The sequence below is a fragment of the Nesoenas mayeri genome (assembly GCF_963082525.1).
Source record: "Nesoenas mayeri genome assembly, chromosome: 2".
NCBI lineage: Eukaryota > Metazoa > Chordata > Aves > Columbiformes > Columbidae > Nesoenas > Nesoenas mayeri.
The window spans coordinates 113,241,752-113,313,840 of record NC_137543.1 but is presented as its reverse complement, the minus strand read 5'-3'; the positions used below and the strand labels follow the sequence as shown (position 1 = coordinate 113,313,840).

At 41.3% G+C, this 72,089-nt stretch overlaps 1 protein-coding gene across 1 annotated transcript; it reads left to right on the top strand.

The window, feature by feature from the left end:
• Positions 1 to 19,281: 19,281 nt before the first annotated feature.
• On the top strand, positions 19,282 to 46,198 carry DCLK3 (doublecortin like kinase 3; the record flags this gene model as incomplete). The annotated part of the gene is made up of 5 exons (XM_080339944.1): positions 19,282 to 19,351; positions 34,235 to 36,123; positions 43,475 to 43,607; positions 44,517 to 44,684; positions 45,549 to 46,198. The coding sequence occupies 5 exons, from the start codon at positions 19,282 to 19,284 to the stop codon at positions 45,743 to 45,745; spliced, it is 2,457 nt and encodes an 818-aa protein (XP_080196070.1). The 3' UTR covers positions 45,746 to 46,198.
• Between the last annotated feature and the right edge of the window lie 25,891 nt (positions 46,199 to 72,089).

Here is a 72,089-nt window from a genome sequence, read left to right as displayed (position 1 = left end):
TGAGCCATGGGCTGTTTCCCTGGAGGAGCATTCACTGCAGCTGCTGCTGAAGGTGACTTAGTTCAGGATTTTTTGGGAGGCCAGAGAGAGGGTGGAAGAGGGACCCATTTAGGAAGGGAGGACATACACTGCAGTTGTGGGTGTCAACACCAGTAGTCCCACATGTGAAAAAACTACCAGCCTTTGAAAAAGGACCAGTAGCATCAGTGCTAGTGATGCTTGGTCACCAGGGCAGGGTTGAGCCCCCTTTCTCTGGCAAGTGACTGCTGAATTCATTGTGCAGCAAAACAACTTCAGCAGGAGAGGTGGAAATACCAGCAGCCTGGTAGCCAGGCACATCATCTGCTAAGCTGTAGGAGATGAGGAGTTAAACCTGAATCTCCTGTTCCCTGGGAGAATGCTCCGATATACAGGTTGGTCAATAGTGACCTTTCTATGTTTTACGGGGCTGCCCACGGTGTGCAAGAACCTTGGGGACTGCTTTACTGCACTAAGGTAAAAGATGAGAATGATGCATTTTCTGGATCCTGGTTGGACTTACAGGTAGGTAACATGCTGAGCTGCCTAACCTTGTCAAAATATGCCAGTCTGGGTGTAAAACAGAGATACTGGTTCAGACCAAGGGTGGTGCAGCTGGATATCTTGCATTTGGTATTGGCCAATTGCTAATCCCATCTATTTTCTTCTGAAGCCCTTCCCTCTACCAGTCTGCTCCTTTATAGGGTCAAGTTTGAAGTGACATTACCTTTAAGGCAAGGAATGCTGTTTCACAGCCCATCCTCATGGTGATAAGGCTACTCCTGCCCTTGTGTCCATTAAATGCTGATATTACTTACATAAATCCATCAATTTTTAGAGTTGGGAGTTTTTAGGATAACTGGTGCTTTGCAATCTTATATGATAATTTTTCACTTAAAAGTGATGGAGTAAGTTAGCAGTGCTGTTGTATTTATTTGAACCATGATGATCAGGAAGATATAAAGCATGTAAATACTTTGTTTTAACAAATCATTTAGAACCACATTTTCCACAGTTCCTAGGTAAAACAAGGTCAAATTTCCTCAAAGATGCACTTTAAGCAGTTAACAAGGAACACTTGGCTCAAGACCTGCATGAAGAACAGAAAGATCAGGCTGAAGTGAATAAGTAAGTAATGAAAAAAACCTGTCAGCTTCCAAGTCACTCCGTTTGTCTCTGTGAGTAACATGCCTTTTTCTTGACCCTGTCACTTTGAATGTGTCTGCTGTTCAATCTGATGCTTTTCAGACAAGATTAAACACCAGCTAATAGAAAGGAATTTCCCAGTGTTACATTCACAGTTTCTCACCACTCTTTACTTTGGCTGGAGGAGTCACTGATGTTTAAAAAAGGAATAAACTTGTAGTAAAATGAGCTGTACCTGTGAGCTGGGGTATTTATAGCGCTCTGCTCTGCAGAAGTCCTGTTGTAAGGGGAAAGAAAAGACTTTGGTTGTTGTGTGGAATACTTTTTGTGCTGAGAATTAAAACTAGATTGCTCTTTGTTACTGAACTCTGAATATGAGTTGTGGAGGAAGGACAATTTTGCTCATTTCCACCACCAGCCTTAAGGACATAAATCCTTCTTTATCCCCTCACCTTGCCCATTTTGTGTGGTCCAGTTCAGAAATAGCTATCTCTGCCCATTTTTGCTGAAGAATCTTTTTGAAGCTTTTGTGGCTTGTGAGTCGTCGAGATAAAGATGCCAAATCTTCAGTAGGTAGTGTTTTGGGGACCTAGATTAGACAACTGCCTTTTGCCAGGAGGACCTATAACTCTCTTGGGCAGCTGTCAGGACTGACTCAAGCTCATCCAAGGCTGGAGCCACCACTTGGGACTGACTGCCATTCCCCAACTGTAAAACAAGCCTTTCCAGGTGTAACGAGCTTTTAATATGAACTGGAATCACCTGGTAATATATCATGGGGCTTTGATTGGCATCAGTGATGCATCTGCTTTTTTGATTGAAGCCTTTAGATAGGATTTGCTAGAGCACAATCTGAAGAAGTTGTGTCCTTGTAGAATAAAGGGCACAATCTTTCCCTGTTGAAAGCTGTAGTATGGACCTCCATTTCCATATTCCTGTTGACCAAAATTGGAATAGGAGAGGAGCGGAGCCCCTTCTTGTCTGACAGCCATCTTCTAGCCATCCACATTTTGTATTCATTCTGCAAAGGTTAATAAAATATTAGCTAGAAATGTGGGATTAAATAATCTATCTACCTAGATCAATTGATATATAGACTTCCTTTGACCAATCAAACTCCAAAAAGTCCCAAACTGTATAAATCTTTTTTTTCTTTATGAAAGCTGCAATAGTCAGAATAAGAAGGAAGTTGGGAGGTTTTACCTCAATGATAAATGTGGTGTTATCTCCCTTTTTAATCTAATTACTTTTATGCATTCTCTTTACCAGTATTACAAGACCAGTCCTTGAGATCTGGGCTAGAATACTGTCTGAACATAGGTTTTTGTTTTCCCTTTAGCTACATGTGGTGGGCAATCTTATATTCATGACCACAAGCTTTCCCCACTCCTCCTAGTGCCAATCCCACAGTTTTAGAGATGTTGCACAGTGGCTTAAAACAAAAGGATTTTATTGTGCGTTTAATTAATTGTGATGCTTTCTATATACCTTTGTTTCCTGAATCTTCTAAAGTGTCTTCAGCCAAACGTGATTTTCCTCCCCAGCCGGGGTGCTTGATTTACTGCTTGCTTTCAAAGAAAATAAAAAATCTGAAGCAAGCACTTTCTTCCAGGAGCCATCTATTGAAGAGAAATACCAATTCGTCATGAGACTTGGGATTAAACTTCAAAATTTGGAAATTGTGAGGCATATTACTGAATTGAACTGTTTATGACAGAGGAAAGAGAAAGCAAAATAGTTTTATCGTCAGATTTCCTCTGTTCATTTCCATTCCTAAGAGGTGGGGTGGAGATGATCAGCAGTGAACACCATGTGAGATTTTATAGCAGCATTTTATTCAGCACCTAATGAAGTGTGCTGTAGAAACCTCTTCTTACACAGGGTGTTAGCTAAGAAGCGATGTCATATTTCGAAGTGAAGCACTTGGGCAGTGGGTGTGTGTGGAGGAGAGAGTGGGATCATGCTGTAAAAAGTGCTCACATTTTTAGCCAGACAGCACTTCTGCAGCAAATAAAATCTCTCTCTCCAACAGATGGAGGAGAGGTGAGTGGGAGGGAAGTTTGGAAGTGCACTTTGTCATTTCTGTTCGCTCACTGCTTTGGCTGCAACGGAGGGTGCATGAAATACCAGCCGATAAAAGGGTGGATTAAAAAGTGCAGCAGTACCAAGGAGGTAGAGGCAACTCTTCATAATTATGGAGCAAGTTCCATCTGGGACCATCAAAATACTTCACAAACATCAGGCAGCTGAGCTTTATGATATCCCAGTGGACATGTATCGATCATTCCTATTTACAGATGGAAAAATTTGGAAATAGAGAGGGTATGATGAGCTTTAGGTACACAAGAATATTGATTTGTAGGGGTGGACTTCATGCTATGAGCATCTTCTGCTTGCAGCACAGGACCTCACTGCCTACAGGTGTTGTTCAGACTCAGACCAGCTGCCTGGCATTAACATAGACAGTTCTGTACGTGCCTGACCCAGCCTTCCCCTGAAATAGAGTGTCATTTACTTTCCTTGATCAGGATTAATTTACCTGTCACTTTCATTAGAACTGATGACTTTAAAGCTCTCCTGGAAAACAAGTTTTCTCATCTGAGAATGGCAGGGAGAGAATCACTGAGAGTATATGTTTCTACTGTTTCTACCTGCAAAATCTTAACTTTTCCCCCTCAACAGTTGTTTTAAATGGGAAAAAAGTATCTTTGTTGCGATATAAATTAATTAGCCTTCCACAATTCCTCAAAAAAGGACTGCTATTTTAAAGCAAGGTCAAAATCATGGTTACATGAAGATATGTATTTGGGTGAAAGGTTTAAATATGAGCTCAGAGAGATCTGCAAGTTCCACTGTCCATGCACTGGAAGTAACTTTCTGAGTATGCTTGCATTCAGCATAAACCCTTCCAGACACATTTTAGTCTTATTGATACTTGTGGGAAAGTGGAGTAAATTGGTAAAAATCAGATTATTTTCACCAGAATGAATGGAAAACAAGCAAAACCAGTCAAGTTCTTCAAGTCTTAGTTCAGGGCAGTCAGGTCTCAATTTGCAAGCTGAGGTGGTCATTCTGAACTACTCTGAACTTGTTTGGTCAGAAATCAAAAAAAGGATGTTCTTTTGGCAGTTTGACTGGGTGCCGATAGTATCAAACTGCTGGTGAAGGCTACAGGGCAATAAACCTCTTGTTTTCTTTCTCAGGTTCTAGAAAGTGCTTATTTCTGTGTCTAGGAGACTGCGTCTCTGTGTATATGAGGATTTCTTAAGCTAAGCATCTGAAATATTAGACTGTTTTTCTTTGGGAGGTGATTCTGCCTCGGTCACACAAGGGCTTGGTGTTCTGGCTGCTTGATTAGATATCCAAAGCACAGATTCAGCTCCTGGGTTTATGCATTTTATCTGTGATATCTCAGACCAATCAGTGCTGTTTGTTCCTGCCTTGCTAAACTGGGGTAGCAAAATACATTTGGCAAATGTCTGGTGTTCATCATCTTACTATTTTTATAATTGCAAACTATTTGTGTCTTCAATGCTGACTCATAAAGCAAGGTATTTCATTGAAGCTGAAAGGGAAATGACCCTGCATCTTTTCCAGCTTATTTGTCGTCTAATTTTTCTGTCCCTCTTAGGGGATCTCTGTCCTACTTTCTGTCACACATATTAGTCTTGGCTGATTGATATGAAGAGATAAAGAGCCTTGAGCAAAAACAGTTTTATAAACAAAGACAGAAAAATTCTTTTGCTTAGTTTATGAGAAAAAAATATCTAAAGCAAAATGAAAGAGCATTAACTGACCCACTTCAGACTATCTTAAGAGTATGTTAACAAAGAAGCTAAAATATAAATTTGAGTTTATAAATTTAAAAAAACTCATATAAATAAATAAACCAATGGTGGCTTCATTGTCATAATTTTTTTCTACTGAAATGTGTTTATGACTTATGACCTGAATAGTGCCATGAAAAAATGTGTATTGCAGATTAGATTTATGTATTAAATCCTTGTAAATTACACCTAGGAAAAAGTCTGTATTTGTTGTCTGTCACAGAAGTCCTATAAATGAAAAAGGCAAAATCACTTCTGGTGATTTTTCATGTAGAATTTGCTGAAGTAATAAATTATATGTAGATATCCTTACTCTTTGTGGCATAAAAAACTAATTTCAATACAAAGACCATTAGAACTTGGCAAGTTGATTGGGAGTTGAAACCTGAATGAAGAAAATTTATACCTAATGACAAAACCCTGAAGAGAAGGAGTTAACATCCTCTGCTTCTAGGTATCTTGAAGGACAGGTGGCCACAAGGAATTCCTTACTCAAACAGTTTTAACTTCAAAATATAATTCAATAAAATGTTTTGTTGTTATTCATCGTATTCCATGTAATTATATTTAATTGATTAAAGCATATCAGTTTTTGCCTTTTATATGTAATTGAAATTTCCATTCAAATTAGCTTAACTCAAATCATGAATAAAAAGGAATCCCCTTAGAAGTAAGAAGCATTGTCTGGCTTTTTCTAATTAGAGCACCATCTAAAAACTAAGTTACCTAATTATATGTTCTTCTAGTTACTGAAGAAAAAGTACCAGATTTAGGAAAAACATCTCACTCATTGGCAAAACATCATGTCTTAATAATTGCTAAAAGCGAGAATCAATCTTCAGAAAAATAACTAAGTATAACAAGTGTGAGATAAGAATAAAGCCACATTTTGAATCAGGATGTGTTCTTTGCTGAGCTAAATCATGTTAAAATTAGCTTTTTCAGCCTTACCCATATGTTACCTTTCTCTTTGAGCTCTTGTAGGCTTTGCGTGCCTTTGATAAGAGCTGCATTTGTGAATCTAATTTTTCTAGGTTTTCTTTCTGATATCAGTTGAGTAATGAACAATTAATCGATGACCTCAAATGATGGGGTGAGTTGAAATTTACATCTTTCTCTCTCTCTTTTCTATTTAGTGAAAGCATGCTGAAGTCAATGCATCCAGTGGATGTGCTAGGCACTCAAATACCAGATGCTTGGCTCCACAATGAAATCCAAAATCCTCTGTTCAGAAATATATACAGTTCACGAAGAGAATAAAACTCTTCAGGATGCAATCCAGTGTAGCCATTACACTGATTTATGAGACCAGCTAAAACACACAGCTGCTTCAATCTAGGCATGTGGAAATAGCAGAAAGAATGATGAACCTCTCTCTGAGGTGCCCTGGTGTTTACATGGGATCCATCTCTCTGAAGTGTCTCCTGAAGCTCCATCCTGAAGGCAACACTGAAATGGTGGGAGCATTTGGACACAAAATGGGAGCACAGTCAGGCTCTTTCCCACCCAGGATATTCAGACCAACATCTCCCACCTTGAGACCATGACACAAAGCTAAGGCAAGGTTCCTTCTTGGACCTGGCCCTGTCATGCAAACAATCATTAAGAGACTTACTGGTTGAGAAAGGGAGGGGGTACATGGACCAAGACCTTGCAGCCTGGTGCTGGGCTTGCTTGGTTATGGAGCCTGCAAGCCTCTCTATGGCTCTACATTTTATACTAAACAGCTTCTGGATAAAATAAAGGTACTGACAGCATTTAGAGGTGGCTAAGGGGAAAAGAGGTGCTCAAGAATATTATTTTGTTTTGGTCTCACTTCTGTGACTTTTAGTGCTTTCTTAAGTCTAGCTCTTGGTCACTCCTCTGAGAGTTTAGAAGTAAAAGAACTGGCACTGCTTTGTTTCTCAGCACATGGATACTAATTGTTTCCCTTTGGATTTATGCCACGTCATTTAAAAAAATATGCAGTGAATAAACAAAGCCGTAAGTCATGTGCAATCATACCCAACCTACTGGAGTTATTAACAGCACACACTCATTGACTTTGTAATGGAGAGATACAACTTTCTTTTAGAACCTCTCCTCAAAAAGCGACCATAGAAAAACCCACGCTGAGATGGACTTCATTCTGAAGAATTCTGAAAGAATAATTCTGAAAGAATTCTTGTTGAAAATGTTTCAGCATTTACCATAGTGAAATTCCACTGAATTGTCCCTCTTTGGAGTGCTCCCTGAATACTCAAAAACTGCTAAGCTGGTAATCTTGGCTCCAGATACTTTCTATGCCCTTGGAATATAGAGGCATGTACTACTATAACACAGAAGTTTGATTAAAACATTTTTTAACTGTCTGAAATAAATGAATTCCCATTTCTGCCTTAAAAAGAAAAGTTTAAAACAAAGAGCAATAATTTGTTCATATGGTGTTACTCTTTCCCTTATCAACTTGCTGGAGAGACTTTTTGTTGTGGTCTTGATTCTTAAGTGCTGTTCACACTCACTCCAGGACATGAAGCACTGAGTAGAGTGAAATAATGGATGTACCCTCCTTAAATCTTCCAGTGGACAGGGCATGGAACAGCTAGTCTGCACTTTTTTTTGAGAACATAATGTTAAAGACAGTTCTGCACAGACTGGATTGTTTTCCTCAGCTCTGATTTTGAGGAATTTGTCGCACACTCGACAGTACTGACACGTGACCAACCCATGCATTGGCACATGTATGATCTTTGTATTTAATAATTCAATAATTAAAAATGCCTAGCACTCCAGCCTCAATCAGTTACTTGAAGTGGGTAGAATTCATACAGGAAATGTCCATTTTCTCTTTAAAGAATCTCTAGGTTTGTCCCTAAAATGAACAAAGTTATCCATAAAAGCATCTCATCTGGTTGGTTTCAGCAAACAGACTAGGAGTTTTTACATCTCAAATTAAGGCTGACTTGCTCTTTTCCTCATCTTTGACGGTAAAACTCAACAGATCATTCTAACTACTCCCTGATACAAAAACGATGTTTTGAATCACATCTTCAGATTTATGCAAAGGTCTAAGCTATGCCACATTTCAACACGAGCTTCACGTAAGGGAAATGCATCATTGAAGTGCGTTTGACAGTCTTATGGTGATCTTCAGCACAGGCATAGGAGGATAAAGGGCTGGCTAAAAACTCCAATTAAGTTTTCATTGTAAACTTCACTCCTTTCTTTACAAAAATCATCAGACAGATGCTGTATCTTGTTAAGTAAGAAAATAAGAGAGAGCTGGTGAGATGCACAGTTTTTCATTCAGATTAGTTTGCAGGTGCTGCTCACAGGGCTTTACTGATGATGTGAATCAGTTGTCTGGGTAGCAAAATATTGTCCCCAGGCTCCCAGGCTGTGAGCAAATACTCCGCCGCAGGCCTGTTCCTAACAAGCGTAGAGGGATTAGAAGCCATTTGCCTACTTCGAACTGTTTCTCTCCTACTTCCCCATGTGAAAGAGGTTTATGGATCATTTAAGGAAGGGAAAAGTGGTGCTTGCAGGGGATGTCTTTGAAGTGAACTTAAATTTTTGGGTGACATAGCATGTTTTCCAGGCAAACTGCTGCTTGACTAGAAGAAGTGGCACAGGCAGCTGGCCACCCACTGCTTTGTGGTGCCTTCGCGTGAAGTCTGGTGCCACATGGGGTATTGTGAAGTGATCTGCAATGGATTTAAGATGGCTTTGAAGAGACTGTCTGAATTTTCTCAGAGGGAAGGAAATTGCCACCTGTTTCTCCTTTCTCACCTCTTCACCATTGAAATGTTAAGTCTAGTTTTCCTTGGTTTAGACATAGACTGTGAGGAACAAGGGCAAATGAGAAAAGTGCAAATAAAAGATAGCCATCTGCAGCTGTAACAATAAATAGCATTGTCTGTAAACTTAATACTCGATCCATGTCTTCAGCCTGAGGAGAGTGGAAAAGCATCCACATCAGTGCACTATTCTTCATTATTCAGCATGTGTAGAAAAAATTCATCCCTTTAAGCAGAAGGAAAATTAGTCTAGTCTTAAGTCTCTTAGTTCAAAGCAGTTTAAAAGCTTAGCCTAGCTGTTTAGGAATAAAACTTGAATGGAGGACTGGTAGAAAGGTGTTCGTCTCTTGCAGAACAGACAATTCAACTGTGTAACAGATCATCTCCAGAATGGTGCACCCACATTAACTATTTGAGCCTAAGCCTCCTCTGAAAACAGGACCTTACAAATAGCATTGGGTAGAGCACTAGAGCATAAGCTGGGCCACAAATCTGTGCCAGGGAAGGAGGGACAGAAAACATCTTAACAAGATTATCTTATGCCAAGTTCTGTTCTAACAAGATGTGTCTGAGAGAGGGGCTGCTCTGATTTAACTGAGTTGGGAGGGGGATGTGGGATTGTGCCCATACCATTTGATGTGTAATGTATATGGGTAGAAACAGGGAAAGGAGATTGTTTCCCTCTCCCTCTAAAGGAGCTTATTACTGTATCTGAAGGACAACTGGCAGAGGAAAGGCTACACTAGGCATGGTCCTCTTGGCTGAGTAGCCATGGTTCAGGAGGCCTTCCAACTTTTTCTCCACTTTCTTTCACCGCACTATGAGGAGAAGGGCAACACCAGAAAAAAATGGCTTGCTGCCCCGTGGCTGTGGGCTAAAGCACCATCTCCTTTGAAATCCTAATAAAGCACTTAACTGCTTGGTGTTGCCTTTTACATCTTTCTCCTTTACTTGGGTATGTGTAGATTGGCAGCTACAGTACATAGAAGCACTTTCAGTACTTGAGCTTTCCCTGTGTTCTCTGGGGTTGAGCAAAGTTCATTAGGGCCATACACTTTCTCATGATTTTTCACGTTGTCCAGTGATGTGCTTTTGCACTCTCATTTTGCAAGGCTAAGTCAGGGAAGCAATTAAATTAATGCATAAAGAGCTCAAAAGCTTGTAAATAATGCAATACTGCATATTGGCACAGAAAGAAAAGTGCTATCAAAAAAAGGTGGCAAGACTTTTAAAGTGCTTCTCTGATGGGTCAAAATTAATGCCATGTGCCCATTTTACTTGTTCTTCTAAAATCAACAGTGTCTGTGCTGCAGTGTGGCCCCCATCTTAAAATCAGTGTTTTAAGAAAGTTGTTCTGTGAGTAGTGGGACTAAGCGATCCCAGTTTCCTGTGAATTGCCCTTTGCCTCCAGTCTTTTATCTCCCCTCTATTACACTTTCCTCCAATTTGAATAATGTCTGGTCTCTACCATGTGCTCCTGATGCAGCAGCTGTCAATTCTTGACCTGAGAAACAGGGCCAGAGCTAATGTGAAGCTACCCATGGAAGATTACCCATGTTTGACTGCCAGCTGTTTGTCAGCAGCTGCATGTGTGGAGAGCAGCCACATCCTAGTTGCTTGTCCTTCATGAGGGAAGACAATTGGGCTTTTTGTGTGCTGGCCAGCTTTAAGTTTTCACAAAGTGTATACAAGACAGTTATATTTAAAATGTCTACCTTTTTGTCAATTTTGGTAGAAATTAGACAATGGTTTCAAAATTATAGTGTGAGGAAAGTGCCAAGTAAGACAGGTGCAGAAAATCAAAGCCTCAAAAGACTTCCTTCCTTGGGAAGTCAGGCTTGAAACAGGTAATGCCAGCATTGCATATTTGTCTCCTCCCTCTTCAACCTGCAAGGTTGATATTTCCAAGATAGTATTTAGCAATCAGGAGGGCTAAGCATTTTTTAATGGTAATACAAATTCTCATATAACTGTAGCTGAGGCTTCAAAATATCATCGTTACATTGTAAGTTTAATTTAAAAACAAACAAACAAGTTGCCAGAACAGGCTCACCTGTTTTGGTTCTCTTGCTGATTTGGCATCTTGTCCATCTAAGTCCAGCATAAATAGCTAATTCTAACCAGGGCTCCCAAAAGCTATGGAGTGGCACCAGTCGTCCTAAGCATGCAGAAAAGGAACAGCTGATGACTGTTTTTACACACCATCTTCCTCTAAATGTTAGACAATGCTTTGCAATGTACTATTATTATTTATACTTCAGCAATACCAAGAAGTCCTTGCTGAAAGTGGAGCCTGAAGATTCTATTTTTTTGTATCTACATGCTGTAGGAGATAATCTTGTCCCCAGCTCCCCTCTATGCCTTTCCCCAAAAATACCACAGCTAATTAGGCAAAGAGTGGAAGAGGGAAGACAGGCGCCACGAAACGAGGTGACTTGCGCCTGGCTCCAGAGCAGATCAGTGTCTGAGCTGAGAATAGAGCTCAGCCTCCCGCCTCCCCATCGGAATCTCTTCCCTGGACTCCCCCGCTGTGTCGCAAGGTCCCAAATAAAATGTAGCATTTTTAATATGGTGTTACAAAACTCAGTTTTAATGAAACATTCCAAATACTTATTTAATGTAGAAAACTGTGAAAAACCCTTGAAATATGCTGTCTTGGGATATGGCTGAGCAGTATTCACTCACTTTTATGCAAGGTTATTATAATCTTTGTTGAAACAAGGAAAAAAGGGGGAGAAGAAAGTAATTCATTTCAAGGATTCTGCTTCATCACATGCTTTACAGGAACTCATGAATTGTCAGGATGATGTGACCTCTCATGAGAATTATATTCCCATTAAGTATATTTGTGTTTACATTATCTTTAGCATAAGTGCATGAACATGCATTTACCATGCATGGACACTCCATGCACTTACCATGCACAGGCTTGGCTTGTCTCTTGGCCTTGTCGAAGTGATACAATTTTATTCACCACCACATTCTTTTCCTTAATATACTTTTCCCTCTTGTAGGACTTTTCTTTCTTCATTACTGACTTGCATCACAAATGGTCTTTATTCCCCTTTTCTTCTGAATTAAATAGATAAATGCAGGTTCCTGTGGATATGAAAGGGGTTATGAGTCATACAAACATAAATATGTTAACTTCTCCTTGTGTAGGTTGAAATCCATTAGAAACATTCTTATTCCATGTGGCTTAACCTTGCTCTTTTTTCCTTGTCAGTTTTAACTGACAAGCCACGATTAATTAAAATGTAATCTTGGACACAGCTCATCAGACTGTTAGACCTGGGCATCACAAGGCATTCGTGTAATTCCAGGTGCAAAGACACGCAATTTTACATTGTTGCCTGTCAGTATCATTGTACTATGATGATAATGGATTTAATACCTGGGATTGCAAGGCAATCTTTTGGGGGTTAGGGCAGTACAACTGAAGGTTAGATTCTCTAACTTCTCCTCCCTATTGAGTACAAACAACAGATTCTCTCCTGTTGCAAGGGCTTTTATATTTCTTTTTTCAGCTCTCATAAGGATATGTATACTAAGGGCAGGCTGGTCCCATAGCCTGCTTTCCCAGATGGTTTTCCCTGCCTTAAGTGTCTGCTGTCCATGAGATCCCCACCTGTGTAGGTTACCCCATGAATAAAAGGAAAAGGCCTCAAGTTGCACCAGGGGAGGTTCAAATTGGACATTAGGAGAAATGTCTTCACTGAAAGGGTCATCAGATGTTGGAACAGGCTGCCCAGGGAAGTGATTGAGTCACCATCCCTGGAAATGTTTAAAAGACATATAGATGAGGTTCTTAGGGACATGGTTTAGTGCCAGTGTTAACAGTTGGACTCGGTGATCTTGAGGGTCTTTTCCAACTGAAATGATTCTATGAATCTATGATGGATTCTATAATTCTCCTTGGGGAGGAGTGGTGAAATGCTGAGTCCCCGTGTACCTGAGTTCCCCCCATGTCACGTGTGCACCTAATTGAGAGACAGAGAAGGCCACCAGGAAGTCTGCTGTGTTCAGCACCGTACTGTAAAGCCATAGGGAAGCAACAAGTTCTGCCCTGGGGAAAAAAAGGGAAAGTGATACTGTAAGCAAGCAGAAAACAATGGTGATGTGCCCTTTTCGCTGTTTGAATTTTAACTGCAGTAGAATGTCTCCAAGAGTGAGGAGGAGGAGAATATGGATTCCTTACCCATCTTTCCCAAGACTCATAAGCATTATCAGTTAGACTGGACCTTGCACAAGAGACAGTTTTCAAGTGTTCTTAATGAATCCACAGAGGATGGGATGTTTCTTATGATGATGCAAAAGTCCATATTTTTATTTATATTTGAGAGGTTTCTCAGATCAAATCTGCAGTTTTAAAATTCTTGCTTTTTCCACCAACAGTGATCCAGGGAACTGGTTATGTGACAAGGCCTTATTTCAAATGATAAGCTTTAATTTAAGTGAGGATTAATTTGAGAAAGATCTACAGCCATATTACACAGAAGACTGACATCAGTATCTCACAAAGTCCCTCCCTTTTGCATGTGTGAACATGACAGGCTGTGGCCACATTCCCCAAAGATGCACAGAGGCTGGTCAGTTTGAGTCCAGCCCACCTACTCCTGGAAACAGAAACACTTTCCCTGTTCCAGACTTTTTATTCAATACAGAAGTGAAGAATTGAATTTACTCAAGTGCAGCTGCTGAACATGGGGAGAGAGAAACATATATCGCCCATCAAATTGCCTAAAGAGATGGCCAGAAAATCAGTGATGCCTCTTCTGCCTTGTCAGCGGCAGCTGTTTTCCTCAGGTGGCACTCAGAAGTCAGACATGTTCATCAGTACTGACCTGTGTTAGATTGAATGACCTTGGGGTAAAAGATGGTGTCAGACTGGCATTGTTATTTCTGGTTTACTGATCTGTTTTTCCCATCCATCCTTATTTTTCTGGTAGTATTCCATTTCTATAAGAATATAGATATATATAAGAATATAGACATATGTAAGAAAGAGGCTGCTTCCAAACACTATGAATTGTGTCATTTAGAAATGTACCTGTACACTATCTCACAGTGTTTGCAGCTAAATTCTCTGTTGCCTGAGACAGTGGCAATGAAAATTTTGTCTTCCTTAGGCTAAGATGCCTCTTCACTTCACATGAGGGCATGAAATAAGCTGATAGGTAGCAAGCAGAGGTATTCTCAGCAGGGAGAACATTCAAAACTTCTGAGCAAGGAAGGGAGTATATTTTCAAAACTATGTTGACAATCAGGGAATTTGGCTTCTTAAAAATCCACAAGCTTATGTGTGTGTAGGTATCTAAATACCTATGGAACTTTCAATAAATGCATCCAGCATCAAATATTGCAATGATAATGGTAAGTATTGAGACACATAAACTCGGGCAGCTGGGGTTCTGCTTCTATTTCTGTGACTTGCTATGTGACCCTGAGTCTCTTTGTGCCTCAGTCTTGTCACATCTAATATTCATTTAAGATAGTAAAATAAAAGACAATTTCTGCACCTTAACTGTTTCCTCCAGCTCTAGATTTTGGTCAGGTCATCTATTAATGAAGTTCCTGTGTGCCCTACATCACTGTGTGAGATTTCACTGAACGTTGATGATCTGAGATACTTGAACGAAAGGCACTATTAGGGTATATAACAAAATGTCTTCCTTGAGAACTTTCTTAATGATGGACATGCCATTTTGAGAGTCTTCCTAGAAGGCAAGAGTCATAATCCTGTACATATTAGTTTAGCACAGGTAGAGGACAAATACAGAGTGTGAGGGGATGTCAGGTGGTCACAGTTTCTACTCATTCAATACTAATGAGTTCCTCTTAAAATAATACATTACCAATTTCTAAAACAAGTCATTGAGAGTTATCCACATCATTAAAACATTGCCATTTATAATACAGCTATTATCAATGCCCTTTTCTGTTGCAGCTTCTAATTATCTGAATTTGACACTGATTAAGTATATTCATGAATTAGAAACTGAAATAAGGCAGTATGTGAGAGGAAGATAACACAACTTACTCTGGTGAACCTATGGTGCTTTTTTTTCTAAATATGCCCTTTAAACAAAAAGTTAATTCTGGAAAGAAGTACAGAATGATGTACCAATGCCATTATTGGTTAGGTAATAAGAAGTTGCCGAAGTCTGAGTTTTGCTTTGAGTATCTGCTGGTCTGCTGACTGAGGCTGAGGGTGTTTTGGATCCTGATCTTTTATCTTGTGAATTTGTTCAGTGCTGTTGTGTAAATGACTGTAATATCACTTTTCTGGCAATATGATATATTGTCTTGGTTCCACTCAGGTATCAGGACTTGGTGTTTCTATTTGGAGCTATTTTCTGTATTACAATTAGCATACATCTAAGGAGTAGCATGGATGCAAGTATTTAATTTTTTGTAAAATTTATTTTTGAGGGTGGAGGTTAAAAATGTGTTGTTCAAATACAGTTGGGCATCTGTTTTTTTGTGGTTAGAATAATGCCTGTCATTTTTGTTATTTTGTGGGTGGCTTTTGATTTCTTATTGAGGACAACTGAAAAATTTGCTTCTGGAGTTATAACAGCAGCTGACTGTTAGCTACTATCACTTTTATTCAGATTAATTCCTTCACCTTTTGTCCCTTGTATTTCATATACTCAAGCCACAGAACACAAGTTGGAAATGTGATTTGGAGAGAATTCACTTTTATTTTAAATCCCCTGTAAAGGTCAGGGGTTTTGTCTTTATTTTTATATTAAGTGCATCAGGTTTCTTTCTTAAAAGGGCGTCATGATAACTGCTGTCTTGTTTACAATATAGATATTTTTGCAAATATGAAATCATGCCTGTTAGTTCTGCCAGTAGCAGCAGTGTCAGGATGCCTGCCACACAAGTCTGTATTTCCAGCTCTGTGTTGGCGAGAGCCGCTCTGTGCCGCATGATGCGACAAAGTTCAATGTGCCCAAAGCAACCACTGGCTCCTGGGTGTTTGGAATATCCCAGCGCTGTGCAGTATTCAGATTCATCTGAAAAGGAGAGGCACACTTTTCTTTATAGACTGAGGACAGATTACGTTACAGCGCTGAGCTTCAAGGATTCAAACCTGATTTCCCTCCTGGAGGACTATAAACAAGCTGGAAAACCACTGTTTATGAATGTTTTTCACATACAAATGACAAGCTAACATTTTTATTATTGAAACCACATCATGAAACTGCTAATTTTATGCTGATTTCTTCAATATTCTAGATTAGATTTCTGGACATTAGGAAGACAGCTCTCATCAGATTTTTTGAATAAACTGATTAGCCTGAAAGTAGCTGTTTTTTTCTTGTCAATGGCCAATTGTAATGTATTTTAACTTACGTAAAACAGAGGCAAATAAATATATATAGTTCAGTTGTTCCTCTGCTCTTCCTACTTTTTCCTTACTTGATATGGTAAGTGTACACAGGCGATTTACCATTTCCAAAACAATGTGTTGTGATATCAGAATGGACAATCATATCTGGGGTACAACATAATAAATCCATCATGAAAAAATGAGGCTTTTATTTTCCTAAGAACGTGATGAGAAACACAGAAAAAGCAATCTCTGAGCATGATCACCTAGAGAAAATAATTTCCCAAGAGCATCAGCAGGATCTTTTGTTTTACAGATCTCCTTTAAGTACAGCCCTTGAAACACAACAGATGCCAGCAGAATCCTGGGTCTCAAGGGAGGAGGAAAGGGAGGGAAAGAATAGGTGATTTCTAAGACAGAAGGAAATCATTGATATTAAGGCAAGGTTGAAAGAAAATGGGACTTCTTCCTGAAAGAGGCTGAACATCCATTTCCAAGGGTGTACCAACATAATCTGTTGTCAGTCATAGGCATATGTAGATACCATGTGTGTGACCTGGGTATGCAACACATCGACACATGTATTTGACAACTTTCTGCTCATTAGTCATTAGCCTGTAATTTCAGTCTGTGAAATTAAGAATTCTTACAGGTTAAAAGGCTATTATTGAGGAGCAAATCTTGTGGTTCTTGTTTCTGCTTATTAAGAATTAGTAAACGAAGTTGCAGATGGTTTAGTAGATGAATGGGATGGTTGAGATCGCCGGCTGGTTAAAAAGTGGATTAAAAGGAAATCAGCTTCACTGACTGTTGAAGAAAGAGGTAACAAATTTCCAGAAGCAAGTAGGAATGAAATGTCTTCAGAAGTATGTATTCATTCTTCATCTGTTTTTCGTTCTACAGGAAGCGATGTGAGTACTATGGGTGAGTGCTGACTTTTGAGTCATGTTGCATTCTCATTTCGGAAACCAACTGCAGGGAGTAATACCAGATAATGAGGATTGATACTTAGCTCTTCTTTGCATCTACAGACAGCAAATCCCTTTAACTGGTGTCATTATCCACATTTTACAGGTAGAGAAGGTCATACACAAAAATGTGGAATAACCTGATGGAGGAGTCCCAGAGCCAGGACCTGAACACAGTCCCTGAATTCTTAAGACAGCATTAAGTAATTGAGATGCCAAGAACTCCAGAAATTAGCAGTGACATTGTTTAAAGAACCATCTGAAAGATGCGGAATGGCAGAAGACACCTCCTATTGACTTTAGTGAAGCCAAGATTTCACATGGGCATTGAGTGTGACAGAAGAGGTGACCTGTTACACCATATCAGCTGCATGTGTGAAAAATGGCTGAAAAGCAACATGCTAGTTACTCCAGGCAGTTCTAGCCCAGACCTATTATTTGAAAACGACTTTGATACTCGGGGCAAGCAGATAATGATGATGTAGAATTAACAAGCTTAATGGGGTAAGGCAAAAATAAGAAAATAAATACAGAATTACAGAGATTTCAAACTTGAAGATTTCACATGGAAGTGAAATTATGCTAAATTTTTAAATAGCAACTTGTTAACTTAGCCTTACAATTTGTTGCAGATTTTGACACCCTGGGTTTTGACCAGTTTCCATTACATTGTCTGTCTATACTTTTATTTTACATGGCTTCATTCATCAGATAGTCTAGCAAAATCTAAATGCTCTGTATCAGAGCCAGAAAATATATTTGAACTTACTGTCCATGTCTTTACATGCAACTCTTAAGAATCACAGTGAAAAACATTTCAGGATAAATATTTACCAAGGTCTACATCTACAGAGGTGTTTGTGTCAGACTGTATAGCCTCAAAAATTATTAAATACTCTGGAAGTAAAATCATAGAAGACAAGTTAGTTAAATTGGGCAGCCAAACAAAACTTTCAGTAAATGACAGAAATGAGAGTATAAGGGATATTTATTTAGCATATTCTGCTTTGTTCTGTTCATACAATTTGAGCCCAGAATGATGGAGCACTAAGTCTTTTAGTCTGACCTACTATATATACTTGGCCACTAAATTTTATCCAATTATGTCTGCGGTAAATCCAATTACTTCTGTTGGGATACAGTATATTTTTCACAGAGACATCTTGTTTTATTTGGAGATTTCCAGAGAAGAAAACACAACTTCTCTCCATAATTCGTGCCAATGATTGCTCATTCCCATTGTTAACATTTCTAATTTGAATTTGTCCAACTTCAGCTTCCATATGTTGACCGTCTGTTATTCTATTCCTCTACAAGATTAAAGGGCCTTCTAATTCCTGGTATTTTCCCTTATGAAGGTATGTATGTGCTGTTATCCAATTGCATTTTCTTCTTAGTATGGTAAGCAATTTGACTTATTTTTATACAATCCCTAAATCATCTTTGTGGCTTGTCACTTGTCTCACATATTTTTCAAACATGCCCCTATAACTATGCATGCCAGATATGTAGCCAGCATCCCATGGACAGTCTGGATGCTGCAGCACAGGGAGATGAAATTAACTCCTTCGTCCTTCTCATGCTTTATGAAGACGTTGGGCAACCAGCTGTTCACGCATCCAATATACGCTTTATTCGCATCACTTAGCACTTGTCTTTTTAAATCCAAGCCAAACTAAATTACTTGCCAAATCTACTTGGCATGTACGGTGCTACAATCAAAGTGTCTGCTTTCATGAGCGGGCTTGCTGCTGCGCCTGGCGTCCCGCCACCCGGGGAACAGCTGCGGGGATGCGTGAAGCCCCACCACATCATCAACACCCGTGCCGGGCGAGTAGGCTAGAGGGGGAAACGGCACTCCTCGGCGTCCGGGGCCAGGCACGACGTCTCCGCTGGCAGCTGACAGGAGAGGGGCCCGGAGAAAAACGAGAAGGGGTTGCGGCGCCGAGGGGAAGTGGGAGGCGAGCGTACCCGAGGGCGGGCGACCGCCTGCGGCGGTGGCGGCGGGGAGGCGCCGGGCTGCCCCGGGAGGGCGGACCGGGGCGGGTTGTGGAGGTGTGACCGCTGGTGTGACCGTTCCCCGGCACCGCCCTCCCCGCCAGGTCCCCTCCTTTCCTCCCAGCCGGGAGGCGGCGCGGAGAGACCGGGTGTGCGGTGCGGTGGGGTGCGGTGCGGGCAGCCCCCGGCCCCAGCCGAGCCTCCGCGCCATGCCGGCCGCCGCGCCGCCCACGCTGCACCCCGCGGCGGGGTCCTGCTGCCCCTACGGCCACTGCGCGGGTGAGTGCCCCCTTCTCTCCATCCCCCGCCTCGGGGGCAGCCTCCGCGCCCCGTCACCGGCACCTCTGCGCGGCAGGTGGCCGGCTGAGGGGGTCCTTTTGGGAGGAGGGGGGTGAACCGGCAGCGCCGCACCCCGGCTGCGGGGCGTGCGAGGCGGATCCGGCGGCGGCGAAACTTCCTCCCCGAGACCTTGCGTGTCTGTGGGGTTGCGGTGACCGCCGTGGCGTGAGGGAGCGGGGGGAGCTCTCGGTGATGTTTGGGCTTGACATAGGAGCTTGAGAAGGACGGAGGAAAGGGCAATTCCTGCTTGGCGGTGGGACTAAGTGGGGACAGGGTCTTCAGGAAGGAAGGCAGGCTTTTGTAAAAGGGGATTCCCGAAGCTGCGAAGTTGGGATGATCGTTCCACCGTGGTTGCAAAATCAATTACTTGTATTTTTTATTAAAGCCCCCGCCCCGCCACGCTTTGTATCGTAGTGGAAACTAATGAAGCGGCTTCGTGTCCCAGCTTTTGGGAAGCAGAGCAAGAGGTTACAGTAACACGGAGATCAAGTCTCTGCTGCTTCCCACGGGGGTGCTGGGTGGGGGTCAGGCGGTCTGTGCCCCCTTTCCCAGGCTGAGAGACCCTCCTCAGCAGCCGTGCCGAGGTACAAGAACAAGCTACGGAGTCTGAATGTGGAGTCAGTGTTTACTGTTCTGAAAAGCAGGCATGGTGTCAGCGGTACTGCAATAAAAATTGAAGATTGGAAGTAACTTGCACTCTTAATAGTCGGTGTGAGTATAGTTCATTTGGGATGAATGCTCATGGGCTGCTCAGAGAGCACTGAGGCTCTGCAAAAATAAAGTAAATAGCACGTGATGCAAAGATTTTAAGCTGTTGCACAATCGTGTGTTAAAACATACCTGAAGGTTGTGAATTTTCCCTCAGCTGGGAAATGACTACAGCTGGAGCTACGTGGGTTAACAGGCACAGGCTTAAAGGATAGGGAGGGAAGGGATGCTGTGATTCGGTAGCCAGTCCTCTCTGGGTAAAAATGCCAGTTGTGTCCTTGTGTAGTTATATTGGTTATGTTTGCTCCTATTTAATAACAGAACAGATATTTATAGGACAGCTATTCCATAAGTTTTCACTGCACAGTGTTATTTTTTGCCCTCCTTAGGGGACATTCAGTACACAACATCATCAGGACTGGATGGGCTGCTGGTTTGAGCTAAAGGAACAGTTTTCAGTTTGTGAGACACTGTGTTTGGAAACAACCCCATAAACGCAAAACTTTTGTTACACTGTGTACTGAAAGGTTTCCTTTTTTAAAAACAAACAAACTCAACAGTATGAAATAATTCTGGATTCTTCCTCTGAGCATTTAGACTGCAACATATATTGTGTGAAAGGATGATCAAAGAGTATCACCAATACTGGTAGTTCATCATGCACGCTTTTGCTACTAGCTTTATATAGAAATGAAAATATATGTATATGCATGTTTGCATGCAAGTTTGTCTTCCCACCTCCTTGACTCCTTTTTCTTTAGCCTCCCTTTTTCTTGCAATTCTTGTGTTTTTACTCTAAACGCAGTTTTTACTCTTTGAAATGTTGAGAACAGCAGAGCGCTGAAACAGTTGGCAAGTGAACCCAAGCTTAGAAAACATATTACAGCTACTTTACGTAGCAGAAGTGCAGTTATTATAGCAACTCTGTCAGGTTCTTCTCAAGAAGTGGCTGCATTTTATATCCCAGGAAGCCATCCTGCAGTTCTCTGAAAAAAATACTGGTCCTGCAGAGTTAGTCTCTTTCTTGTAGTGTAATGGGTGTGGATCTCCTGACATGGCATGACTCTTAGTACAAAAATTTTGTAGGATGTTAGGACACAATAGCTGAGAGCTAGCTTCTTATAAATCTCCGTCTGTGGTTCATTAGCCTGAATTGGTTAACTGGACTTAAACTGTCAGCAAAGATAAGGTAACTTGGTTTTAATGCAAGATATTGGCAACTGTTCAAGCCTTTGCATTTAAGCTGTGCTAAAGTTACTTTGTCTTTATTTTTATTTTTTTATTTTTTAAATACTCAATTACCTTGAGCAAGTTAACCTGGGTTTTGAATGTATCTTCGCCTGGTAGTGTCACTATATGCTTTATATCCATCTGCATTCCTGCTTTTTCTAGTCATATTCTGCAGAGCTTCACAATTTTTGCATCTGCGGGACTTTCAGCATGTGATGGCTATGGGAAGTTGTGTGGGATTCATTTCCCCATTTCTAAGATTACTTAGCTTAGTTTGTTTTCTGCAGAAACAGCTATAGGTTTGTAGAGATCAGGAAATCTGGTTGTCCTTCCTTCTTTTCCAACAGCTCTAGCACGAATTGAGTTGGTTTTTGTCTCTGCTTTTCCTCTGTTCCTTTGACTTGATGATTCCTAAACATTTAACAACATTTGACATCAGTGTTATATATATTCTCTTGTAAATATAATTAGCATCAGAACATTATGGTCTGATCCAGATCTCACTGAAGGTAATGTGAATCTCTTAATTAACTTCAGTGCAACTTGGATCAAAGCTGCAAATGTAGTTGAAAGGGGTGCTATGTGACACTTCTTAACAGTATACTATTTTCCAGGTTTTTCTCATTTTCAGGGCATGGGGTCTGTCCTTTTGGAGTGTTCACCAGGAAACAATGAAAAAAAGGAGTGAGAGCTGCTCCCTTGATTGGTTATAATGTAAATTTGGGGGTTTGGTAATGCAAATTGTTCATCTTATCTAGCAGTAATTTGCCTTCATTGCAGATGAAAGTCTGCACATTTACTATCTTCTCTCTGTTGCTAGGATAGTTTACTCAGTCTAATTATTGTAAGAATGCAAAACAATTATTTATGTCATTTATTCTTAGAAGAAGCTCTCATTAATCATTCTGAAAACACCATCTCCCACTCAATCAGTATTGCTAGCCTGCGCAGATACTCCAATTTTTCAGTTTTCTTGTCACCCCAAATAATGTAGTTAATGGAAATGCTGAGAAATGTCTGGTGCTGTGAAAATCCTGATCTTTCTGCTTGTCATCATGCTTTTAAGTCTGATTAGCACGGGCTTAGAGTTTTCCCTGAGAAAACTGTTTTCTTTTATAAGTTCTGTGAAACAATTTATTTTGCAATGTAGACTTTAATATATGAGTCTGTTCTGAAAACATGGTTCTATAATAAGGGGGTTGGAAATTCTACATTTATGTGCGAGCTAAACTCTTAGTTGTGCTAAATTTCCAAAGAAAACTTTTGGGTAATTGCCCTTTTTGCAAACCAGATGGAGAATCAGACTCTGGCTGGATCTTTCCTTTAGTTATGCAACAAGGTTATTGGTAATAAAGGATATGGAAGCCTAATTAAACCCTCATTGACACCTCTGCAAGCTCTCTTATTTTCACTGGGTTTGCTCAGTTGCAACTGATTAGTCATCAACTTGAGATTTAGGAAGCAATGCAAATAACATCTCCCCCAAGAAGAAACAGAATCCTGCTCCTTTGACTGAGGCAATGTTGGCTAACAGGATTAAAAGCAGTGAAAGCTTACTTGGTATTGAAACATCAATAATTAATTTGAAATATATGGTAGTTCAGGAGTCAAGAGCATCAACATGAAAGTGAAACTCCCTGTACACAGAGCCTTGGGAAGCACACGGAGGGCTTTGCCAGATGGATCCTGGCAAATATTGCCGTTGTGTAAGATGTTTTTATTTCCCTCTGTCAGTTCTGTCTCACTCCTGAAAGATTCTTGATGGAAGGTCCTGGACTGCAGAGCTCACTTCCCTGGTTACTGGGGCAGACCCTAAAGCTGTCAAACTGCAGAAAGCAGCCATGGCTGTTCCCAATAAAATACACAGCCTGTCATCTTTGAAAGAAATGAACTAAATGAGCAGTTTCATAATATTCTTTTTTTGGTTTTATGCAGGGTAGCAACTTAAACTGAGCCTCACACCTCCAAAGGCACTGATTCATTTCACGTGCAGTCTTACGTATCACTTAGTCTTTACAAATTATGCATCTGTATACTTCTTTAAAGGGCTTGCTTTATGCTCGCTTTTAATTTGCTACCCTTAAAATGTCAGAAAGGAGATAATGAAAGTGGGGTTCTGCTCAAAAAAAAGGAGAGTAAAAATGATGGCACTCGTGACTCATTGTCAGACTACTTGAAATTTTTACCTTCATCTGCTGCTCTGGGGGTGATTCAGCTCAGTTTAACACTAACACATGGTAATAGCCATCTGTGTTTGCTGTAAATATTTTATTTTTTAATTACAAATGGCTTGATTTAGAAAATCTTAAACGGTGCAGTGGGGTGGCTGTGGGCCTGCAAGAGAAGAAGGTGAGCACCTGGGAAGGTAACTTTTGCTCAGCCACTGTTGCTGGGTGGGAAAAGGAGCATAACACTGAGAGAGCAAAGCAGGCTGCCCTGCAGTGGGCTGGACCCTGCTGCTCCATCCTGGGGAGAGCTGGACAGGAGAGGGTCGGGGCAGGCTGCAAAGGGGCTCTGAACATTTAGCGAAGGAGAAGAGGGTTTGGAAGAAGAGGCAAGGAAGACCCCGAGTTTATCTTCTTTGAGGAGAAAGAAGGAAAGGTCCTGCTAAATGTCATTTATCACTTGTGGTTCTCATACAGTAAATATGATCACATGTTGCTGTGTGCTGAGCCTCCTACAGGCATTTCACTGTAGGATGGTACCCACGGTGGGGCTGGAGTGACACAGGCACTATGAGAAGAGACTGAGAGAGTGGGGTTTGTTCAGCCTAGAGAGGAGAAGCCTGAGAGGGAATCTTATCAATGCTTACAAATATCTCAAGGGTGGATGGCAAGAGGATGGGACCAGGCTCTTTTCAGTGGTGCCCAATGATAGGATGAGGGGCAATGGGAACAGACTGAAGCACAGGAGATTCCACCTGAATATGAGGAGAAACTTCTTTACCTTGAGGATGCCAGCGCACTGGAGCAGGCTGCCTAGAGAGGTGGTGGAGTCTCCTCTGGAAACATTCAAATCCCTCCTGGACACACTCCTGCACAATCTGCTCTGGGTGAACCTGCTTTAGCAGGTGGGTTGAACTATATGATCTCCAGAGGTCCCTTCCAACCCCAGCCATTCTGTGATTCTGTTATCCATCCTCAGAATGGAAAAATCCAGAACTCATGTAGCCATAGCGAGGGATCCAATTCCCTCAGCTGAAGTCCAGCCATCTGTAAGGTTTTCACCCAGGGTGAACCTCCAGACAGTCCTTCCCATCTTAGGAACTCCTTTGCTACAAAATCTGCCTGCTTTTTAGCTGCTCTGGTACCCTTTGCCCTTGAGGATCTCCCATAAACTCAGAGATCTATGTCCCGAAACTGGCAGTGAAAAGGGAGTGAGAGAAATGGGCAGGGAGAAGGGAGCAGAGTCCCTTTATCTCTATTTCTGAAGTGAAAGATTGGGCAAGAATGAAAATGGGCATTTATGGGACTGAAAGGTGTGGGGACCTCTAGTTTCCAGTTTGCATGTCATAATGGATGTTTATTTTATTATTAAAATAAAAAGCTTTCATTCTTAAAATAAAAAGCAGGTGCATTGAAGATATGGTTTATGATGCAAAGCTGTGAAGTCTTCTTGCCTGCCCTTAAGAGGGCAGGGATGGGTACAAGGGTGTACATCTCCCATACCCTTGCTCTCTAGGAGTAGCCACTAAGGACATTTTCTTTCCTTGAAGCTGACACTTTGGCACTCACTTAATGGGACCAGACATATTTGGCCGGGAGAAACTTTAGTTCTGTTGGTGACATGTAGGACAGAAGGAACCCAACTTGACATACAGCTGAGTTTGCAGGGCTGACAGTTAAAGGAAAAATAATATTGCATGCAAATTTAAGCATACTTGATGTGAAATTGTGAAAGGTAATGAACTCTGAATCCCCTCATACTGACTTTATAGGTTCTTTTAGGGCTAAGACTGTGTATATTTATTTTTTTATTTCCTTTTTGTAGATGAGCCCAAATTAGTTTTTCTTTGGTGACGTTAGAGTACTGCCTGAGCTGCTGAGTGATTTTAGTTTTCTGCAGATTGGGTTACACTGGGTCAGGCACTGGTCTCCATTATACTAGTGCAAATTGGACATGGATATGCTGGCATAAGAATGACTGGAAGTGCCCAATAGGGCAGCGGATACAATGTTATAGAAATGAAACTGATTCTCTCTCTTTTTTTTTTTTTTTTTTTTTTAAATTGTGATAGTATTAGAACTGTTCTTGAAAGATTCTAGGTGATAAATGGTATTTGTAACATTGAGCATAGATTTGTTTTTCATCTGCACCAGTAGCTGATGCAGATAAGAATTCATCCAAATGCCATGATGAGTTATTTTTTAATGGAATTGGATGAAATACACTTTAAGTCTTCTAAAAATACTTAGATTGTGCTTATTTTATTTGGTTTAGTAAACCATGGTTATTATTTCATGTGATTTACAGTAATATGTTATTGCATAGTGTATTTTGTAACTTCCTTACCATCAAATGCATTCTGAACACATATGATTTGTTTAATATATTAAAAAATTTATTTCTGCAAGGCCATGTACTTGTAATCTAGCATTATTCAGGTTACAAAGTCAAGCCTTCATGACTATTGATTAGCAGTGCTGTCCCTGCAACCTGTGTTCCTGTGCATTAAGATATAAACATTAATTACACTATCAGATGCTGCGTTTTCCCCTCCAGGGTCTCTGGCTCCATCAGTGCATATGATGGACAAAGCTTACCTAATGAGCATCTACTTACTGTTTCCTCTGGCTGTTTGTGCCTTTCACTGCGTGCTTTTTGAACCCTGCTGCTAATACACGCTCATTAACTTGTGAGCTGTTCTGTCATGGTTATTGCTACAGCAACAAACATGGAGCAGTGTCTCTGTGATACCTGTAAAGAGAGGGCATGAACTGCAGTCAGTGGGAGTCGAGGTGCAAAAAATAAAGTCAAAAGTACTTCAGTTTGGGGAAGAATGCAACTTGAAATGCCTGGGTCCTGAATTTTGGGATGACTTAGCATTATCTATAAGTTTTGTTTTTATTACCATGTGTCTGAAGTGCCTCTTCCAGTATATTCTCTTGCAGCTGTGAGCACTGAGCAGGTTTGTGGATCAGGTCGTGGGATACCACCAGAATGTACTCCTCTCTACAAAATCTAGATTAAATCATTTGCTTTGAAACTCCATGGAACTGGTTGAGAGAAAATCTGGTTCTTCAGGCCTGCGCTGCCATACACAGAGAAACTATTATTCTTCCTGTATTCTTTCACCACACACTTATCAGCTCTAATTACAGGGGTTAAGGTCTCTATGGGCAACAGCTTTTTTTCTTTTTTTATGTCACAGTCCTGATTCCACTGTGTCTGGAGGAGCATCCACTGGAGGAGACATAGGAAAAACTGTATGCACTTCTAAACTATCTTGTATGCAAAGAGGAGGTGAATTCAAGTGATGCTGACAACTTTGTTTGTTTGTCCTGTCTTAATGATGACCTTGGTAATGTTCTCTTAATGTAGTCAGCTGTTTCTGTGCGTGTGGTTTTTCCCGTTCTTTAAAAAAAAAAAAAGCAAGGTGGACTAATATGGTAAGTGGCAACAAAAGCAGGTGGATGTCCTTGATGAAGAACTTCAAAGGAGCAGACCACGTGAGGACAGTTCTGTTGCTGGCTCCTGGTCCCATCCCTTTGCCTAAGCTCAGCATCCAACCCGTTCTTATTCTCACCCTCACATTTTACTGCTTCCCTGTTACAGTCTTCATCTGCTTCCACTGTGTCAGCAAAGTTAATAGAAATTGCCATCAGCCAGTATCAAAGTTCATAGGAATTGTTGTCAGACAGTGTCTGTAGTCCTCTTACAACCTCTTTTCTCTGCTCCTGGTCCAGTTCTTCACTAGGTTTCCTTTTTCAGTTCCAGTGTCTGGCTCTGCTCATGCAGGCTGGCTTCTGGACAGTGACATCCCTTCCAGTTCCCTTTCCTATTCCTAGCCTCCTTCTTCTCTCCCTTCAAGTTTCAGCTCCCTCTCCCAGCTCCTACTGCATTGCGTCTCTCCTTGGCATTTCTCCAATCAACTTCCATTTTTAATCCCTTTGCTGTACCCCATTTTATAAGAAATTTCTAATCCTGTCTCTTTGCTGGGCCAATTTGTCTTCCACAACGCATGGGAGGACAGTGATCCCCTTCTCCCTCATCCTGTTTTTATGTCTCTGAACATGTTTGTCTGTAGTAGTGGTTTCCTTTTTCAGTGAAGTCCCTGTGCTCCATGTTTTTCTTCCAGTTTCCCTTCTGACAAGCCATTTCTAGTCTCCTTGGTTTGCCTTATTGACTCTCAGTCTGGCTGTGGGAAGTCCAGCCACCTTTACTCAATCTCAAACTTTTGATTCAACTGTTCAACTTCTGCTTTTTCTTATTAACATTACTGTCTTGGCCTCATAGCTGGTGGGGTTTTTGAAAGCAGCCAGACACTGACCTCCCGTGGAAATGGCTTGTATAATACCTCTGAATGTCCGGTTTTCAGATGTTCCTTTCCTTTGTGATCTGCTCTGTCTGCTTTTGTCTGAATTGAATACCTGCTGCACAGAGAAGTGCCATGGAATCACCAAGAGGACTGTTGTCTCAGTTCTGGTGTTTGATGCTCCTGGATCAGTTACTAAAGTGGCTGATCCTGGGGAAAAGACATTTTTCAAGCTTAGCTTGAAGCATGTTGTGGTCCTCAAGGTCCACCATACCACTGAGCTGTGTGAGCCTTTGAAACTTGCGTAGGTTCGAACCAGCTGAGACTGTCCTGCAACGTTTGACACTGTCTTGCTCCAGTCCTTGTGAAATTTGACTGTGTGACTGCCTTTTCATTGTTGCTGAAATAACTGCCAGTCCTGACTCAAACAAATTCTCTGCCCTAAGGTGATGTAAGGAGTAGGGAGAGAAGAAAAGGAAAGAGAAGGTGCTACAACTATGGCTCTTTAGAGAAAAATTCTGCAGTAGTGTTTCCAACAGCAGGGCTGTAAATAATGCTCATGTAAAATTTACTTGCTGTAAAAGGATGCCTGTGATCATATTTTGTTTCCATGTAACTAATTTAGTACATTGAGAGTTGTCATACCGCTGCTTCAGTTTTGGGCACCAACAGTGTGTGCTAGCCCCGACAGTTGCAACATTTAATAATTTACAGCAAGAAGAGGAGATCAGGATGGCATACTTCTAGAGGACTCAGATTGCATTCTGGAGGCGACTGCTGATGCACACTGGTAACCTGTGTGAAACACATACTTGGCTGCTCTGGGTTAAAGTCCAGAGACATTCTTTACCCTCAGGTACTTTAAGATACCTGTTGATACTTTGACATGAACAAAATGGTTTGGGTTACAATTAAGATTAAATTTTTACTCTATGATCTTTGTTTTGCATGTTCTCAGCAGGAATTGCGGCGCTTATGGAGAAAACAGACATTTCTGTCCCTTCACATTTGAAACAATATTTTGGTTATGCTATATTGGGATCAATACATCAAAACAACTCCCAGATACACAATTTTTGTCATGTGCGACTTGACTGCTAATTCTGCTAATGTTTCGGGGAGTTTTCATGGTTGCTTTTGTAAGTGGAGGCTTTCATGTTGATCCAAGGTCTTCTGAAGAAATTGCAAGGCTTAAATAACACCATTTTGTTCACAGAAAACAAATCCATAACTAGATCTTATTGCAGTGTTGCTTTCTGTTTTAAATTGTGCTGTAATACTCCTTGTAAAAATTTAATTCCACTGTAGCCTGTGACTTGATAACAGAATTAGCTGCTGGGTGAACCATTCAGTTCATTACTGGAACTGTGATCTCAAGCAGGAGAGCCAAGAAGGAATACCAGATGAGTGGAAATATTTTAATCAATGAACAAAAACCTAGAGACTGGTCAAGGGAAGGGATAAGTTTTGAAGGGCAAATGGCAGCCATATGTTTAAAATTGCAAGAATAGGTGACCTCTGGCAAACCCCATTACTGTTGTAGGGGGTGTAGCCAGGCAGGCAATTCCTTAAGATCTAGATTGGTTGAAGCACTGTATACACACTTTCTTCAGAACTTAAATCTTCTGAGTGAACACTATTTTACTCCAAGCCCAGAGTATGAGCCAAAATGCTACAAGGAAAGGTCTTCTAGAGGAGTTTTTGTGGTTTCCTTCCCCTCAGTGGGATTGACTGGGACTATCACAAGTGGTTTGTGAGTTGGATTTTGAAAATGAACCACAAAAGCTGCCCTCCCTTTAACAACCTTTTTCTCTCCAGGGAGCACTTGTGCTCTGGTCAGTAGGTGCTGAACTTCTCGTTCCTTCTACCTGTTTGAGCCCCAGATACATGTTTGTCCCATCTTCCCCGCTTCTCTAGGGAGTTGGTGTGATTGTTTACCCTACAAGAGCATAATTTCTTCATCATAGAACAGAATCATAGAATCGTTTCACTTGAAAGAGACCCTCAGGATTATCAAGTCCAACTATAACCTAATCTAACTCTAGTACTAAACCATGTCCCTAAGAACATCGTCTAAATGCTTTTTAAACACCTCCAGGGATGGTGACTCCACCACTTCCCTGGGCAGCCTGTTCCAATGCCTGACAACCCTTTCCGTGAAGAATTTTTTCCTAATATCCAATCTGAACCTCCCCTGGTGCAACTTGAGGCCATTTGCTCTTGTCCTATCACTTGCTACTTGGGAGAAGAGACCAACACCCTCCATGCTACAACCTCCTTTCAGGTAGTTGTAGACAGTGATAAGGTCTCCCTTCAGCCTCCTTTTCTCCAGGCTGAACAGCCCCAGTTCTCTCAGCTGCTCCTGATCAGACTTGTGCTCCAGGCCCATCACCAGCTTTGTCACCCTCCTCTGCACTCTCTCCAGCACCTCAATGTCCTTCTGATGTGGGGCCTGAAACTGAGCACAGTGTTCAAAGTGGGGCCTCACCAGTGCTGAGTATAGTGGCACAATCACTTCTCTAGTCCTGCTGGCCACACTATTCCTGATACAAGCCAGGATGCTGTTGGCTGTTTTGGTCACCTGGACACACTGCTGGCTCATATTCAGCTGGCTTTCAATCAATACCCCCAGATCCCTCTCTGCCAGGCAGCTTTCCAGCTACTCTTCCCCAAGTCTGTAGCGCTGCCTGGGGTTGTTGTGGCGCAAGTGCAGGACCCAGCACTTGGCCTTGTTGAACCTCATACAATTGGCCTCAGCCCAATGGTCCAGATCCCTCTGTATGGCCATCCTACCCTCCAGCAGATCAACACTCCCACCCAGTTTGGTGTCATCTGCAAACTTACTGAGGGTGCACTCAATCCCCTCATCCAGATCATTGATAAAGAGATTAAACAGAACTGGCCCTAATACTGAGCCCTGGGGAACACCGCTCGTGACCGGCCGCCAACTGAATTTGGCTCTGTTCACCACAACTGTTTGGTCCAAGCCATCCAGCCAGTTCTGTATCCATCGAAGAGTACACCCATCCAGGCCATCATCTGGAGCTCTGTATCGCTCTGCGAGTCCTGGTTTTCTTTTCTCTGTGCCCATGTATGCAGCCTGGGTGGCACATGTGGTGTCCTTGGCCAGCTGTGCTGCCGTACCCCTGCCCTTCCTTAGCAGCCTCCTCGACCGTGCTGCTCCCATACAGTCTTCTGCCCTCTTAATCTTTTGCATTATCCTATAGGTTGATACTTGTTGGTATGCAAGCATATGAGCAACCTGATCTAGTTGACGATGTCCCTGCTCATTGCAAGGGGGTTGGACTAAATGACCTTTAAAGGTACCTTCCAACCTAAATGGTTCTGTGATTCTAGATATAGATAGCTGCTAAAAATAGACAGATACATGCATCCATCTGTATTAACAATTATAAGAAATATGGATATTTGCTAACCATTAGCTCTCAGGAAAAAAAAACATTTTATTTCTGATATATAATTTGCCAGTACTCAGACTCATTGAAGTGTGTTTTTGATCCCACCTCCCTCTTCCTCCTTCTCCCACTTGTATGTAAATATGGAAACAAGATTTTGAAGTGATATAAATTGTAGCTATGGGATTTGTGTATGTGTGTGACCTTTGGAGGCTTTCTAGAAATTCTTGTTACTGCTTTAAGTATATGCAATCCTGACAGATTGAGGCTTACTTCATGCGTGTCAATTAAAATAACTATAGCATAACTGCAAAATAACAGAAATTATGACTGAAAAAGTTATAACAGGCAACCAAAATTAATTTTTTATTTTGTGTAATATATAGTCATTGTGACCTCAAACTTGACAAAATTTGACACTTCTACTTTTGTCAGAAGACATTAGGAGATTCCTTTATGCATTGATTTAAGCACTCATGTAACTTCCTTCTATATCTTAGAAGAATATGAGTATATGTTAACTTCTGGTTTGTGTCAAACCGTTTTTGGCTAGAAATTAAGCCAATTTTAAAAGCACATTCTTGCATTGTTCTTAATAATTACATAGAACCACTCTTTTTCCATTAGTTACAGAATTAAAAAATAAACTTGGTCTGTTTAAAGCTTAGCCAATTTAGTGAAGAAAGGAAACATGATTGATGTTTGTGTAATTCAAACAATCAACAGTGCAGCCAGGCACTTAAAATGAATGGTTTGTAGAAAGGTGTGATAATAGCAGCGTAGCTGGGAGAAACATAATCTGTGGGAAAAGTAATTATTAGTGTAGCATTGTTTTTATGTTGTACTAAGATTATAAGCAGTAAAGATGTCACAGACTGTTCCTATAAGCAAGGTAATGCTTTGATGACAGTGGATATGCAAGACTCTGGAAATGTTGATTAAATTCAGAGGTTTGGCAGTTCCTGGTAACCAACATGTTCTGAAGTTGATTTAGATTTCAGGAAACTATTATTACATCTGAATTTTTTTTTCCCCCATTCAGAGTAGGCTTTATTCTGGGTGGAATGTAAATATCTGATTGCCGAAAAATTGCTTGCACATATGTAGTTGTCTTTTGATAACAAGAGATCATCCTTAAAAAGCAGAATGAAGACAGAAATAACTTGTGCAACCACCAAGCATTAGTCACTCGTGGCTCTTATATAATGCTTACGTCTTCCATCAGTATGCTGGCAGCTGGGCTTCTTTGTGATATTTACTTGGAGAAGAAGTGTCTATCTAATTTGGCAGAGGAAGAAAATGAAGCCAAGATACAAGAGATGTGCTGGGGAGCACACAGGGCTTATAGCTGGTGAGAGTATTAAGAAGTGTCCATCCTTGTACGTGGAACGAAGGCAGCAGCAAAGTGGGGGTTTGTAGCAGTGTCTTTTTGTGGGCTTTCCCCACTCAACCCCTGGTCATTTGGATCTGCTATTTTTGAGGCAGAGGGAGTAAAATGTTCCAACAGTTGCTGTAGTTTTCCCTATTGTTTGTAATTCTAGGTGAGGAGGCGTATTTCCTCTTCACTCTATTATGCCTTGATGAAAAGGACAAATAAAAATACATAGCTTGAAGTACAAAAAATAGCTTTTCAGCAGTTGAAAACCAAAATGTAGGAGGCTTAAGTTTACCGGAACCCTTGAACACACGTGTGTTAACCCTCGCATCAAGAGAAATACTCATATGCACAGATTTTCCTTTGTGGATTTGCACGCTGCACGGACTATGTAATCGTAGTAATATATAAAAATGAGTGGCATTCTCTGGGAGATAAGCCATTTGTGTATGGAAGTTTCCTTGTAATGGTTCAGTAATCATTCTGGCTGCTTGATCCTGATAGATGGTACATGTTGAATGTTTGTTCTCAACTGAACCACAAGACTTTTAAATGGAATTGGAAGCACTCTGTGATCTCATTCTGAAAGTTCATTTCTTGAGGCTGAAAAGAACTGAATTGTAATCAAGTTTTCATCTGAAATACAAGAAACTGGAGTACTTTAAGGGGACATTTTTATTCTTAGCTTATTGTTGTGTTTACGTTACAGCTTGGCTTGTCCGTAACCACGTATTATGTTTTCAGTTCTTCCTTTTTAGATTACAGATAAAGCATGGTGATGTTTTCTTGTTGGTCAGTGTTCTAAGATGAAATATTGTACAGAAAATTGTTCATGTCCTTAAAAGATATTCAGGAGTTTGTGCAATTTTTACATACTTTAAAAAAAAAAAAAATTTCAAACCAAAATGTCAGAAAACTAAGATGACCTTTCTTTAAGGGAAAAAATTAACTTACGTTACTATTAAATGTACTATAAAATTGCTGTGAAATTATAGCAAGTAATACTTGTTAAAAAGAATCTCATTTACTCAATTTGTTGTAGAAATCTAGAAGCTAAATGTATGGTCCAGGAAAAGCGAAGATAATTATTTATAAGAATATAAGGTTGCATACACATAGCTATCTTTAGGATTTTTAAACCAGAAGTAATTAATTTATTTTACTTCATGCAGTATAATTGTGGAACTTGCTGTCACAGGGTTTACAGAGGCCAAAATTGTAATTGGGTTCAGAAAGGAACTGAGTAAGTTCATGGTAGGTGGATTCATAAGAGGATACTAAACAATTTGGATGAAGTCCTGGCACAAGTAACCTAATTTTATTAAGATTTCTGGAAGATGGGAGGATTTAGGAGAAAGATCTATTTGTTTTCAATGTTATTATTTTTTAATAGCATTTCTCTGTCACAAAGGTGCATTTACATTTTCTCAGAAACTTGAAAATGGTTGTAGTTGCATGTATGTGGAGTTATTCCTCAGTGTCAGTTAAAGTTTTATATAAGCATTGAAGGCACCTACCCTTACTCTCTGAGGTCACATACACTGATATGTAGAAAACTATTACACAAAAGGATGTGATGATGCAAAATGAATAATCTGCCTGCTTTTTGTTTACTTTAGGGCGCCGAAGCTTCTTTGACCATTCGTCACACAACGGAAGCTCAAAAGTAAGAGAGAGGAAACTACATGGGACTTGTCCTCCTGTTGGTCGTGGAAATGCTGGAAAACCTTGTTTGAGTGAAAGCAGTCATAGGCCCCCATGTTTTAATCCCCGCAATGGTTTTCACACAATACATTCAGAGCATAGTCCTGTGAAGCCGAGGATTATTACAGTGGTGAAACCTGGTGGACACACACTCAGAAGGATAACCTTGCTTCTCAACAGGAGATCAGTCCAGACCTTTGAACAGCTGCTGGCTGACATTTCAGAAGCTCTGGGTTTTCCACGGTGGAAGAATGACCGTGTGAGAAAGCTTTACAATCTGAGAGGCAGAGAAATCCGAAGCGTTTCTGACTTCTTCAGGGAAGGTGATGCGTTCATAGCTATGGGGAGGGAGCCCCTTACTTTGAAAAACCTGGAAGTGGTGTTACAAGAACTTTATCCTGAAAATCCTTATGCTGCCTGTGCTGCTATTCAGCAGAATGAGGAGCAGTCCCAAAAACTGAAGAGCAGGCTGTATGACAAGGCTTTGATAGTGGACAGTGGCTTTGATGAGACAGAAATTGCCAAGAGCTGCAGTGATGGCATGTCTCCAAAACTGGCAACTGGACATGAGGGGAAAAGTCAAACCAAGACAAAGCAAGAGGAAAAAATGAGAACCAAAAAAAAGTGGACTAGAGGGAGCCGGGATGTTGAACATGGAATAAAGCCTTCTAGAAAAACCCAAGAAAGTGAGAGGTACCTTAACCATGAACGAAGTTCTGAGGAGGGATTAGGAGAGAGTTTAGAGGAGTTGGTGAGGTGTGAGAAGTGTGAACAGGAAAGGCAGGCCAGACAAAAGTTACAAAGGGAAAGGCAGACTGAGGCCTCATTTGAGAACAGAGACCTGAACACAGGTGCATGTCAGAGGTACCAGATAGAAAGAAATGCAAAAATCAGGAATTGCCGAAAATCTTCAGAGGCTTGTCTGGAAGGTGAGGAAGTTGGTTGGAAAGATAATGGCTGTAGGAGGATGTGGAAGCCCCTGCCTAGGAATGATAATGAAGGGCTGGAGAAGCAAAAAAGGAGCATCGAGAAGGAAAGGGATGTGGAGAAACGTGAAAACCATGGGAAGGAAGTAGTGAAAATCAAGAGGAATACTGTAGAAGGGCTGCAGCTAACTCATGAAGTGAGGGAAGAGAATGGAAGTAGCTGTGTAATGAACCAAAGTGGTTGGCTAAAGAAAGACTCTGCAAGGGATGCTGAGAGACCATCTAAGACACATAGAGAGGGCAGAGAGGGACAAAGGGCTAAAGAGGAGGGTGCTAGAGGAGAGGGGAATATTGCACATAGAGAGAGTGACATGACACGACGAGAAAAAATGGGGGAGCGCAGAGTCAATAAAGAAGAAAACAAGGCTCAGGGATTGGAAAATGCAAGCCGGAGGCATGCCATTAAAAGCAGAACTGATGTAGAAAAGCACTATGAGATTGGCAGAACTATTGGGGATGGGAACTTTGCAGTGGTGAAGGAATGTCGCCACTGTGACTCCAATCAGATCTATGCCATGAAAATTGTTGACAAATCCAAGCTGAAAGGGAAAGAGGACATGATGGAAAGTGAAATTCTGATCATTAGGAGTCTCTCTCATCCCAACATAGTAAGCTTAATTGAAGTGTATGAGACAGAAGCTGAGATCTACCTAATCCTGGAGTACGTCCCAGGAGGGGACTTGTTTGATGCAATCATAGAAAGTGTGAAGTTCACGGAGCATGATGCTGCTGTCATGATCACTGACCTGTGTGAAGCACTGGTTTATATTCACAGCAAGAACATTGTCCATAGGGACCTCAAACCAGAGAATCTTTTGGTAGGTATTGGCAAACATACTGCGTATGTACATGAGTTGAATTTATTTTTCTTTTAGTTATGAATCTTTGAATATTTTTAAGCAAATACTGTGCAGAGATAATGCACTGTGGTAGAACTGTTTGGAAAAATAGATACAATGGCTGTGCATTACAGATAGTAGTGCTTGCAGATAGAAATTTAAATAAAAATGACCTGGCTTTCAGGGGTAGTGAGCCTTTGTATTTTTCTGGAAAATGGGCTATAACTTGTCATCTGACTTCCAGGTGTGCAAGGATGATTTTTTTTTTTTTGTTTGCATGAAGCATGCACTGAATCATAAGGCATCTTCCGTGCAGACCAAAAGTTACCAAAATTGCTAATTTAGCTTATTTATTTGGTGGACTTTTTGTCACACATCCCGCAGACCACTGCACTAGTCCTCTACTGTAGTGATTTCTATCTTGTGACAATTTATTTTCTTAGGAGCCAAAGTACAATGCAGTTGATTGAAATAATCTGACAGTAAAATGTGAGTGTTTTGCTGAAATACAGCACTGAAGTCAGCTCAGATACTAACTTCACGCCAAAAAGTTTCTTTTTTTCCAATACATTTCTCAGGCTACATTCTTTGCATCCAACACTGAAGTCAACAGAGTTACTCACATGTGTGAATACGCACAGAAATGTTTGCAGTATTCACACTTGACAAGACATCCATTGTAGAACAGAAACAGTTAGCAACTCTTCCTTGCTAATTGTGTTAGTGTCTTCTATTAGAATTCCAAATTTCCTGATACCAAATATTTGCCAGTCTCTTAAGAAATCAAATTTGATCTGCTGGTGGAAGGTCATACTTAGCCAGGAAAAAAAAAAAAAGAGGCAATAGATTATTTAGTCCTATATACCGTTCAGTTCTTTAAGGGAATTAATTTTTGGTATAAATCAGTGTGAATATCTGGAGAAAAGCAACAGTGTTGCCTTTGTGACAGGCAGAGATTGAACAAGACTGGGCCTGAAAGGTTTGCTCTCAAGCCTTTTGACTAACCAGTAGCATCTACATGAAGTCCTGCCATGTATCCTGCTTAGTCCAATGAAATTCCTTGGCATATGTGTAAATAAAAGACAGTGAGTGAAAGTGGCTGGTTTGAAGGAAGAAATTTGCATCTGGGTCCTACCTTCATGCCTTGTTTTGCCATTAGAACAAAACGTCACTTAGAATTGCAGGGCTTTTTCCAGAAGCTAATTTTCCATTTTGAACCGAGCTCTGCTCCTTCCTCTTTTCTGAAAATAAGCTAGTGCACCTGAAACACCTGAGACCAGATGCTTCATTTCTCTCTATAATATGTAATCATCACAGTGATGCAGGTAAGCGAAGAGAGGCACTATACAGGTCTGTTCTGGTTGTTTTCACATTTAGTTCACAGCACTGCAGAGCAGAGATTGCTGGGCAGGGGCAAAGTTGTGTAGCACTGAAATAATCACATTGCCTGTTTTGATAGTCAGAAAATATTTTTAAAGGATAGAGTGGCCCTCAGCCTGTATGTATTTTGTCATATGAGAGAGAACAGTGCTACCAAAACACTGTGGGAAAGAAAATTGTGGCTGTTTCAGTTTCACTTTGCTGCTAATTGGCTGTGAATGCCTGTATTAGATACCATTTACATACAAATCCTTTTGAAAAGTCAGTCTGTTCAACAAGCCAAATGACTTTATAAGCTCTTGATAGTGTTTGATAGCTCATGTTGCTATCTAATAAGCATCTCTATAAATATAGGCCATTTAACCAAGATTCTGGCTTTTCTGACTTTTAATGTGCTGCCTCTAACCCCTTGGAGTGCTTGGAACAGTAGCAGCAGAGTAGGGCAGAGAGCTACCACTGATGTTAACGTAAGCTGGTGCTAAACAACAACAGTCAGTATTGAAGCAAATTTCATGGATTTATCAGCTGTTGGTGGGTCAGGGACTGGAGGCAGCCTTCTGGAGAGGAAGCACATTGCTGGAAAGGCTGGCATCTTGCAGGGGTGTCCTGGTTGTGGCATACCTCTTGTTGCACTTCTGATTCCTACACTATGGATGTTTAAGTCTGAATTGGTCCCTCTTGACTTTCTTCATACACAGAGGACACAAATAGTTTTGTACTTTTGGGATGCTGACTTGTTTGTGCTACTTTGGGGTCTTCTTTTGGTCAGGTGAATCTTGTCCTTCATTTTTGTCAAGTATTTTTCCTTAACCGTTTCCAGCAAGTGGGAAATAGAAAAGATCCTTGGTCTCTTTTACTAAGGAAATGTGTTTAGCTACTGTACACCTACTTTGTGTGAGAATGTAACACTGTTCCTTATGACTTTTGAACATACTGGCTAATTTCCATGAGAGCTGACGGAGAAGAGTGAACTGGGAAAAAAGTTTCTGTAAGTTTCAGGAAAATAAGTAGCTGGGGAAAGAAGGAAAACCCTTTCTGTCCCTACAGAGGAAAAGATGGAAATACACTCTGATGTGTAGTAAATTGTAAAATTATTGACACAAGGAAGAGATGGAAACCTAGTTTAATTATTAGTTCACTGCATGACTGTTCCTCGTATGGAACTGTCCTCTAGTTATAAACTTCTGTAAGAGTCCATTACCTTTCTTTTTGTTTTTCCCCTCCCTCTTTTACTACTGCGTGTGCCCACAATGACCAGACTCCTTGCAGCGCAGCTGTGAGGCAGGAGGGTGGTGACACGTGCTACAAAAACAAAATCTGTTTGACAGCTGATGTGAAGACAGGTGCTCTGACTCCCTCCCATCTGTTAACACAATCACCTGATTCAGGACTAGGTGTTCAGCAGTAAAACCTTTGCTACACCATATGGTATATCTGGTCCCACAAAAGAAACCAGTCACTTATTTAATGCTACCTGGAGGAGCAGAGTTTGCTGGCACAGTTTTTAGCTAAGGGACAGTTTAATTCTACAGGTGCTAGCATTTCTTGACTTGTGGGTCAGAAATTAATTTCAAATTGTAGTGTTTTTTTTTTTTCCAAGTCAGAGCTCCAGGAGATCAAAAGTCACATCCTTGCCTGCTTTTCTGGGGGACTGGCTTGTATTAGTGGTTATAAACTCATTTCCTTGTATACTTCTCAAATGTGCTAATGTGGTAATTGTTTAACACTCATCTTTATAGATAATAGAAGAGTTATAGCTTTTTATGCATTTGAGTTTTTTTCTTCCCCCCCGCCCTTCCTCTCAAGTTTTCATATATGTATGAGAAGTTCAAGTGTTGCTTTTCTTTAATTTAATTTTGCTTTTATGGCAGTATTTACATATACACAAAGCGCTGTCAGAGGTTTTCAAGTACGTTTGGGTTAAAATCCTGTTTAACCTGTCAAGAGCTTTCAGTACGATGAACCTACACAGGGAATTTTCTGTAAGATTTTTTCATAGTGATTCTTCTAGTTAGAAGCAAGGGATGTTTGAAACTCAAATGTGTAAGCAGTGCTTTTTGTTTAACTCTTTTTAATATACAAAACGTCCAATGGTCTTGCTTGCTTTTGTGACGTCTAGATGAAGAATCTGTGCTACTGTATATATGTGCATGCAGAGGAATATTAATGCTATAAATAATCTTCTTAATCACCCTGATGGATTTCATAAAGTAGATATGAAAACAAACAAGGACATGAAGAGCTGAGAGTCATCAGCAGACAGGAGAAAAGGAAATGATCAATTAATCCCTTTATTGAAGAGGCTCTTGGCTTTTCAATAGTGTATTATAATCTCCTGGATGTATGGCTGGGATAGCTAGAAGTCCTCAGACAATACTATCTTGCTATGCTGGATTTGACAGTAGTGAGCAATTCTGACTGCCTTTACTCCAAGACTAACAGATACTGGCTTCCCTTGCTGTTGAGGGATACAAGTAGTTGTGTTGCATAAATTGGTTTTTCTATAGAAATCGTACTGCATACTGGTCTTCTGTTTCTCAGTTAGCTCTATAGGCAGGTAGGACAGGGCAACATTTTAAAATGGACCTTTGGAACCATTTGTTGTAGTTTTGAATGCAGAGGTAGTAGTAGCTGTTTCTTGGGTGTCACAGTGAGGCTAGTATGTTCATCTTATGTTACCATTTTCGCTTTGTTCTCACTATTTCACAGGGCAGCTACTGTAGATGTCAGAGGCTAGAATTCTCTTGAGCAGGTTGCACTTTTCTCTGATACTGCTATGAGTAAGTCTGGCCTCAGGAAGGAGTAAAAGCAACCTGAGAAGCTTTTGTTTCTACAGTGAAGCATATTTGCATGCTCAAGGTGATGCCAGGTGATGGAAGGGCAGACTGGAGAGTAACAAAGCTGGGGATGAAGGGAATGCTCACCATTTCCCAGTTGACTTTTGAGTTGTTCTGAGCATAGTGTTACTGAAGATGCTGAGGTTTTTCAGGCGTGCTGACAGGTTACATGCTGTCTTTGAAATGATTGTCATAAACCTGTGAAAATATACCCACGGTGCATGCTGTTCCTACCTGTTCAGTTATTAAGGAAAATGAAAACTCAGTGGTTTTGTCCTGGAAGAACAGATGGTGTAGTGTTGCCACCTGGTGCTGTAATGAGAGATTGGGAGTCAAGCATCCTGATAAAAGAAAAAAAGTACAACAGTGTATTTTACAGAGCAAGGCATTTCCTGCTATTTTGGGACTGGGATTAAGACCAGTGTGTTCTCTGACCTGCCCGATGATTTCTAAAAAATTCTACAAACATTTCAGTATTATTTGCCTTAGTAGAGTAGCATGCAGGTTCTTAACTGAAATGCCATGTGACATAATTTTCTTATATAATTTAAAAAGCTTTATTTATGCAATAGGAATATATATTGGTGCTCCAGTTTTCATAGTGCATATAAAATTGTGCATTTCAATGGTGAGTTTTTGTAGCATTCTACTACTGTTACCTTTATTGTTAAAGTATAAATCCTGTGGATAGATGCTGCTCTAGAAAGTAACTGTTACTTTTGAAATGGTGGTAGTTGGTGCTTTGCTTTGTTTTGGTTTGGTTTGTTTCTCAGGTGATGTGTCCACAGTGCATCATAACAAAAATCATCATGAAGTTTACTAATATAACTGAGAAAATGGCTATCACAGTTTACCTTTCTCCTTCAGAAGTTTTGACTGAATGGTTGTAGTAAACTTTATTTTCAGTTTCATACTGAAAGCTATTTTTTCTTAGAAAGAAAAAAAAAACCCAGATGGTTTGTTTAATCTAAACTGGAAGAGTGCTTATATTTTCTATAAAGAAGATTAAAAGGGATTAGTAGGCCATGATGTATTGTTTTGTAACGTAATATTTTTTCTTGAAAAAAAACCAAAACAACAACCACCAAAAAACAACACCACAAAAAAACCCCAAAAACTTATTGCTTAATCAAAATCAGATGAGCGCTTGAAGTTTCCATAAGGATGATAAATGGGCATTAGTCAGCTAATGTAGGAGAGCAGATTTTTTCTCATCTGTGCCTTTAGTTGTCTTGTGATAGGGACCATTCTGTATTTTTGGCTTTCTTAAGCACTGTCTGATGGCAAAGTATGAAGTGTTAAAGCATGGTATATACCTGTTGCATTGTAATCCAGTTTGTTCATCCAAAACTGATGTCCAGATTTCCTTGACTTCCTTATAGACTTTTGAACTGCTGGGCTGTTCCTCATGTTCTAGATACAGACCATTTTTCATTTAAAGCAAATTCATGACCTTTTTTACTTCTTAAAGAATATTTGAATATCAGTCATCAGTATTAAGAATACTGCTCCATTTAATTGTACTGCTACATTCTTTGTGACTTGGCCTTTGAATCATAGAACAGTTTGGGTTGGAAGGGGCCTTAAAGGTCATTTAGTCCGATTCCCCCAGCAGTGAGCAGAGACAACTTCAGCTACCACCTCTCTGGGCAACCTGTGCCAGTGTTTCACCACCCTCATTGTAAAAATTTTCTTCCTCATGTCTAGCCTGAATCTCCTCTCCTTTAGTTCAAAAAGCATTACTCCTTGTCCTGTTGTAACAGGCCCTGCTAAAAAGTCTGTCCCCATCTTTCTTATAGGCGCTTTTTAAGTACTGGAAGGCTGCAATAAGGTCTCCCTGGAGCCTTCTCTTCTCCAGGCTGAACAAACCCAATTCTTTCAGCCTGTCCTTAGAACAGAGGTGTTCCAGACCTCTCATCATTTTTGTGGCCTCCTCTGGCCCCTCTCCAACAGGGCCATATCTTTCCTGTGCTGAGGGCTCCAGAGCTGGATGCAGGACTCCAGGTGGGGTCAGAGCAGAGGGGCAGAATCACCTCCTTCAACCTGCTGACCACACTGCTGGTGATGCAGCCCAGGATAGGATTTGCCTTCTGGGTTGCAAGCACACCTTGCTGGCTCATGTCCAGTCTTTCATCCACCAGCACCCCAAGTCCATTTCCTCAGGTCTGCTCTCAATCCCTTCATCCCCCAGCCTGTACTGATACCGGGCTTTGCCCCAACCCAGGTGCAGGAACTTGCACTTGGCCGTGTTGAACCTCATGAGATTTGCATGGGCTCACTTCTTTAGCTTCTCCAGGTCACTCTGGATGGCATGTCATCACTCAGGTGTGTCAACTGCACCGCTCAGCGTGGCGTCACCGGCAAATTTGCTGAGGGTGCACTCAGTTTCACTGTCTATGTAATTGACATATTTTGTTTCTTAAAATAATGTTTCATTAACTGCGGTACAAATTAATGCTAAAGACCCATGCATACAAAATTAAAATGGGAAGAAGTATTTTAATTACTTTCCACGTGGATATAAGACATGGGAGCTGCTTGACCCATTTAGGAGGACATTCTGCATGGATCCATTTTTCAGCTCTTACTATATGATGACTGTGACTCATTTATTTTCAGGGCAGCATGTGCAGTAGCAGAGTGATTTGCAAAGAAAGTAAAGCTTTTGTTTGGTTGTTTTGTTGTTAGACCAGCATGATGGAGATGTGCTTTTCAAGTGACACTGTAAAGTCAGTAGCTTACCTCGTAATATTGCATTTAGGCATAACGACACCCACAGCATTCTTCTTTGCTTTCCCACGGGAAAGGAGGAGTTTACTTCCCCGAGAGGAAATAGTAATGCTTAACTGACTCTTGGTTATTTTTTTGTCTTCTTTTAATTTCTTAGACATTACAGTGTGCCAGAGTTTGTAGAGTGAAGTTTTCTTCTTCCATTATTGCTTAGTATATGGAGGGAAAAAACCCACTTTCTGAATACTGTTTCCATTTCATGTTGCTTTACTTGAAGGCACTATTATTACAACTTCTTTCTGTTTATTAGTAACTTCTTCCTTTATCCTTTTCTGTCTTAAAATGCATGTGGACTAAATATATGTATCTTTCATTTGGTATAGGTGCAGCATAATGCAGATAAAACTACTACATTGAAACTAGCAGATTTTGGCCTTGCAAAGCAGGTTACAAAACCCATATTTACTGTGTGTGGAACACCAACGTATGTTGCCCCTGAAATACTTGCTGAGAAGGGTGAGTGTATATATTTATAATTTGTCATAAATCGTACAATTACTCTGAACTTTCTAATAATGGAAATATTCCAGAATGTTTCAACCTACTGATATGTCTTTGCAGGGTAGGGTACTGGCTAGCAGTGTAATCTGTGACAGGAAACTAAACCTTTCAGCTTTTGACAGACACAACATCAGTCATGTTTGCATTATTAATGTCTATGGTAATATAACACTGATTTCCAAGCAGACAAGCCATAAAATATCATAGATAGTAATTGCTGAAGTGGGTAAATGGGCAAAAGTTCATGTTGCAACCTGAGGGTAGTCAGCTCCATTTCATGACTGTAACCCAAACAACTTCCCATGGCCTGTAGTGATGCAAAAACATCGTGAACATGTATGTTAAACTTATGTAATGAGCTAAAACATGTTTCACATGAGAAGGCATTTTGGAGATTTCATATCCGAAAAGGTTCAAAACTGGAAAGGAATTAATTTTGTTGGTGACTCAAGCAAAGCTATTTCTGTGTTTTGTTCTGTGGAGCTGGGTTGCACATCTCCAATTATACCCAATTTCAAAGGAAACTTGGCACATTCTTAGTACTTTTTTGAAGGGAATCTAGGGAGGACTATTTTAGAAATATATTCTGTGTTTTCTCAATTAATCTGCAGTTGACAGTGGCCCTGTGAGCCAGTGTTTGTGAAACATGAAGAAGAGAGGCACTTTGTGAGAGCTTTTGTGTTATTAACAGGCAGAGCAGCTCAGCTCTGTGTACCAGCCACTTATTCTTCTACTGACTTCATCTGCTTGAGAAACTGAGCAGAGCTTCTGTTTCTTGGAAAACAGAATGAAAAACAAACAGTTCCCTACCAGTTGTGAGTTTTCTTTCTAAAACAGGACTTTGGTTTGTCTTTTCTTCCTTAGGCTATGGGCTTGAAGTAGATATGTGGGCAGCTGGTGTGATCCTTTACATTCTGCTCTGTGGGTTTCCCCCTTTTCGCAGTCAGGATCGTGATCAAGAAGAGCTGTTTCAGATCATACAGCTGGGTCACTATGAGTTCCTTTCCCCATACTGGGACAATATTTCTGCAGGTAAGATTCAGCATGTACAGCAGATCTGAGAAGTGACTGACTGGAGTGGGAAGAACTCCCTTGTGTTCAGGACAGTGAGCTCAATGAACTTGAGTGTGTCTTACAGGTCTTTTTTGTGTAGTTCTGTGTTTGCTTTAAATGTAAATTTAGTCCTCTAGTAGTATTGATGGCTGTGAATCTGAATATTAGGTCTGATTAATTCAATTGATTGCTCCCTTTCTGAGGCAAGAGCAAGGATTTTCCTCACCTTGCTTATATGAATCGTCTCTGTAGAAGAAGGTACCCAAATAACCTCCAGGGTTTTGTTAGATTGTGAATATGTACACAAAAATGTCAGAAGCTGAGAATGAAATCCTTGCTCTGCAGAATGCAGTGTGGATTTTCTGTTGAGATCAATGGGGTCTGCATGTATTAGTTTTTTCCTTCTCACAGGCTAGTACAGTGTCTGTTGTGCACTCAAAAACCCTAAAACCCCTCCTTTCCTGTACAGCCTTTAAAAAAACCATGCTTACAAGCCTTCTGTGACTTTTATTCTCCTTGAGGGACAGCATACTCAATGCTAATTCCCATGAATTTGAGCACCTAGCCTTATGCCTTCAGTGTGCTTTCAAGATTAAATTCCCTTCACCTTCTCACTCTCTTTCTGAAGGGGGGAATGATATCAGTAAAAGACATGCTGGAGATTTAACATATCCTGTTGCTAGTTCTAAATCCAGTTGTTAGAATAGCTCCTGGGGATAGTCACAAAAGTCATTATGGTAAAACTAATAAGAAAAAAAGAAGGATGTTTTATGTAGATATAAATGTCAGCATCATCACGCCACTGTTCTTTTCATCACTTTCCTTTTCTTTCTGTCATAATAGCAGCAAAAGACCTCATAACCAGGCTGTTGATAGTGGATCCCCAGAAGCGCTACACGGCACGGCAAGTACTTCAGCACCCTTGGATCAGAACAGCTGGAAAAACGAACAGCAGGAATTTGCAGAGGGAAGTGACAATAAACATTGAGCGCCATTTCCGGGCCCAGCGCCGAAAGGAAGTTACAGATGAGGACACGTGAAATCTCTTCAAGCTCATTTAGTCTTCGTATTATTGATTAACAAATTATTTAAGTTTTCTAAATTAATTAGGCCCTTAGTGTATAACCATGCCTTTTTTTAATTTTTTTTTTTTTTGTTATTCTGAGATTCTGAAGAAGGACAGAGATCAAATTTGCATCCACCTCCCTCTGATGTTGTGTGGTGGGAGTCTCTCTGACAGCAGTGGGGACTAGGTATTTCCTGGAGGATATATATTATTTTTCTTTACTGATTTGGGCTTTTACATTACCAAATGTATATCTGTTTTAGATGACAAATATTTGCTTCTGTGGCTGACACTAGAGATGACTCTTCTCTTGTCTCTTTTTGTGTCATATTTTCCAGGAGTTCTGTTTATAATTTGTGTTTATAATGTATTCAAAATAGCTGTCTGTGTACACATCCTGCACTAAATCTCTAAATTGTCTTTTCACCAATTCCTGCTAGCAATGGAGATGGTGAAGAAATTAAAAGTGGTAAATACATTCTTTAGCTGTAGGATATGTTAAATAAGCAGCAAGATACTACTTACTAAGTTGTGAGGGAAGAAAAATCCTTATCGACTAAATCAGATGTTTTATAATATCTTCCTTGCCAACAACTTTCATTGGATGTTCTCAGGGACGGGGCAATAGACTGTACAATGTTTCTGTTAAATGATGGTGGTACTGTGTAGTATGGGAGCTTCATTTGTTTATGAGAAGAGGGAAGGTATCATGGCTCATACCTTTCTGAGACTGTAATAATAACTTTCAAAGTGCTTTTTATCCTACTGTGGGACATAGGAAGTTAAGCAGTTCTAAGGGAACTTTGGTTCTTTCCCCAAAGGTAGATTTATGGAATGATAACCCAAGTGCTTTTGCATACTTATTTTTTTCTTAGGAGACATCCATGACACTTGTGACTCTTCCATGCTGATGGAGAAGAGAAAGCTGGGAAGCTGCTTTTGTGACTTAAGTTAACCGTTACCTTCATGGTTCCCCTTTCATCAACACATTTCATAGCTGAATTGCTTTTATACACTTTTTCAATGTAGTTTATAATTTTTTTTCTCCCTGTTGCCTTCCCTGGGGGCTCTTTCTCCTTGCTTCCATGAGAATGAGCAACGGGATGAAATTACATTAAAAGTCAATGTGGGGAAAAACAACAACATGTTGGCTGTGGAAGGATCTCCCAGGGGAAGTGTCAGATGCTTCATTGCATTAGTTTTTTGTAATTTGATTGGATGCAGTTTTAAAGAAATCCTGCTGGGAAAAAATACGGTCCTGAGAAGGGCCATGACCTAGAACAGCTTTTGAACCTCAGAATTTTTGGTTAACTAATAAAATCCAAAAAGCGCTTGGGTTGTCCATTTTATAATGCTTTGTCCACAGGTTCCATGTGCTAGCAAATAATATTGACGTTAAAATATCTGTGGTATTAGCATTGAATTCATAGCTTGTAGAAATGAAGAGGGTGTTTTACAATTGCAGAGCTGCTGCTCTGTGTATTTCATGAGAAACGTCTGGAGCATTTCAAAACCAGTAGAACATTTTCATAACTGTATGAACCAGAATCTTATTTTTGGTGAGTGCTAATATTTCATGTGAACTTTATGAATTACCAAAAAGTGTGGGGTACTGTCATTATGTTTCTGTTTCAACTTGTGACAGTTTTGCTGCAAGAATGATGTATGAAAGTAGAGACAACTCGGCTCTTAAAGGAGAATTGCACTTTCAATTAAGCTGGTTTATTTTTAATACATACTGGAATAAGACTTGCTGTGGTGTTCAAGAATTTGTGGAACAAAACGGTCAAATTTTTACTGTATGCCCAAGTAGTATTTATATGATATGTGATACCTCTGCTTTAGAAGCCCTGAGTCAGGAAAACTTTACATCTTCCTAAAAACAAGAATGGATTTAAGTGCTTTCCTGAGTTAAGGGTATGTGTAACCTCCTATTTTAAATGCATTATGTAGTGTTTGACTAATAGTAATAAATTCTCCTATGTTAATTTAAGTCTCTTTTGAATAGGAAACTGTGTAAAAATAGCTTCTGACTTGCAATATTATATTTTGTAATTATTTTTAATATAGTCATTTAGGAATAAAGCTTGAAGTGACAAAAAGGATACTTTTATCAGCAATGAATCTGACAGCTTGGGGACTGTGTTATGAGTTTCCTTTTTCAGCTTTAAGAACCTGCCTACAGCCTTATTCATAGCGCAGAAGGTTGAGAATTTGCTTGCAATGAATATAAAAGTAGTTATATTTTTTCCAAGTTCTCTGGGTCCCAGACAGGCTAAACATGGACTGTGCTGTTACTGCATTGCATCTGTAAGTACAGATACCGCTGTGGCAGTGCTGAGGGACAGGTTTCCTGATATTGCTAATAAACATGCGGCATTAGTCCCTCCTCCAGGTTGGAGGCTGAAAAAGCTTCCAGGTGCTTCTCAGGGTTTTTGCCTCTTCTCCTCCCTTTGCTCTTTTCCCTTCCCCCTTTTCTTTCTTTTTTTCTAATAATTACTGTCTCCTTGGATTCTGGAGTCATCTTCCCCTTAGGCTTTAGTTTCTTGATTGGTTCCTTTGTCTATAGGAAATGTGAAGAAGCTCAAGGCTGGGGAAGGTTAAAGTCTCACAGAAAGAAAGTTCTTTCTGATTTGTCAGGAGGAAGAAAATTGGGCTTCTTTAAATCTTTGTGATTATACTTTCATATGAACTTATACTCCACCGAAAATAAAACAAGCTATAGTGTCCCTAATTCTTTACATACTAACAAGGAAGAAAGTCAGAATGCACCACCAAGAAAAACAAAAATACCCCCAAAATCCAAGTGCAAAATATGATATTAATTCATATTGCAGACCTCAATAATAAGATGCACTTACAGAGGATTTGCTAGGTGTAAGGCAACAGAAGGAAAGAACCAGTTTGTTTTCTGGAAGCTTTCGCAAATCAGCCAAATATGAAGCCTTTCATGCCTATTAAAGGTGTTGGTTGATCCCTGTCTCACAACTATGGATCCTGACTGAGTTCTAGTTATTTCAGGGTTATTTAATTACTATCTGGCATTGACTATTCCAAAGTTTTTCTCTCTTTAGAAACCAGAGACTTTGACTCTCTGTCATCTTTAACCACAGACTTGGCTATTCTGTAGTTGGTTGCAGTTTTTAAGCACTGTCTCATATTTTCTTGCCCTAACTGTAAGACTTCTCTGACTTCTGAGGCACCAAGATCCAAACATAGAATTGGGCCGACAATATTTCATTTCCTAGTGACATGTGCCTCATAGAGTTGCCTTTTTTTTTTTTCCCCCCAAATTATTTATTACTGGGTCAGCATTTAAAATTAGTCAAGGCTTTAAACAACAGTAGTGAAAAAAAGTGGTCAACGCAGGATCGTTGGGGTCCGTGTAAGGTTGTGCTAACTCCTTAGAGATCGAAGAGTCCTATGAAGTATTTTGAGCATCCTTGGAAGCCAATGTTACCAGCTTTGTGCATCAAACTTTCACTAAGTTTGTTAGGAGTTCCAGAATGTTAAGTCCAGGCTTTTAGTGACTGCCTGTGACTGTCAAACTAAGTAGTAACTCTCTCCAGTGGTACGGTTTTCACTGTCTAAAGATAAAGCAGTACTTGTATGTTTCCCTCCATTTGTCTGCCAAAGTCAACTTCTTCACTTTCATGTATGCTATTACGTTTCATTGATCCTAGACCTCACCTACTTATTTTCTATGACCTATCATCTGTCCTACTGTCATCTACCTGTAATGACAGTCTAATGACTCCCATTACTGAAAGATGGTGAAATCTTCACATATTAATATGTTTTTCTTGAGAACATGCTGCCCTTAGAAATGGGGCAAGCACAGGAACTGAGCAAAAATTTTTGAAAACATTTAGGCATCTGAAGGTGCATGAAAGATACTAGCAGTTCATGTTGCATAGTGCTTGACTGCCTTAAAATGAACAATGGGAATTTGGTCCTTGCTTGTATCTTTAGTCACCTAATATTTAAAAGTGTGTGCCCAAGATACTCGTGATTGAAACTTGGCAGTACAGCAGAGACTCTGTTTCCTCTGGGACATGGACACTCTGACTTTTTTATTCTGGGACCCTTCTTTATTGAAGATTTGTTTAGCTACTCTGTGCAATAGCTGAACTGAAACCCCGTTAAATCTGCCATCTCTGTTCTGACTGGCATTATAGGTGTATTTCCTATATCTCTATTACTGCAAGTTTTTGCTGTAGGGTGAAAGAGGGACAGTGGTATGTTATTCTTTGGGCTTGGGACTTTTGGGTTGTGGTCCTTTGTGAAAGTGAAGTTTCTGGAGTTGACTGCTTGCTTTTCTCCAAGGATCCAGATTTGGGGTAGTATTCAGTCTGCTTGAGAATACAGTAAATTTGCTGTGCTTATATAAACTGGTCTTCCATAGACAAGTAAGTATCAGTTTGAAATCTTCCTCCTATCATTCCTTCTGTTGCCTAGATTTCTCTTAATTTAAGCAACATATGGAAAAATGCTTTTTATGTTCCTGGGCATGCATTCCTCTGTCCTGGCTGGAGCATGGAGTGCAGTACAGCTGGGATCCAGGATCCACTCCTGCCCTGCCACCCGATCCCAGGCTGCCTCCAGCACAAGGAAAAGGGCTGGTGCGGAGATCTGGAGGCCAGGGGCTGCTGCCATCCTGCTGATGGATGAGAGAAGCTTCATGAGCTCAGAACAGCACCAAAGTTATGTTAGAGCAAAGCCCTGCCTGACGTCACTCTGTCCTCTCACTCCTGCAGCTGTGGCACTCAGCAGCCTTGGGCCAGGGTCACCTTCTGTCCTTGAAATCCTTCCATCTCACCTTTGCTGTGTCCAACTTTGAAGCCTCCGCTACTAGCAATGGTGAAAATAGCACCTGGTACTTGTGCAGTGCTTCATGTGTTCAAAGCTCTTCACAAACATTAACTAATTAAGCCTCAGCAAGTCCTTATGAGGCAGGTATTTATTCCAGCTGAGTGTTTGCATTCGCAATTAAGAATATGCTAGATGTAATCCTGCTGTCAATCAGACTAATTGACTTAAATGTCAAATTCAGTAGATTCCCCAAGTAAGTTCAGTTTAAAAAAGGTTAGCCTGGGGAAGGGAATTATGCAGTGGGGATAAACAGCGCAAAAGGAAATCCTCAGTCAGCGAAAGGCAAGGGTGGCTGTCAGTGGTGAATTTAAAAACAGTCACAAAAACAGGAGCTATTTTGTCATAGCTGCAAGATATCTTCAAAGAGAGTTGAATTAACTTGGACTTTAGGCTGGACTTGGAAATTTAGGCTGGATATTAGAAAGAAATTCTTTACAGAGAGAGTGGTCAGGCATTGGAACGGCCTGCCCAGGGAGGTGGTGGACTCACCATCCCTGGAGGTTTTTAAAGTGAGGTTGGACATGGCACTTAGTGCCATGATCTAGTAAACAGACTAGGTTGGACTCGATGATCTCTGAGGTCTTTTCCAACCCAGTCGATTCTGTGACTTAAAAAGTAAGTGTCTGTAACTGGGTTTGTTTCAACAGGAGAAACACAACTACTCTTGCAATAGCAAGGAGTGCATCAAGGGACTGAGGGAGGCTGCTCTGTGCATGAGCACAGGTTCAGACTCTCATCTGCACTTTTGTTTTGCTGGAGAATGATACCTTCCCTACATATCTTGCAGGAGGCCAACATGTAACCTGCTTGCGGCTGTTGGGCACCAACACAGACATTTCTGACTGTAGTGTTGAATGGTAGCTGAAGTGCCAATACATGGTACTCAAAAGAAGAATGTCTTCTGCCTGGGACAGCCCAGGCTGTACACTGCACGTTCACGCAAGGCAGCACCATGAGCTGTGAAGCCGTGTGCTGTGGGTCCAGGCTGTCTACTGAAATGTGTGGAGAAGAGGAAAAAAGTTTCAAATTAGAGACCTGACATCCAATTTAAACCTCCCCTGATGCAACTTGAGGCCATATTCTCTTGTCCTGTAGCTTGCTACTTGGGAGAAGAGACCAACACCCTCCATGCTACAACCTCCTTTCAGGTAGTTGTGGACAGTGATTAGGTCTCCCCTCAGCCTCCTTTTCTCCAGGCTAAACAGCCCCAGTTCCCTCAGCTGCTTCTCATCAGATTTGTGCTCCAGGCCCCTCACCAGCTTCATTGCCCTTCTCTGAGCTCTCTCCAGCACCTCAGTGTCTTATAATGAGTAGCACAAAACTGAACACAGTGTTCAAGGTGTGCTCTTGCCAGAGTTGAGTATACGAGCTTGCTGATCTGCTGTGGTCTCCCTTATATATTTTTTGTGACTCTCCAGAGGACTAAAAGGCATTTCAGGAGGTCACTACTCCGTGTTCTTCCAAGGTAAGATGCCTGTGGCATTTCTGATGGACATTGTCTAGTCTGTTCTTCAAAAGCTTGAAGAAAAAGATCTCATATGCTTTTCAGGCAATCTGTAATATTATTTTGCTCTTCTTACTGTCAGAAAGTGTTTCCTAATATCTCTCTTGCCAAATCCTTAGTTCACTGCTTCTGCTCATGGACAGAATGGCTTTGGACAACAGGTTATTCCCTTTCTCTTTCTCCACCTGAAGGCTGTTCTCTCCACACTCACCTCTCTAGAGATGTGATGGGGCTGGCTCATGCCTTCATCTGGTAAATACCTGGGAGATAGGAAAAAGTTTTGACATCGTGAGGTCTGTTCTCCAGTAGACTTACTGACATTTTCTCAGGTTTTAACATGGGCTGGAGCTGATCAAGCCTACAGTGGGATCGGTATCTATGCTTAAGTGCATGTTTCATCTTACTTCACTGCCTACACCTCATTTTGGTGCTGTCTGTAAGCTACAAGCACTTTCCAGTTTGGGTCTTGCCTCCCCCTTTGCACTAGTCTCATTACTTCAGATGTGGCTGCAGCACATATAAACTTTAAAGCTTGTGACATTGCTGCCGGAGAAGTATTTCTGAGAATTGAGCACTTCATATGAAGATTTGAAGTACTTTACTTAGACCAGTACTATGAACTTGAAGAAGAAGGAGTTCTACAAAGACTATTTAAAATACCTTCTGTGTGTCAGCACCCAGGGTGGACTCTTGTGCTACAGGAGGCATGAGCAGGGTGTAAATAGCAGCTTACAAACAACAAAAAAAATCCAACACCTTTCTTCAAAATTTCACTACTGAAAGCAATCTTTGTGGAAATTCGCAGTGAAAGTGAGCAGCAAGTAACATTTTTGCAGTTGCTGCAGAGAAACCATTTTATTGCCTGTATCCTTTGCTAGAATCTGCAAACTTGGCTTTGAAAAATGTATATGGCTGTAGATTCAAGCTGACAGGTGTTACAGCATGAAATGAATTTGAGAGGAGGAAAAATGACAATATGAAAAACTATGTTTAGGAAACAATATGGCTCAGGGAACTGTATTAACCTGTTGAAAATGTTGCTTTGCGTATTGTGACATCACGAATGTTTATGTCCAAGTAAAATCCAATAATGTTACTGTGTTTTAGAAGCAAATGCTGCTTATGTGATCACCCATTTCTTATAAACAAAGGAATGGTAGTTTAAAGCAGAAACATCTGAATAAAATCCCTAAAGAGCTTTAGGCATGTGACGGAACATTTTGAGTATTTTTTTTTTCTTTATATTCTGGTAAAATTTCTATGATGATGTTCATTAAATGGCTGCAAACGCCTGGAAAAAGCATGTCGTCAGGTAATATTACTCTAAGATTCAAATTAGTGTGGGCTTACCTTTTCAGTGTTTCCCTATAAAACTGGGCCCTTCGATTTTAGGAAACTAAAGCTTGACACTACATTGACAACACATGCTTACACATGCATGTTGTCTCTAATGATTGTATGTGTTTATACTTACCTCATTTTTTCTAATGATGCTGACTTGTCCCAGGAACTGTACTGCTCACAGTACAAAACACTTGAGAGGATTTTTCTATTAACTTAAATGATGAAGGTTTACAGTGCTGCAGTGTCTTGAAGTGTCTCTTGAAGTGAAGAGCCTTTTAGGTAATTCTAGCTTTACTAAAGCACTTCTAATATTTTAGAAAAAAAACACCCCACCTCTCATGATGTGGCTGTATTTAGGCAAAGTGACATCCGGAAGATAAACAGGACAAGTACATGCTGGATGTATTTATCACACATTTGTAGTGTTTGTCACATCTAAGGCTGCACGACCCAGCACCAGGTCTGACTGTAGACAATAGAAATCGTTCTTTCTAAACTTGCAAGGAAAACGAAAGTGGAAAGGACAGGAAAATAAAGAGAGGTGAAGGACTGCAGCAGCTGACTAAATGCTGTTCCTACACTTCCTGTGACCTGGTGAGCTATAGGTTTGTTGGGTGACCCAAACTTGGATGTCAGCTAGTGCTGTACCACTAGGCTGAGCTCACAGGTGTTCGCTGCAGGTTGCTTGCTCCCAAATTAGCCCTGCACAACCCTTTCCTTTTTTTTTGTGCTCATACTGGTGTGAGGTCTTTTTATTTATTAGTACTTCAGGTAGCTGCTGAGTCCACTTGCCTGCTTGATAAGGTCTCTCATACCAGGCAGAATGTGGCTTTTTTGCACCTGTTTCAACCTGCCTCAGATTCATTTGACTCATAGAAACTCTGCAGAGCACAGTACTAAAAGCACTGGAGCTTTCTCATCCTTTGCATGTGGGTCTCGCAGCATGTCTACTAGCAGTTATTTGTTAGATGGACACTCTCCTTTTTCATGTTAATAGAAGTGTACTTTTTCTTCTTGAAGATTTCCATTAACAGCCAATAACACTTGTATAAATTATTTCCCACAGGGTTGTCTCCCTTGCCAGGACTGAATTATTTAACATGTTCCTGCTTCAGGCAGCTGGAGGATACACACAGAAACCCCATCGTGCCCAAGAAGGTCTTCTCTGGTGAGCATGTCCCAGGGAGCCCAAAGAGTGCACAACTCCAGCCAAAGCTTGAGAGCTGTATACTAAAAACTGCTGATGAGCATGAGCTAAATGCTGAGTTTTAGGCTCAGGACCTTCAAAGCTTCAGAAAAACATGCAGTAAGCCTGTGAAACTCCATGTGTGATAGTGGAAGGAAGGTAGGAATAGGGAGGTGGGTGCCCATTGCTGCTCAAGCCGGCAGTGCCAGGCCTGCCTTGGCTTGCTGGTGGTCTGGGGAGCTATGTGTGGAGCAGGAGCACGCTGCTGTGGATGAAGCACCTTTGGGATGGTGGTACTTGTCCCCCATGAGCAGAAGTGTTGCTTTTCTAGGAGGTGAGGTGATGAAGGAGGAAGAGGCAAATGCTTGCCGTGAGTGGGACTGGAGGTTGCTCTCCCAAAGCTTCTGCAGCACTGCACATCCAGCCAGTCCCAGCAAAAGCCACCCTGTTACTCTTCCCTCTTCCGTAAGACATCTAAAATACAGGGGTTTGTTCATTGCTCTTTTACTGGTTGGATTTTATAAACACAGAGGGATTTTGCTCAGCTTATCCATACATCTCTTTGCACAAAACTAGGCTTCTGATTTTCCCTTCCCCTTCAAGTATTTCAGTTTTATTAGGGTTTCTGAGAGAGCCGTGGCCAGGGAGACCACAGGGTGGTGCTCTTGGCGCAGAAATGGGGAGACTCGGGCACTGCAGGGTGGTACTCTCAACACACAAATTAGCTTCATATTAAGGTTTTGGTGTGGCTGCAGCATGAATTTGCAAATGAACTTTGTCTCGAACAGCTGGTTCTCTCCAGGATGTGCAGAAGTCCCCTGAATTTGAAATGAGTCCAGAAAAAGTTGTTTAAATATAGACATCTTCTTCCAGCCCCTCCAGAGGGGAAATACCTGTTTTTAAAATGGGGATCTTCTTGACATCCCCTCAGCAGGGAGTGTGGCCCAGAGGATGACTCTGATAATGCCTGTGCTTCTGTGTGAGAGAGTACCAGGTGCACCAGTGCCACTTTTGGGACATGTGCCACAGCTGAAAGCAGTCAGTGAGTGTGCAAATTTCATATTTTTGTTCTGAATCTCCCCATGGAAAAATGCTAAGGAGACATCTTCCCTCCACCTGCTTCCCTGGGAAGCCTCTCTTGTGTTGCTGGTCCCAACAGGCTGCCCTGGGGGAGCTTGCCCAGCACCCGTCTCGGTGGGGAGGTCCCAGCAGGGATGTCCTAGGCCTCCCAGCAGCATGTGTCAGATCCCAGTTAGACTCCTTGGCTGCCTCTGTAGCAGCAAGGCCAAAATCCTGAATGTGGTTGCGAAGGCAGTGTTCTCTCCTTCTCCCATCAACATGCCTCGAGATTTCCCTGTTGAGATACCCTACACCCCATTTTTTCCTGACATGGTTTCACTGGTGTAAACTGTGCCTGTAGCAAACACTCTTCGTCAGTTAATGACACCTTATTTTTTTTACAGTTTGAAGGCTTGGATGGTTTGGCCACTGTTTTACCCTCACCTCCCATTCAGCATGTCTGTTTTGGAGATAAACATGAAGACTTGTGCCTGTAGCCAAGATGAGCAGAAGACTTGTCAGCAGGGTACCGTCTGGTACCATCAGATACAAAGGAGGATCCAGAGAGAGGTGAACAGGGAGTGGTCCTGGAAGTAGTGTGTCTGAGTGATAAATAGACTGAGGGTGGATGGAGATGCTGAAGATAAAATGTGTTATTTTGTTCTGTATCTTACTAAGCTCTGTGGGCTGTTTTCTTCCCTCTGAGTCAGAGCCGAGGAGCTTTGCCCCTGCACTGTGCTAAGGATGACCTGCACTGCAGAACGTGGACATTGTGGTCCTGGACCAGCCTTTTCTGAGCAAATGAGGCTGCTGGGGTAGGCAGGGAGGCAGCTGAAAGGAAGTTTTTATCCCCAGGCAGGGTCTCAGAAGAGGGCTTGGGATCTCAGCAGTCCTAGCCAGACAGGGCATCCCCCTTCCCTCAGCCCTCAGCTCACTTTTCTTTCTGATGTCTTCCTTTCACTAGGAGATAATGCTTGATTTTGATTACACTCTGTCTCTCCAAATTCCTGTGCTTGGCTTGCCCCCACAGCCTTCAGCATCAGCATGAGGAGATGAGGCATCTGGCAGAGAAAAGACCTTTGATGTGCTGGTCCCTGCGGTAGGAGACAGCAGCCCAGTATGTGGTAACTAGCATTCATTTTGGGCATGGTGTAGGTGCTGTGACAGTGCTGGCCTTTCCAAATTACTGCCTGGGAGCAGCTGTCCCGATACAGAAGATGTTAGCCACTGGTGGTACCATCATATTTATGGGTTATATTAAAAATGAACAGACACCAGAGAGAAATGCTGGAGTGTCTGTGTGCAGAGTCATCCTTTAATGCCTCATCACTCCTCTTAATGAACAAACAGCCAGTGTCTGACAGCAAATTTATTTATTCCTTTATTTTCAGGCTGTACTTGGGGAGCCTCAGCTAGTCATATTTCCCTTGCAATTGTGAGTATGATTGCAGCCAACTCTGATTCCTGATTCTCTGGGCCATGCTGGGCATTCCGCTGAGTTTTTTTTAGCCCAAGTTTTGAGACTTGATCTCTCAAGTCATGGATTTAAGCCTCCTCACTGCTGCTGCCACTTGTGGCTGCATTGAGGCAGGACTGAGACACTGAGTGCAGGTCCCTGTCCCACACTCACTGCAGGGGGTGCACACCTGAACCTGGGGTTTAAGCCTGTGGAAGAAAGGGCCATCACTGAGGTTGGTGAATTGCTTTTTTATTTGCAAGGCTTGTTGAGTTAGTCTTGCATTGTATAAAAAGCTTTCTGATGAACGAGGCTGTGATGACAACGAAGCTGTTCTTAGAGTTGAGTCGGGATACATGAGCTTCTTGAGAACCGATAAGCAGACAACTCACTTGATGCTATTGTAGCATCTTATTTACTAAGGGTGCCTGTATAGAGATCCCTCATGGAAACTAGATTTACAGATACACTTGCACTCTGTGTCAACCACTTTTAGACTGTCAGCTTTGCAACCAAATAAGTGAAGCCAAAGCTCCATAAGATGCAGAAATGCTTCTTATTTTAGAGAAAATATGATAAGTTTCCATTCATCATCTTTGGCTTTTTTGGTGTCTATTGCTTGTCACAACAGTTTTGTTTTCCTCCACTGGCTCTGACTTGCTTATATTCTTACATTCTTCATTCTTTTAGAGCCCCCAAAATATAAAAGTTAAACTTTCAAGTGCTTGTAAAGCACTTTGAAAATGTATATGGATCTGATTTGAAGTCTGTTGAAATAAATGGAAATTTTCATGATGGATGAAAATTCATTCTCCTTCTTGGGCTAGACTGATCCTCCCTTAGGGCTGTCCTACCGAATGGGCAGGACAGGGAGGAGCAGGTCCTCTGAAGGTGTTTCCATCTGTTATTTGAGCACAAAACATTAGTCGAGGTCTAAACCCTTCCAGGTCTCCTGAAGATGTGGAGGACCTGTGCATCCCCATCAGCACTGGACCTGGATGTATTCTTCCCATCACGATGCTGGTGGTTGAGATGAAGTGGATGGGGATGAGGAAGCGGTTGTGTTCACTGAAGAGCCCATTAGTATGGGTTGAGGGAAAAGATGAAGGAAGATAACAAGGAGGTCGCGGGGTATGTGTGCTTGCAGTACATTGTTCTATCACAAGATGTCTCCCTGTCTTCTTCCAAAGCTCAGGTGAGCTGAATTTGCTCATAAAAAGTCCAACTAGGAGGGAGACACTCACCTTTTTTTTTTTTTTTTTTTTTTTTTAAATTATTTGGATACTTGAAATGCTACCAGAGTGAGATGGGATATGTTTTGTGCATACCTCTGATATTTTTTTCATAGACAATACCTTTTAGTAACATATATAATTAGAATTTGTAGATTTTAAATCAAATGGATTAAAATGATCATGCTTGAAAAGGAAATAGGTTGGGATCTAGTAGACCCTCTCCTTCTTCTAGTAGGTCGAGACTTTCCAGTTCTTGAAACTGGATGTACTGTTCTGCTGCAACTTAAAAATTTAAGTTTAAGTATTTATCCTATTCTCAGAAACTTGAACTACCAAAACAACAGTGCTGCTGGCTCCATGGAAGTTGAAACTAGTTCAGGTTGTAAACAGTTCTGCATATACTGCTTGCTCTTTCCATGTTTCTCTGCCTTATGCACTGTTACTAGTTGTAGCATGTGCCCAAAAGCAGGACCCAAGGCCCCGAACCATCAGCATTTCTGGTGGAGACCCTGCACGGGACTGCTGTGGGAGTGATCAAGTCAGAGGCAGAGAGTTGTGACCTTAGGTGAACCATGAGCTGTAACACTTTATGGACTCCTCACGGATAGTCCTTGTTCTTGTAAAAATGCTTGTCATAAAAGTAAGCTGTAAGTAAGGGGAGACAAAATTCTATAAACAATAACGAATAAAATGGAGGTTAAGTGTTTTAAATATCTATTCTCAGCTGTAGGTGGGAGTCGGAGCCTTACTTGTGCTGTCAGTGCCTGAAGGACCAAATCCTGCAGACAGTGGCCTTTGGGGTGACCTGCTTTCCATGCCAGAGGTGGGTGTCGAGGTGGCAGGAGCGTTTGTTCTTGGCTAGCACTCCTTTGCCTCCCCTGGTGCAAGTCCTACAGCATCTTGTCTGTCTTCTTAGCACTGCTGGCCGTTTCTTGGTAAAATGCACAACATTTGGGTCTTGGTGTTTCCAAACAGGACAGGAGGTTGACTGAGAAATCCTTTGGTGGGCATTAAAAGCTGGCTTTGGAGGTAGAAGCCTGTGTTTGCGCAGGTGAGTGGTATATCAGTGTAGTACTGGCACAAGTAAAGGGACATTTGGGTACTGAAAAAAAGAATAATCGCACTGATTTGGTGGCCTGGAAACTAAATGGGCTGATTTGAGTAATTGGTAAGTAGTTTGCTTTGAAAGAAATTTTCTGTCTATAACGTAATTTTTAATGGGAAGTGATGTTCTGCTGATGCTCTTTAAAGAGTGCCAAGAGCTGTTCACATACACAGCTTAAGGAAAAAAGCTACATATGAAACACAATTTGCTTTGCACTTCTTGAAGAAAAAGTGGCTGGAACTCTATGAAACAATGAAGAAAATAGTTTTTTTGGTGCTACAGGTGCTTGCTACCCGGTCTGGCTGCTCAGGCTAAGAGAATGACAAGGGTGAGCTTCTAAGAGCCACTGTGCAGATTTTATTTAAAAGTAGGTCACTGCAGCACCTGGAAGTTCATTAGTAGCTGTCAGGTGTCAGGCAAATCCCTGTGACAGGGCTGAGGTTGCAGTGACAAATGGCAGATTTTGCATTAAAAAACCTGAAATTTGTTGAGCATCTGTGTGCATACATCATCTGTGAGCAGGTAGGTGGTCTGCTTCTTTTGTTGACTACTGAAAGGTGGATTTGATAGCACTCTTTACAGACTACATGCAGCACTGAGTTGCTTACAAGGAATAAATTTTGGATGGAAGCCTTTTGGAGAGACACTTTTTTTACCAAGTACATTCAGGACTGAGAAGCTTCAGGGATTATACAGTTTTCTTTAACCTAATAAAGAATCTTGGGAATAAATAAATTTTGCTGCAGTCCATTACTTGGAGCCTGGTTAAATCCCTGGAGAACACAGAGAAGCTTCAGGAGACAAACCTTTCTACTTCCTTAACCTCTCTTCCTGTCCTTGTGCTACAAGCACTGCTTTGAGCCAGGTTTCTCTTGCAGTTTGTTTCCTACATAGAAAAAACCCCCAAATATTACTGACTTCCATCGTATTTCAAATCTTGGTTGATGCTCAGTTGATACACTGGCCTATGTGTACAAATTTATTTCTTCCTGGGCTTTTTTTCAATGTTAGCTTTATAAATACCCTGCGGAGGGAAAAACAAACAAAACCCACCAAAACTAACCAACCATAAAAGCCACAAAAAACCCCAAAGAAAAAAGACACTCCCCCAAACCCCCAACAACAACAACAACAACAGAAAAACAGAACAAAAAACAGTGGGTATAAGAAACTTACTGAAGGAAAGAAAAATCTCAACACATAACTGTGAGAGTTGAGATCAGCCATACTCACAAATTCACAAGAATAATAATGTCAGGATTGTGTCCTTTAATCTGTATATATAAAGCTGTTGTGGGGGAAAAAGAGGCTGATAAGTAGTCTCTATTAGTGAATCAGCTGATTGCGCAAGTTCAGAGAAGGTCTGGCTCTTAGCAGTCTTCATTATCCAGGCATATTTGGGTCTGGGACTGCATCTGTCTCGCCTTGAATGGAGCATAAATGGCAATATGGTTCTGCTTGAAGGTACAGAAACAGCTAAGGTTTATGTAGGCTTTAAATGTTGAGCTCTGAGTTTATGTGTTCCCATTTGAAAAGGCACTTGAATTTAAATATCTAATCTGACTTCTTTCAGCTCTTAACAAAATAATTTACAAAATGGGTTTAAAATAGAATCAAATATAATGTTTAAAAAAAAAAAATCTGTGTGGTTTCTGGTTTTACTCTGTCTGACTTGCTGGATAAGCACTTAAGCTCTGCTGGGTTTGATTCACACAGAATCACAGGATGGTTGGGGCTGGAAAGGACCTCTGGATTCATAAGATAAAGTTGTAATGTGTTATCCCACGTATATCTCTGATTATCCTTTATAAGAAGAAACGTTCACACCTGCCAAAGTGTTAAATATATATTTTTTTACGGCATCTTTTATCTCAAAGCATTCTTTGAAGAACTGAAAATGATGCTCTGCATTCCAGATGATGACAACCATTACTGCTGGGCGAGTCATGTTTTCAGAGGTGAATGAAGGATTTGGGATTTGAACCTGTAGGACTGATCCCCCTCTTATGTTCTCCCCTTCTGTCAGGAAGATTTCTGCTGTGTCACAGGGAAAAACTGTTTGACTCTCATGGTTTAAATCAAATCAGGATCAAAGTGCTTCATTGATTCATTATGGGCATCTAATAGGCCAGCAATCAGTGAAGTATATATTCAGTATCAGTGTTGGCAATATGACAGATAAACCACGGGACTAGATACTTACACAATGTTAATGCCTATAAGTGCCCAAGCTCCCTCTTATAGCTATCCTTCCTAGCTGCCTGTCAGTGTGGAACTGTGGTTTGCCTGCTGCTGTTACCACTTTTCTCCCCACTTCTGCAAATTTTTGTGTCTTTCAAACTTGTTTCCAAGCTGATAACTTTCCCTGTTTCCAAGCTGACACCTTTCCTCAAGTCTCTTGGGAATTTCTCACCTATTTCCATTTAATCCATCTGATTGTCATGTTAGGCAAACTTATTCATTGTTTATTTCCTTTTGGCAAGGTGAATTTTGAGACAGGAACTTTCTCAGCACAGGCATCTCAGGTATTTATTCAGAAGTACTGTTGACTTCTGCATCCCTCTCACATTGTCCCATGTTACCAAGGTGCAGGTACCCACATGTTACCGTAATTTTTATTTCTTCTGAGAATAGAAAGTAAAAAAAAAAAAAAAAAAAGATTCATGGTGTATTTTGAAGCACCCGCATTGTTTAGATGCCAAATGGTGTCACTTTGTGAAACTGGAACTCAGGTTCCCAAGGTGCTATTGAAAAATATGTGCACGGTGATTTTTTTGAGGGCCCTTGCAGCAAAAGCATTTCGAGTTAAAAATGCTGTGAGCTCTTCAGCATACGTGCAGGGTGTGCAGTTTCTGGTTTTATAGTCTCAGCTGGAGGACCATTCCTCTGCCCTACATGTGGGATCCTATAGCATCCTACAGTAGAGTGTAAAGAGATCTGTTCCCTTCAGAAGAACAGCTCAGGCCAGCCAGAGTGCAGATGTCACTCTTGTCAGTGCTGTTGCCAAGACCCCATGTCCAAGCCCCTCAACCTCTCCTTTGCAGCTGTTAGTAAGTTCCTCTCATTGCCTGGATTTAGGGGGCTTTTACAGTAGCTGCTGTTGGTTTGGGGTTAGTGATGTGGGGTTCATGCATGTTGTGTTCTATGGTTTGAGCTGGGGAAGGAGCTGCCTTGCTGCAAACCTTGCTCAAGGAAACCACTCACATCTTGGGTAGCAGAATGACTGCTCATGGACACTGGAAGCCTCGGCTTATGTCCCAGCAGGGGTCAATTCCTTATGCCAGCACCCATTTAAGAGGTTATCTGTCCTTGCATCGATTCTCGTACAGCAAGGACGTGCAAGTTGTATGGCTTCCTTACAAAACCACATGCTCAGGTGCACAGGTGTTACTGAACCCCAAGGAACAATCATGTCCCCAGGTAGCAATGCTGTTCTCCTTACAGTTTCTCCCTCCTGGTGTATTTTCATTAGAGAAGTTGGTATTTACAGATTGTCTGTGCAGGTGTGCTTGTTTGCATTTTCATTTTTAAACAGAGTGCAGGAGGCTCTTTCTGCTCTGGGATGAGAAAGTCCTGCCAGAGAAAACACTCAGCTGTTCAACTTTTGGGAATATGGAAGCAAACAAAATGAGGAGCATAAAAACTGAATTTCCTTTCAAATCAAAATGTCAGGGAATGAGTACATCTGATCTGTGTCAGGATTGTTTTCTGAATATCCATAGATCCCTGCAAGGAAGTCTAATGTTTCTGGTCCAGAGAAATCATAAAAGATACCTATTAAATAGACCCAATATTGATAAAGCGATTTAGACATCAGTTCAGTAAACATCAGGCTGTTCTTAAGGGAGCATATGTTCCATGAATAAATATGCCCCAGCTTCTTTAACTGCTCTGGTGTAGGTCAGTCCTTCTAAGTTACCTATTTTCCTTGGAACTACTTGGATTTTTGTGTGTGCTGGAGTGAATCTCTCACTGATTTCAATGCCTGAAATGACAATAAGCTTTCTTAATATAACATATTTAATTAGAAACCTAAGTAAAATCATCCAGCTACTGTGGCTCAGAGAGCTGTACACCAAGAATGTATTTATCCTGCAATGAACTGTTCTGGTGGTACTTGGGGGTTATGTGGGTGTGATAAGGCTCTTCCTAATGATGGTTTCTTATGTCTATTTAGAGCTTGGAGGGAAGCTACAGGGAGTGAAAAACCTCCCAAGTGTCAACATTTCTTCGTCCTGCCTTGGGCCCACGGCCTCTCATGTGATGGGAACTCTGTGTGCTTTGTCCTCCACCATTTTTTTTCCATTGCAAAGGGAAATGCACAGCTCCACTTCTCTCTTAGGTAAAACAACAGCTGAGATCTCAGTGAATGGCAAAGGGGCTGTTTTCCTGCATCCTTGGCACTGTGGCTGTGCAGAGTCCTCCTCTGTTTCCTCCTCTCTCCTGGTGTCTTGTTCTCTTTTCACTTTGGGGTTTGTGTCATGCGATCTGCTTGCACAGTCTTCCAAAATGCATTTTAATCATGATGCTGCAGGCAGGGGCAGACAGGAGTGTCACATACTGTTAATGACGCTTCCTGGGAAATACGAAAAACCTACTGGCTAACTCTCTTTTCTAGTAAAAACCCGTAGAAAATGTAAGTGGGTGTGAAGAAGGAATACTGATAAATGTGAGATACAGGAGAAAGCCAAAAAACAGAACCCAAACCTGAGCTGAGCCCAAACACAGTGCTTGGGAGAATGACCTAGCAGTTCAGGTATTTGCCAGGAGAAAATGGAACCTTCTTGCTGCTAAGTTGCTCTGCAATTCCCAGCCAAATTAAGAGCAATTAAGGGCCTAATCTAAAAGCCAATGGAAATCAATGAACATTTTCTGTGACTAACAGAGTGGTCCTTCCAAAAGACTGCATCTACTTTTTCACTCCTCAGTGGCCCAGATGAAATTGGGTGTCTGTTTACATGGGTTGCTGTGGGATGGAGACCTTATCTCTCAGGTGCCTGGTATCTTTCCTGACCACAACAAAAGCCATCTCTGCCCATCCTTTTGCTGTCAGGACCTAAACACACCTGCCTCATGACTTTGCTCCTTTAATATAAGCTGGGGCATTTTGCAGGGTGGTGAGAATGTGCTTTTCCTGCGGCTGAAGTCAGGGTGTGCTGTTGGCCCTGGTTCAGTATATCTTTCTGGGGGTCTCAGAAGATTTTAAGCTGACCTGCCTAGAAAGGGAACACTCTCATTACAACTGTGCTATAAAGCAAAAAGTGGGTCTGACTGCAGGCTGAAGTAGGTTATTTGCTGGCTGTAGTTCCTGCTCAAGGCACATGCTCTGTGAGTAGGAAGAGTCAGACGAGGGGTTAGGCTACTTCTGTGTCTCCTGAGGTTTAGTCACTTTGACTAATTTTCCCCCTCATCAGGGCTGTTTAGCAGGTGGGTGCAAGCAATATGAGTTCCTTTTCAACACAAGGACAGAGATGGGCAGAGCCCAAGGTCCTCATAAAGGCAGTGGCAGAGCCAGAGCTAAAATGCAGGAGTTGTACCTGCAGGACCAGATCAGCATCCCTGCCATGGGAGGCTCCCATAAATCTGCCCTGTCCACTAGGAAGCTCAGCCATCATTAACATATCCTGAGTCCTTCTGTCTGCAGGAAGGCCAGTTTGTTGTCCATTGACAGGGCAATTTAACTGTTAGGGAAATCTGTATTTGATGGGTAGCCTATTTGATTTGTTAAAATGAGTGCTTGCAGCACATACAATGGCTTGAATTTTGACCTTGCTATAAATTACAACTTATTACAATGTGTGTCATGCTTGAGAGTGTATCTGTGCTAGGAATGCTCCTTCAAAGTCTCTTGGGATACAAGGATTTTCAATGTATTCTTTTCATGGCAGTCGATACCCTATTAAGGTGATGATAAACCTTAGTGACTGTAATTTAGCACCGAGTCTGAAGCGAGGTAACCAATTTGCTTACCTAATGATATAATCGATAGGCACAGAAATGGTGCAAGGGTAAGCCCGTGTTTTTCTGCTTGCTGCTGGCATGGAAAGCAGCAATATAGCTTAGTAAATTATGTGAACTGCCTGTTGCGTGACTTGAGAGTCATTAAAGATGAAAAAAGAATAAATCACACCTCTTTTGGGAAAGCTGCCAAAGTGCTCTGGAGGGCAGAACAATGTCTTTAATCAATTGTCATTGACAAAATACTGTGTTGCATTTCTTAAGATATTCTTGTAAGACAGATACCTTTTTTTTTTCTTTCTTTCTTCTCTCTACCAGTTTTGTTGACAGTAAGAGACCTGCAGGTAACTCTTACCTGGGTTTCCCCATGTTGAGAATTTTCCCTCTAGCTCCCTAAGCCAACAGTCAGGGCTTTTATTGCATTTCAGAGATGTTCTGTTTATCTGAATACATTAGTAACATTGTTCACAAGGAGCTACAGAAAAGATATTAAAAGCCTTTTAAACCCCTTCTCTGCTAATCAGCAGGAGCAGATGATGCTTCCTCCCAGTCCAAACTGGGCTTGTCATACCCATCATCATTTGAGAAGACCTTGCTTACTTTAGTCGCAAGTGTTGGTACTGCTAGTGATGGTCTTTAGTACCATTATTTTATCACTTATTTTATCAAACCAGTCTTGCCAATTAATTGGTGCCTTCCGTCTCTCTTGGTGCCACATCTATGCCCAGGGAAGAAGATAAGCACAGAGTAGCTACAATTCCTACAGCATACCATGGTAGCTGCAGTCTCTCTGGCCCACAAAGAGCCAGAGCCAGCTTTTTGCATTTGTCCAAATCAAGTCAATGGGGAGGCAGATGAGCTTTGGATGATGCCAGCAAAAGCCCAGGCCTTTGACACTGAATTTACCTGTCCTCCCATAGATGACAGCGGTGCCTGGGAATGCAAGGCATTAATAGCATTTGCTGCCTTAATTTCTTTGCAATGTGCCTGGGAGGGAAGTGAAATGCTAGCACCTTGCATGGAGGAACTAGTTAATGATCACAGAATCATAGAATCATTTTGGTTGGAAGCAACCCTCAAGATCATCGAGTCCAACCATAACCTAACTCTGGCACTAAACCATGTCCCTAAGAACCTCATCTATGCATCTTTCAAACACCTCCAGGGATGGTGACTCAATCACATCCCTGGGTGGCCTGTTCCAGTGCTTGATAACCCTTTCTGTGAATAAATTTTTCCCAATAGCAAATCTAAGCCTCCCCTGCATCATGTATCAAAGGCAGCTCTTTTATTGTCATGTGTCGCTGTCATTTCCAGGCCCTTCACCAGTGGAGAGCATCAGAGCACCATTCTCATTAACCACAGAGATGTTTGGCCTGCCGTGCTCCTTCCTGGTGTCACAGCTCTACAAGCTAGGCTAGCTCAAATGCCTGTGGTTTAGCATCTAATAGAGAATTTTGACTCAGGTGGATGAGTCTAGATCCACTGGTCATTTCTGCAACGATTCAAGAGCGTGTGCAGGCTGAGCCAGAAAGCAGCAGCTCCTTTGCAGGAAGGTTGTGCTTTTCAAGCCAGCTTAGACCTCCTCTGAGGACGGACCTGTTCTGCAAAGATTACAGTGTGTTTAGGTGTCCATTCAGAAGAACACCCAAATCTATTCTGAAACTGATGAGGCTTAATCACAGTCTAACTTTAATGGTGTATTTGTGGCACTTTATATAACAAGCATGCATTCCTGAATGGTGCCATTTTCTGCTTTTATATTAATAGGCTATGATCATTTTGGGGGTATTGAACAGCAAAAAAGAAAGCATTTTTCATCTGAAAAATTCTTGCTGTCAGCAAAAGGAGTGACTACTGCAGTTTTCCATTTCTTTGGGCAGATTCTTCACTGTCCAACACAGGCAGCTTGCAGCAATTATATTGCTTTTCATTACTATTCATCCAATTAGATGTGGATCGCTAAAACTTGGGACAGTTATTTGCCGACTCATCAGAGCAAGTTCTAAAAAGTTAAAATCTCCTAGGGGGCAAAAAAAAAAAAAAAAGAAGAAGAAAAAAAATTAGTATGTGAGAAAAGAATAAGTAGATTAGTCTACTTGGATTTAACCCTGCAGTTGCCTCACTTCAAATTTTAGATAAGTATTACCATGTACCTATATGGTAACCTATATTTTCATTCACAGTCATTCATAGTATAGGCATTGTTGAAGGTCATGCTGTTAACTTTGCAGAGAGGAGGGTCTCATATCTTGTAAGGTTTGGGTAGGGGATGCAACCTCTGTGTATTTGGAAATTGCATTGTACCCCATTCAAGTGTGAAGTGTGTGTTGAACTTCCACTTTTTGTTCTAAAATGTCATTGTGGTTTTTTTTGGGTTTTGTTTTGTTTTGCATTTGGTATGGATTTCTATTTATTGATCTCATCTGAAATGAGTTTAGAGTTTTTTCATTAAGCATGGCTGTCTTTCACTTCTTTTCTTGAACTGAATTTTGTGAAACATCATGCATTTTACTTTTTTTCTTTTCTTCATGAGAAGTCAGTTTCTATCTTCTGTGGTAGAGCACAGAGATGTGAGTAAACCCAGGTGTGGGCCAGCACTGGAATGGGTGATCTACTTTTAAAACTGTGGTGGTAGGAACTATAGATTGCTACATCTCATGACAATTTCAGTCAAAAAATAACACCATCCTGTAAGTGCAGAGAGGTGACAGATGCTTAACTGAGTTTCCCCATCCCCACAGCTATGGGGAGGTAAAGGCAGCTCGGCTACCTGGTGTGGCTGCACCCAGGAGATCTCTGGTGTCTGGTTTTCAAACACTTGGTGGTGGGTGCTGAAGCAGCACATTAAGGCCGACAGGTCCTGCTGCCCGACATTCCGAATCCACATTCTTTGTGCGAGCATGGTTCTGATGTGGCAGCGCAAAGCCTGGCTGCACTGCAAGGATCTACACTGAGTGCTTGCACTGTTTTGAAACATCTGCCGAGCAAACTTAAATTAAATCAGCATAAACAGGGGCAGCTGTTTATTCTGGGAGTTACAACAGTTCAATTAGCCTGATCTGAACTGGATTTGGGAATGTCTTCTGTTTCAGCTCAAAGCAGAAACATGCTGGTGAAACACTGCCCTTGCCTGTCTTTTCCAGGGTTGTCAGAAGACCTCAGTTAACTTTTTGGAGACATGGCTTACCATTACCTTCATCTGACCAGAATGGAAAGTTCACTGTAGCATCAATTGTGCAGACAGTCCTGTCAGCCTAAAGCCAACAGGTATCTGATCAGACAATCTTCCTGATACAACAACTACTGAGTTAGACTGTCTGGTTGAAAACTAATGGCAGGGAAAGAACAATGTCGAAAACGGGTGAGTGTTAGCCAGCAGAAATAGCATTGCTTTACTATCAGATCTTCACAAAAGTTGCAATGAAAGTACTTGTAACGATTCCCTGTTTTGTCTCTTCCAGACTAACGTGGAGGGCTTCACAATGAATGGAGAAAAATACTTGTTTAGGGGGCAAGCAGTCACCTACTCTCTCTTGTGTCTCTTTCTAATCTCCTTTGTGGTTCCCTGTTAGCTATTGTAACAGTCTTCACTCCCACCTGGCTAAACTTGGTTGAATCTGTGGCTATTTTTGTAATATTCCCTTGAGGTACCCAGTCGGAAGCTGCCTGTTTGCCTCATGTTAATGGAAGTCAGTCCCAATTATATGCATGTAGGGGATAAGTTTTTTCCTCTTACTCATAATGAATTCTGACCTTTCCCAGGATCTGGCTTGTCTGTTTATTCAATAACACGCTACTCATCACACTAAGCAGAGAAATGGAAAAAAAAAATCCCCAAACCTGCCTGTCACGGAGGCACCCCGTAGGTTAATTTAAGGGATAACAGGGTCCAAAACAACTTTTATTAAACCGGTGAGAAACAGGGTTTTAGCACTCCAAAGTGACTTAAATAAAGGTTCGGATATCAGTTGAGGAAAATTATTAAGGGGCAGCAACTAATACAACAGGCAGTCCACAGAGTGCATGCATGTGGCTTCACTCAAAACAATGCCGGAGCCGTCCCTGAGTCCCGGAGAAGTACACACTTGCCTAAACACGGTGCGGGATTATTTTTAAAGAGATACACATACTCGTAGTGAGTACGGGAAGTGTACACTCGCGATTCTGCGAGGGTAAATTTATAATACACTCGCAATCCTGCGAGGGTTAATTTACTTACACGTGCAAATGTGCACGGAATACTATACGTGCTTATGTGGAAGCACGGGAGGAAAATACACTCGCGATTGTACGAGGAAATAATTTATACACGTGCTCATATTGAGCACGGAAAGTTACGCATGCAAATGTGCACGGAAAGTACATGTGCTTGTATTAAGCACGGAAAGTAGGCGTGCAAATGTGCATGGAAGGAAAATACACCCGCGATTGTGCGAGGATTAATTTTACACGTGCATATGTGCACGGAAAGTTACACGTGCATATGTGCACGGAAAGTATAAATATACTCGCAATTCTGCGAGAAGTTTTACTCACACCCGTGTCGGCAAGGCAAGCGGAGTCTCCATCCCAGGGAGGGGGCTCTCAGCGGCAGCATCTTGCTCGTGCTCCGAGAGACTCGCGAATGGGTGGAGTCTCGACGAGAGTCCCGTTTTTATGTTGTCTGATCAGATCTGACTGTAGGCATTCTAGAAGCTTCTCTGCACCCCCACACTGGCTGTGGGTGCCCCTGAAGCCTCCAAACATCTCCCACACTGGCCGCAGGCGCCCAGTGGCTCACTGGTGCCTCAGCACTCCCTTCTCCTAATGGCCCTGGCCAGGGTGCTCTGGGGCCAAACAAAAGAAGCTGTTAGCCTCAAGTAGCAGAGGGAGAGGGAGATGTGCCTACTCCTTCCATACTGAAGGAGGGGGGCGGGGAAAGGGGGGTTTGCATTCTGCCACACTGCCCAATGGCAGCCATCTGTCTTCTGTTTAAGCAGCTAAGGATGATAAAGCACATGGATGAAGCAAGCACATATGATTGTCCAAGTGGGCAGATTTGACTCTTTGGCAGAAAGAGCACTTCAAGTGCAGCATTTGATTAGAGCATGGAAAAAAAAAAGAGAGCTCATACATTCAGCCTGAAAAGCAGCTCTGGGTATGAGGTGTAACTGCACTTCTGTTTTGGTCACACTGGTTTACTTCTCTAGTAACCAGCCTTTGAGAAGAGCCCAGCCTTGTGGGGAGCAGATCTAGGTGCCAGTGTACTCTGCTTGTGCATGGGGATGTGCATTTGCCTTTGTGCCTTGGGGCTGCAGTGCCAATTTCTGCATAATGGTTTTGCAAGAGGAGAAGTGTCATGGAAAATCAAAACTCGTGCTCTTGGGTAGGATGTAAATGAATAATCACACTGGGTCTTTTGAAAATTTTGCCCTCTAGCCTTTGGCCACACTAGTTTTAAGCCCCATTTTTCTCTTGTTGTTTTAATCCCTGTGTGTGTGTGCATGAAGATGAGGCAGCTGCCAGCTGCTAAATTACTGGAACAAAGGCAAGTTTTCTAAAGCATTTTATATAACACTTGTTCCCTTTCATTTGATGAATGATTCATTAATGTCTCTGTTTGAGATAATTATTACGAAGGCTATAACCTTTTTCATTATTTGAATGAACACAAAAACATTACAAAGAAAAACTCTGGAAGGACCTAATTCACACCCAGCAAAAGAGGTGCTGTTCTCAGCAAGTTGTCTATGCATATATTGAACTGTAAAATTATATTTACCTCATGGGCTGCAGAGCAACAAAATCCCTCTAAATACTTGTTTATGAATATTATGCATTTCATTTGATGTTTAGCATCTCCTTTCATTGCTTCCTTGCTGGTGTTTGTCCAGCCCTGGGTTTTCCTTGTCTGCTACTTGCTCTGCTAGACACAAATCTGCACAAACGGATGTGGTTAAACCACCAGGGCAGGTCCAAGGTCTGGTCCAATCTGTGATCATCAAACTCTGTGTTTATGTTCTGTAGTTTTTTCCTACCTTGCTCTCCAGCCCTGGGAGTGCAAGTTTGCTCTGTGGAAAGCAGTGATGCTATTTTACTCCAAATCCCATGACTGGGAATGATCTGGCACAGCCCTGTAGTCTGTGAGGGTGAGGAAAATGGGACTGTCCATACAAAAAAAAAAAAAAGAGGGAAGAGGGGGAAAAAAATGGCTGTAACAAGAAACGTAGGTCTTATAACTAGGTGTGCTGCAGTCCTCTTCTACCACCCTTGGTACAGCATGGTGCATCCAGAAGTCTTGAGGTGCAAGACTGGTCCAGTGATACTACCCATTGCCCAAAAGCAGTGTCATCCTCTAAAGTAGGGTGGTTCACCCTGCTAGTAATATCTGAGCTCAGCAAGAAAATAATTTCTGCTCTGTTAAATCTGAGCTGGGCCTCTTTATTTTTAGTCTTTGTTTTGTCTGATGGTTTCTGTGCCTTCACAGGAATCGCAGGGGGAACACAGCCACTTGCTTCAAACACAATGTTCCCTTGAGTGTCCTGGATATTTACTGACAGTTCAGCTTTAATTTTACTGTGTGTATTAATGTTTAGAAATGTTTTGAAACATTAGTG